General features: G+C 43.5%; 1 long non-coding RNA gene across 1 annotated transcript; it reads right to left on the reverse strand.

Moving 5' to 3' along the window:
- Positions 1 to 22,381: 22,381 nt before the first annotated feature.
- Positions 22,382 to 40,682, reverse strand: LOC116665093. The gene is made up of 3 exons (XR_004321833.1): positions 40,605 to 40,682; positions 26,580 to 26,585; positions 22,382 to 22,392 (listed from the first exon to the last, which is right to left on the reverse strand). It is a non-coding gene; the product is annotated as an uncharacterized LOC116665093 (long non-coding RNA).
- Positions 40,683 to 72,089: the final 31,407 nt, after the last annotated feature.

Consider the following 72,089-nt stretch of genomic DNA (forward strand, 5'->3'; position numbering starts at 1 on the left):
TCCCTTGTTTTCTTGCCTAAAATGACTTTGGGTGGAGGGGGTGGCTTGTTTCTAGTTCTTCCCTCCGTGCGGGTTCTCCTGTCTGTACTGGTGACCTTGCAGTTTGCGCTCTGGGCCGAGACAGCCCTCTGGGACACACCTACTCTCTCCCCCTTGTTAGTTTTTGCTGCCTGGACACCCCGAGCCCGAGTCCCTAACTGGTCCCCGGCTGGCAATCCATGTGGCCCGAGACGGATGATCTTCAAGGTGTCCTTCGAAATGACCATGCTTTTTGTGCTGCCAAATTGTGTAGGATGTGTCTGGGTGCTGGATTGGAATATGGGGCAGCCTGTAAGGCGGCTTCTCTGTAGCCAGACACACGTGGTAAGGCCAGAACTCTCTGCCCCAGACAGCCCCACTTGAGGAACAGTACAGCTGCTGGCTGGTAGGTCTGCACTGCATGTTTGTGCGCCCCTCCAAATTCATATGTTGAAACCTTACCCTACCCCAGGGTGATGGTTTGGGGCCTTTTGAGAAGTGGTTAGGTTTAGCCGAGGTCCTGAGAGTGGAGCCCCCATAATGGGATCGGTGTCCTTGTCAGAAGAGGAAGAGACCAGAGCTCCCTCTCTCCCTCCACTGCTGGAGGACGTGTGCCAGCCAGGAGGGGCACCCTTACCGGAAACTGACTGTGCTGGGGCCCTGGCCTCAGACTCCCCAGCCTCTAGAACCATGAGAAGTAAGTGTTGTCTAAGCCACACAGTGCATGGTGTTTTTGTTATAGCAGCCAGAATGGACGGAGGCACTTGTTTTGACCTCCCCTGGGTCCCTTCTCCTCACACTTCACCCAGGGCCAGAGGGGCAAGTCCTGTCTAGGCCTCCCACATGAACACTCTGTGGTTTAGTCCTCCAGGCCTGGCTCTTGATACACTAATGGGGAGATAGGGAAAGCTGGGCGTCCTTTTTCTGGTCAGCAGCCCAGCCGGAAAGGCTACCTCTTACTGCAGAGATCATCATTTTTAATGCATGAAGGTGAATATTAACCTTGGTCCATCTCTTTGCTTTCCTTATATAATCCTCATTTCTCCCCTAGGCAGAGAGAGGTCTCCAAGGATCAGGAAAAAAAGAGAAAAGCAAAAGAAAAAAGCACATGAATGCTTTCCAAACTGCTCCCCTTGTAACACTGATGCCGCACTGACATTTCCTGCAGGCTGGGATTGTGTCTGCATGCTTCCCAGGGCATCCCCGGGACTGGGCACAGTTTCTGGTCAAACCCGAACAAGTATTTGTTGAATAGATGATGATGATGATGGTGAGTATCAGTGGAGGTCCCTGTAAACTAGTGTACATGGACTTCTTTAACAGCCTGCCAGCAACTCACAAAAGGCGTCTTACAGACATTTTACTCTGAAGAAATTATGGATCTTTTGTTAGTTGTGAAATAAGAAAGCTCTTTGAAGCTGAAAGAAAAGGAGCTCTTACCTTTTTTCCATGAAGATCAGAGTCATAGAAATGATAAACCCTTGCCAAAGCAAAAATTGCAGTGGACAAAGTTAAGCAGGCAGCGGGGACTTTATTCAAGGCTATTGCAACAGGGGAGAGAGACCAGAACTAAGTCTGAACTCAACTCTACTGCAGCAAAGAGCAGGAAGGTTTTCAAGGGCTGGGAAGAGCTGGTAGAACAATACTGAAGGGTGTTAGTGGGGAGGTTGATCAGTGGGATATGTCCAGCACACTGAATTATTTCCTGAGTTTGCAGATGTTTTTCTCTGTGATTAAGGCTATCGAATTAGGCACCCCCCCCCTAATTCCCCCAGAGACTAGGAGATAGGGGCACTGTTTTCCTTGGGGTGGCTCCCAGGTCCTTGAGAAAGATATCCCCGTGTTGTAAAACTGGCAAGAGGCTTTAAAAAAGGTTATGTATCTCTTAAAGTGGCAGAGAAAGAATTTATGATGGTAAGTTTTCTAGAAAAAAATGTTCCAAGTAATGGGAAGTCAGGACCTGGAGTGTGGAATAAGGTTGTCCAAACTTTAGTCAAGCTGAGGGAACCATTAGGCTGTCTTCACCCTAAACCAAGTAAGCAGATGGTTTCTTCTTGGGAATTCAATGTAATATCATGGTTTAATACTGCTCACCCTAAATATTCCTTACTGAAGTAAACTACAGTTTACTGTTTTATAGCAATAGGAGAATGTAGCTACTGACCTATATTATGCTTTTTGGGTTAATAATTTGGGAACAGCCATCAGGAAAGAAACTGGTCAGAGTAGGTCCTATCTGGGGACGGTCCTAAGAGCTTGGGTGTCACTGACAGGAAGAAGGTGGCTATGGTTCCTCCAAGTCTAGAGTAAGTGTTAAAAAGTGAGGATTTTCCCAATTTGGATGCCATTTTCAGCCACATTTGTGTTGAATCAGATACCGCATGGTAAAAATACGTCACAGTCTACCAGTAAGCTTTACTACAAAGACACCTGTGCCGTGGGCTGTCCTTTCCGGTGTTTCCCTCACAGCTGTGCCTTCCCGCTCTGCCAGCCCATTTTGCTCGGGGTTATTAGCAGGTCTTCATCACCATAACTCTCTGGCATCAGAGAAGTTGAAAGAAAACTTCCATGGAAGTTTGGACACATTGCATGGAGATTTAGTTACACAAAGTAGCATGGATTTGGGACTTAAAAGCAAGTAACCCAGTGCTATAAACAGAAAGAAAATGATGAAGAATGAAAAGATACATGGGAAATTTAAGCTCACAGTACTGGTTAGGTTAAGAAGGCACTGGCCTGTTTTTACTTTGACGATGTCAGGTGTGAGGCAGCTGGTAGAAACGCCATGAGCTGAGAAGAGGTTTGGGTGCTCTGAGGTTCAGAAAAATCTCTCTGTAGGTCTTGGGTAAGTGTGTGTTAGGATGCTGTTCAGTACAGCCTGAGGCTGTTTCTGGGACCTTACCCCACCTTTAAGTGATGCCGTGTTATGAACTGCCCCTCGGCTGTGTTACCTCTTTGGCAGAACAGCTGTCTGTCAGCCTTCAGAGAGTTGTAGGATCATGCATCTTTATGAAGAAAAACACTAAGTGCCATGGGCCAATAGTGACTCAGTGCTGGGAGCTGTAAGTCACCAGCTGGTCACATTCGATGCTTTGCATAGACTTTATACATCTTGGATTAAGTGCCTTCTGGACTGTGTCTCATTGCTTACGGAAATTAAAATGGCTATTAAGTTTAACAACAGCAGTTTTTCAAATCATGAGGACACTGAATGAAAAGCCTTTGTCTCTTGTTTATTTAATGCTGTCTCCACGTTTTTTTTTCCCCATCAGAAGCTAAACATAATGGTTTCTAAGGTATGTATCTTGACATACTTTTATCATTTGGATCTGAAATGAATGTCTGAGGTTTCTGGTTGAGGGGAAGCCCCTTTTAATTATATTAAAAGATGGAGGTTAAAAATAGGACCAATCCCTTCCCATGAATACAGCGCTTTTAGTCTGTATATGGTTGATTCACAGGTATTACCCAGGGTATTTGTACACTGATGGTGTTATGCAAGGTAAAAGAGAGTAATACCTTAATCTTCTCCACTGTTCTGTAGAGTTCTCATCATTGGTTCTGTTAGTGTTTCTGATACATCCTCTGCTGTAGCCTGTACTGTGTTCCCACGAATGCCTCTGACCCTCCGTGTGATTGTATTGGAGGTAGGATCTTTAAGGAGATAATTGGGGTTACATGGGTGTGATGGTCAGTTTCATATGTTAGCTTGACTGGGTGAAGGGATGCCCTGAGAGTTGGTAAAACATTATTTCTGGATGTGTCTGGGAGTGTTCTAGAAGAGACTAGCATTTGACTTGGTGAACTCTGTAAAGCAGGTGGCCCTCCCTCCCAGTGTGGGTGGGCACCCTCCAATCTGTTGGGGGCCTAAATAGAATTAAAAGGCAGAGGAAGGGTGAATTCACCTCTGCTTGAGCTGAGACATTCTTCTTCTCTGACCTCAGACATTAGCACCCCTGGTTCTCTGGCTTTGGACTCTGATTGGGACTTACTCACCAGGACTTTGAGCTCAACTGAATTACACCGCTGGCTTTCCTGGTTCTCCAACTTGCTCTGTCTAGCGGGTTCTGGGACTTCCTGGCCTCCATTACCGCATGAACCAGTTCCTGCAGTAAGTCTCTTCTCTCCTGTTGGTTCTGTTTCTCTGGAAAACACCACTGGTACAATGAAGTCATGAGGGTGGATCCTAATTCAGTAGGGCTGGTTTCCTTATAAAAAGAGGTAAAGATGCCGGGGATGTGTGCACAGGAATGACCATGTAGGGACACAGAGAAGATGGACATCTGCCGGCCAAAGAGAGGCCTCAGGAAAAAGCAGATGTACCCACACTGTGATCTCGGTCTTCCAGCTTCCAGAACTGGCGGAAGACAAATGCCTCCGCGTTAAGCTGTGGGATTTTGTCACAGCAGCCCCAGCGGACTAGGAGGGCCTCTTTGAAGGGAGTAGGTGTTGGGCCAGGACTCGGGAAATGCTCCCAGCAGATCAAGGCTACAGTGCAAGTACTCGACCCCCTAGACCATTGAAAACATCTTTTCCTTTCAGTAATTGGCATCTGAAGAATCAGAAAAGGCTGGAAAATGGAATTACCGAAGTGACTTGTCTGCAAAAGCTGGAAAGTATAAGGAAGCTTTTTTTCCCCTTAGGTAGGGGAATGAACTCTGGTTCTGTCTGCTGTGTGGGCTCTCCTGGGGCACCTTCAGTTAATAATGAGTTTTGTTGATTTGGGAGAGCAAGTGTTAGGTAAATGAGCAATTGAGAGACTGCTAACGTGTAAAGAAAACAAACGAAAAAGTAAGAGATCCTTCTTTTTAAGAAAAAGAAACACAAATGGTAAATTATTATGGAAAAATCTTATTAAGTAAATAAAGGGTCTTACTGAGTATAGAAAGAGGTGAGCACATCTGGGGCTGTGGGGGTAGGAGCACTCAGGGTGCCCTTTTCCATGGGGCTCGAGCACGTCTTACAGGCACCTGAAGTAGCATCCACGAGCCATCTTCAGGAGCCAGTGCTCCCAGAGTGCTCACTAATTAGCCTCTCAGCACTCCTGTGAGGTAAACAAGCATCTGCCCTCCTGTTTCCAACTCTTGCACTTCTGTTTGATGAGCAAATTGTCCCATGTTGGATTCCCATTATGACTACTCCTCGACTGCAGCATCCAGCTAGAATTCCCCCCCACAGTGTCTACTGGATTCTGCAGATCCCACCGTTGGCCTGTTTACCTGTCGCTCGGTGCAAATCTGGCCCTATTCCCCAAACCACGTCACTTGATATTTAAGAAGCGACCGGAATTCTTAGTTATTTTTACTTGCAATTTCAAGGCTTTTTCCTTTCCCCAGATCTCCTTGGGGCTATAAATTAATCTTAGTCAAAACATGCTTTTAAGAGAAGGGGACTCAAAGTAGGACAACGACTTGTTCTTTTTGAAATTGCATATAATTTAACGGGGTAGAACCTTTGAAGGGGGAAATGTGAGCTGCTCAGAGCATCGCAGCGGTATTTAAGGAGGCTCTATGTCTGAAAGCCCCATCTCAAAGAAGGCAGGTATTTGGTTTCAAATGATCAAAACAGCCTTGTACTCTTCTCGGAGCTATTTTGACATCTAAATAATAGTTCTGGCATTTCTTTCAGAGTGTAAATCAATAACGTTGACTTAGTGCATTCTTTCCTCTTATTTTCTTTCCTTACTCTTTTATAACCTGAGATCAAGTATTAATAATTATTTTAAGCCTTAGCTTAGGTTTGGTCCTTTGCCACTTAGTGATGCAGGAGGCACCTTCCCCCCGTCCTTTTACCAGTTGTCTGGCTCTTCCAGAATATTCTTTCGGGCGCAAAGATTACATCCCTCTTCAAATGCAGAAAAGTGGGTTTAGGGGTGGCCTTTGACAGCTTTCTTTTTTCCCTCTTTTTCAATTCTCACAGTGTGAGACCACGTACATCTTTCTGCCTCTTGTATCACACTCTGCTCTCCTTAGTTCTCCCTGGTTTCTCACCAGTGTTTCTTTTTCTTTTCTTTTTTTTTTTTTTTTAAATTGACTATAGTCGGTTACAGTGTATCAGTTTCTGGTATATAGCATAATGTCCCAGTCATGCATATATATATACATATATTAATTTTCATATTCTTTTTCATTAAAGGTTATTACAAGATATTGAATATAGTTCCCTGTACTACACAGAAGAAATTTGGTTTTTGTCTGTTTTTATATATAGTAGTTAATATTTGCAAATCTCGAACTCCTAAATTTATCCTTTCCCACCTTCTTTCCTCCCAGTAACCGTAAGATTGTTTACTATGTCTGTCAGTCTATTCCTGTTTTGTAGATGAGTTCATTAGTGTCTTCTTTTTTCTTTTTTAAGATTCCACACATGAGTGATATCATATGGTATTTTTCTTCCTCTTTCTGGCTGACTTCACTTAGAATGACGATCTCCAGTTCCATCTATGTTGCTGCAAATGGCATTATCTTATTCTTTTTTATGGCTGAGTAGTATTCATTGTATAAATATACCACATCTTCTTTATCCAGTCATCTGCCAATAGACATTTAGGTTGCTTCCATGTTTTGGCTATTGTATATAGTGCTGCTGTGAACATTGGGGTGCATATATCTTTTCAAATTAGAGTTCTCTCTGGATATATGCACAGGAGTGGGATTGCGGGATCATAGGGTAAGTCTATTTTTAGTTTTTTGAGGAATCTCCATACTGTTTTCCATAATGGTTGCACCAAACTACATTCCCACCAACAGTGTAGGAGGGTTCCCTTTTCTCCACACCCTCTCCAGCATTTATCATTTGTGGACTTTTTAATGATGGCCATTCTCGCCAGTGTTTCTGAACACTCTTCTGCTAACTGCCTCTGAATCCCTGGTGCTGTTGAATCTTTGGGGCTTCACTGAAGACCCTAAGAATCTGCATCTCTGGATGAGGACCCAGAAGGCTCAGTGTATCAGGCGCCCAGAGGTGTTTTCAGCATTAACATCTGAGGTGCACGACCTCACACCTTCCTGGTCTCCCAACTCTCTTGTCTCCTGGTTACACTCTAAGTAGTTATTGAATTCTTGCTCACTAACCTCTAAGATGGCCATTATTGTATTTTCAAAAACGTTTGCACCAGTTCCAAAATTCCTCATAATTCGGCTTGGAAACTCTACAGAAGTATTTTGTTTTTGACCTTCATGCCTCCATTTAATGGCCTAGTCATCACTGCCCAGATGATGTCCATGTCCCAGCAGGGAAGTCCTCCCTCCTGCCTGGTGTCCCCTGAAGAGCCCACCCAGGCTCTACAGGGAGGTGGTGTGGTGTAGTAGGGCACTGAGAGTGTGCAGGCTGGGGCATGAGGGACCAGAGAGATATGAAAGTTGATAGGAGAGGTTTTGCATCCCCAGACCTAGGTCTCATTTCCAATTCTGCCACAAAACTAGCTGAATGACCTCGGTTTATCTGACCTTGTGAAACCCAGATTTCTCAGGTCTCACAGGGCAGGGGTGATGCTGTGTAGCGCAGGGCTGTTAGGAGGATGAAGTGAAGCAACGTGTGTGGCGCCAGGGGGTGAGTCCACGCGGCAGCTTTGACTGCTGGTCGGTTTTTTCCCTTTGTCTTCATTCCCGCCCTCCTGTCCTTGGTGGTCTCAGCTCCTTATCATGTCCCTTTTCATCCCCTTGGATGTGACGGTTACCCTCTTGAATTCTTACCTTTCATCTTCTTTTCCAGCTTCTCCTCTAAAGTGATTTCAGCTTATTTACACCTTTTATTCTTGGTCTTTTGGGGGGTAACAGCCCAGAAACTTCTTGAGCTAAAAGTCTGTAACAGACACCTGCTGCGTGGTCTGTGTAGTGCCCCTCCCCACAACGCCGGCGCTGCTTTTCCCGTTTGAGGTCCTGCCATTCCTCCCCCATCACGTGTGGTCGCGGGGGGCTGTCTGGCCTGATGGGCATCTGATTCAGGTGGGTGCCACTCATGGTACCTCATCCTTCCCACCATGGTGATTCATCCCAGGCACTGTCGTGGGGCACAGCAGGGCCATTAGTGTCGTTTTCTGTAGTTTTGTACATTGATGTACATTGTTGGACTTGTGGAGGGCGCTTGTTTTTGGAACTCCAAGTCTCCTGGAACTGTAAGCTTCCTTCAGGCTGCTGATACTTGCTTGAGGATGGAGGGTGGAGAGGGAGTCAGGGAAGAAGACAGTGTCTGTTGCCTCCCGGTCTTGTCATATCCTGAGGCTCACTCCCCTCTTGCTGATCAGGAGCACTTTTCCAATCTATCTTCTGGAGGGGGTCCTTCTGTGGAGATCTTGGGTGCTGGCCCTTCTAGGACTTACAGCTTCCTTAAGTGTTTGTACTCCATGCCCCTTTTCCTTTCCCAAGTTATGTATGTAGTGTCAACATGGTTGAGTTTGGGGCAGCATCTAGGCAGAGGCATTTGTCGTACCTGGAATCACCATTCCCCTCTACCCTTAGGTCCTGTTGGTGAAACTGGCCCATGAGATCCAACCCTTTATCCATCATGGTTGCTCTTTCCCAGGGAACCCCACAATCTCCCCTCTTTCTGCCTTCTGTTGATTCTCCTTACTTGCCCCTGATTCTCCTTACTTGCCCCTGAAACTTGCCCATAGTTTCAACAAATATTAAAGGAATTTCTGGGACGCTTCCAGCCCCTGTGACACTTAGCAGATGACATGTGTGGGTGGGCCAGCCACCTCCACAAGCTTTATCCACAGCCTCTTCCAGACTTCTGCTCCACACATCCTTAGAACCATGCCAAAGTGTGTACACACATCATTCAAGTATGGGAATAATTAATAATACAGGAATCATTAGTGGATACAAGCTCAATAATTTCACTTCTGTTTAATTGCTTCAATGCGTGTGGTAGACATAGGAGGAGGGAGGAGTCACGGTGCATATGTAACTTGTCTGCCTCTGCCATTGGTCAGCTGTGAACGTCACACAAGTCAGGAAGATCCTTCTTGCCACTGTTTTCTTGTCGGTAAAATGAAGGATTTGGTTTTTACATAAACCTCTTGACTAAATTGTGCATGACTCGATGTTGAAGGTTTTAAGTGGAATTTAAGGCTCATGGCAGTGGATTTTGGGCCATATGCCCAGGGCCCATAGTGCTGAGGGCTGGGGTCTAGGGTCTGGAGGGGCTGACGCAGAGGATAAGAGAAGGTCAAGTGGACAAATTTCTAATTCTCCATCCTCCTACCACAAGACGACCAGCTCTGAATTGATCGGTTTTATACATTGAAGACCTACATAAAATTTCATTTGTCAAAATTGTACTGTTGCTAAAAAAAAATGCTGCAAACTTCCAGCATTTGAAACTTAGTCAAACCAGTAAAACCACCCTCATCTTGGTCTAGCTTGGTATAGCCAAAGTTACCTTTCAGTGCTCCCCAAATGAACGCTCCAGATCCATCAACCTGATAATCTCACAGCCCCTTGGTTACCTTCTGCCCATCATGGCTTACATAGTTCTGCCTGCAATGATCTAGCCTTGGAAAATGGGACATTGCTGACTGCAAGAAAACGGCAGTTCCTGAAGTTACTAAAATTGGCCTCACCTAGCAAGACAGTGTAGAGTTGGGCTAATGATATGAATGAGGTCACACTGCCAGTAGGAGGGGCCTGGGAGTGAAGTAGCTCATAGCTCAAGCCTCTGATGTTTCTGATGGAACACATTTGGGGAGCGGAGCAGTGAGGAGTGGGCTTCACTTCTGATGAGAGGGGTTGGGGAAAGGCATCATTCTGTCCTGAGCTGTGTCCTTGGGGCTGCCGTGGGGTATATCTGGCTGATTCATAAGATTTGTCTGGATCAAATCATTTCTTTGCATAGTCACCTGGAGATGGGGGCTGAGCAGCGGCAAAGCCATTAGGGATCACCTACATCCTCACCACTCACTCTGCATATGATTTCCACCTGGAACACGTGGGCTGGAGCCCCGTCTTGTGCTCTCTGGGTGTCTGGGAGCCAGGGCAGTGGGTGCAGAACAGGCCTTATTCCACATGTCCAGCCACACCACCACCCTGCAAGTGTATGGATTTATCAGGTGTTAATGGGAGGACTGGAGTTTAGTTAAGATAAATCACAGTGTAAAAGGAGAAGGATGATAAAGCGTTTAATGTAAAATATGGCTTTCTTTTAGTTAAAGGGCAAGGTTACCATGGAGTTCAACATCTGTGTGGACACACCCCAGTTCCCAGAGTAGCTCCTCTGACCTAAAATTTCCTTTCTCATCTCATCCTTGTCTGCTTTTGGCATCGAGGTTATATTAGCATAAGAAATGAGTTGTGCCGTTTCCTCTTTTCCTAGTATCTGAAAAATTTTATGAGAGATTAGGATTCCCCTTCCTTAAATATTTGATGGAACTTACCTGCAAAACCATTACTATGTAGGAAATGATTATCATTGTTAATTTTACTTTTGCGTATACTTGAAACTTTCCATCATAAGTGGGGAGAAGAGTATCATAAACCCCATGTACGGATCATCCAGCTGAGGAAGGAATTTAAATTGGTGATTAAATTTTGTAACTGTTTGTAGGACCATTCAGGTTTTCTGTTTCTTCTATACTTGCTTTTGACAATTATTATTTTTCTAGATATTTATCTATTTCAATTAAATTCTCAAACTGTTGGCCAAATTGTTCATAATTCTCTATCTTTTTAATTGGTACATTTATATTTCTGTTTTTCATTCCTAATCCTTTTTATTTATGCCTTCTCTCTTTTCTTCAAGCAGACTTCCAGCGGTTTATCAGCATTTACTAGCTAGTTACTAGCTATGTCTTGCTATTCCTTTGTTTCAGTGTATGGGCTGCACCCGAGAGCTGGAACTGATTTTGGGAGGGACCTTGGACCATGTGCCCATCTAAGATGTTCACTGGGCAAACCACAGGAGGGGTTTTTAAGACTAAGCTAAAGAAGGTCATTTTCAGGAATTACAGTACATATTAACAGCCATGCCATTGAAAGAAAGGCAACAGTAATAATAATGCTAATGCTAATACAGATATAATTATTGTGTGAGGACTGGGTTAGGTGCTTTGCAAACATTGACTCATTTAATGTTTACAATAAGCCTGTGAGATTTCCATTATTAACCTCATTTTCAGATGAGGAAACAGGCTCTGTGTGATTAATTTGCTCAAAATCATAGAGCTTACTGATGATATTTGATTTCTAAGCCTACGTTTTCCCGGTTACCCCAGTGACTGCGAACAGAGGGAAAATTGGGTGGATTGCTGGAAATCTTGAAAGCTCGGGCCATGAGACATGAAAAGTCAACAGGGTAAAGCAAAAGTTCAGCTTGTTCCTCACTTCCTTGGCCACTCTGGGCCAGATGAGTAAAGTGGACCCAGTTCTGTTTTAAATGACTTGATCTTTATTTTATTCTGGGAAATCCAAGGAGAGAAAACTTACCTGATAAAAGAATCCAAATGGAAACAAATTCTTTTTTTCAATACAAGGGAAAATAGCCCTTTAGAAACGAATTTTCAGGATGAAAAATTTGGGCAAATGGTATTAAAAAATTAACTTTCATTGTTTTAGTTATTCACAGCCAAAGTATAAAGATGATAATATGGCTTTATTATTATTTTGATTCACTTCCTTTCAGAGAGTATCAGTATTTAGCATTCTTGAGAAAATAGGTAGGGAAATAATTGGTAACAGAATCAGTTTAACAGAATGTCTCTAAAATAAAGACTATTATTAATAAAATAAACACTAACTTAGACTGTAAAAAATGACTCTACTTCCTCCAATGTAGCTTATTTTTATGGTAAAGAAAGCATACGTATTCAGGAATTTAAGCATAAAAATTATCTTAGATTTTTAAGAATATTGGAAAAAATATATCTGCTAAAACTTTAATCTCTATAAAATATTTACTCTCTCTGAACAAGTCTAGTAATGGACGTCAGTCAGATTCTGAAGATGCATGTCTGTTTCATCTGGAAACAGCTGAATGAATATCCTTCTTATCAAGGACGTATTTAGTTTGTTAAAAAGTAAAATAATATTAGCTGTATTCCAAAATTTTATGGACACCCTGTATTATAATATTTGGGAGTATTGGAATATATCTATTAGATGGTCTTTTAGTTTCTTAAATTTATGTTTTCTTTCCTTGATATCACTGCCCAGAGAGTGATGACTTCCTCTGAGAGCTGTCTGCTTCCTTCTCTCTGGTACCTCTGTAACTGCTGCTGAAATATGTGTATTTTTAAATTGAAGTATATTTGATTTACAGTGTTGTGTTAGTTTCTGGTGTACAGCATAGTGATTCAGTTAGACATATACTTTTTAATATTCTTTTTCATATAGATTATTACAAGTTATTGAATATAGTTCCCTGTGCTATACAGTAGGTCCTTGTTGTTTATCTATTTTATATACAGTAGTTTGTATCTGTTAATCCTAAACTCTTAATTTATCTCTCCCCCTCTTTCCCTTTTGGTAACCATAAGTTTGTTTTCCATGTCTGTGAGTCTGTTTCTGTTCTGTCATTAAGTTCATTTGTATCATTTTTTTAGATTCCACATATAAGTAATATCATATGATATTTGTCTTTCTGTGAATTACTTCACTTAGTATTCAATATCTTGTAATAATCTATAATGAAAAAGAATATGAAAAAGAATATATATGTATAACTGAATCACTGTGCTGTACACCAGAAATTAACACAATATTATAAATCGACTACATTTCAGTGAAAAAAGCTATGACAATTACAAAAGCAATTACCCATGGCAGCTGTACTGTTACTGCCTTTTTGTGAAACAGCATTGGTTTGTGTAGTCCTAGAGTCTCATGTCAAGTCATCTGTGTGTTCATTGTGTTTGAGGACACATCTAGGAGGCTCTAAGATAGGTACACAGTAGATAGTTAAATTTCTGATTAAAAAATAAAACAGACCCTTTTATTTCTTTTTTAAACTCCCTTTCCTTCTCCCTTTCTTAATATTTAGTCCTGTGCTGTCCAATAGAACCTCCTGGGAAGGTGGAAATATTTCATGTCTTGCTGCTCAGTATGGCAGCCACTGACTACCTATGGCCATTGAGCACCTGCAGTGTGCGGTTAGGGTGACTGAGGAGCTGGATTTTAAATTTTATTCCACTTTAACTAAAAAAATGAAATCAAATAGCCACATGTGGCTAGCGATACTCAATTGGCCAGCACACACTTAGTCTGTTGCTCTATTACAGAGCGTTTGTTTCTGATGGTAAGACAGCGTTTGTGAGGTCTGGCTGTGTTTTATAGTGGTTTGAATTACCTATCTGATTTTCATTAATTCTCACATTTCCCACATCAAAAAGATCAGTGGCTGAAAGAGGCTGGCTGTATCACCTTTTAATCAGATTTGATTTTGTCGTTTGGAGGGGCTCCTCAACCCTGGTTCTGGCTTATTCTAGCGGAGGGTTCTGTGGTTGAGTGTGGGTGCACTGTGGCTTTCCACTATACTGCTGGCGTTCACAAAACACGCTGGGTTGCTGAGAGCAGTCAAATGTGACTTGGGAGGAAGGGTATTTGCTTATCTTTCAACTTGTTTGAAGAGCAAGCCACAGCCATGTTGGGATAAAGCAGACAGATGAGACAGAATCAGCAAACTCTGGGGAGACTTCATCTCAGCTCACCACAAAGCCTCGGGGTTGATACGCCTGCTTTTCTTTGTGGACCTTAATGACAGGCTATCCTGGGTCTCAGTTGCCTTGAAGGGGTCGCTTGAAGTGGGGAGTAGTATTTTTACTGCATGTAATTATTTCTGCAGTTGCTCCAGCGTTTTAAATAAACTAAGCACCACCCTTTCCACAAGAGATGAGTTGACAGCTCTGTATTTCTTGTGGGTTACCCGTCCTCCTGGTTCCTGGTAGGATGGTTTCCAGTCTTCCTGTCTCAAGTTCAAGCCCGCTGATCCAGGGCTGGGAGTCTTTTGAGGTACAATTGAATGCACTGGTTCAAATGACAAAAACTGCAGGCCTGTCATAGAAAAAGGCCCATGTAATGCTGATGGCCCAGAACATGGCTTTTCTGTTGTTTCTGATCAGATTTCTTCACGAAAACTTGATCAGTCTCTTGATCTCCTTCCTTAGTACCTTACTGAGAAGCAGACCTGGTTTCTGATGTCTAGGTCTTTTTTGTCTTGTGCATCTTGACCAAGTCTGTGGCCGTCCCTGTCCACAGGCTTGGCAAAGCCAGCTAATGCACAGGTGTTGTTGGCAGAAAGACTTTTCTCCCCGGATCTTCCTGAAAAGGGTGGGGAAGCATCCTTCTCCCCATGCTGACTGACGTTCACCTGCCCGGGGTTGTCCATTGTGCAGTGAGTGGTGAGCCCGCCTCCCTAGGGGGCTGGATGAAGTCCAGGTGGGAGTCTGCGGCCCCTTCCACGATTGTATCCATCCCATTGTCAAAGGGATCCAGGAGGACCGACTGCCCTTCCTGAGAATCAGCATCTGTGTGATCCTCATTGCACTCGTCCTCGCACCTCCCACTGCCGCTGCTTAGGGGAGTGCCGGGTAGGATCCGTGAGCTGGGCAGGTGCGCACCGAGTCCTCTGCCTGTGAGTTTCACCATGGTTCATGCCTTTATGGGGAGTTGGGGGCAGAGAACCAGCAGGATGACTTCCAGTTTCCCCTGAGGCTCCCTGTCCTGAGCAGCACTCGGCCCTAGCTGATTCAAGGTGAAGGCAGGTGCTCACGGGGCACCCAGTGTCTCCCTTCATCCGTCCATTGACTTCCAGCATTGCCCCACTGACTCGTCCAACAGTCACCGACTGAGCAGAGCGGCACACCCGCAGTGTTCGCCGGGGAACACAGCCTGTTCCTTCCAACCCAGAGGAGCTTCTAGACACATTTTCTTCCTTAGCAGTTCCCTCCATATTCTGTCTGTATCATCTGTGCCTCAAGGGCAGCTAAAAATATTATGAGGACATTTAAAATATGTTTTTCTCTATCGATTCCGCCGTTTAGATGCAAAGTGAATATCATATAATAAAAATAGAACCACAGAGGCCAGAGAGAGAGAGTACCCGATGACCTCAATGGTGCAGGATCACTTTCTGGGTTACATTTTCTCTACTTCCGATGTCCAAGGGGAGGGCAGGGCTTTGTGTCCAGGAGACCTGGAGCTGACTGTCCACCTGACAGAGGCAGGAGGCATTTTTTCCCCCTAAAAGTATTTGGTTTAGAGACGACTGACAACAGGGATGGAAATGCTGGGGCCCCGTGAGTGATGCCCTGAGACTGGGGAGGGCTGCAGCTCTTGTGGGTGTGTGGGAGGCCACGCCACTGAGTCCCCAGAGATAGGGGGCCCCTGGTGGATCTGGGGGTGTGTGTGTTGGGTTATGTGATAGGGTTGGGTTGTGTGTGAGAGTTGAAGTATGAGAGCGTTGGGTTGTGTGACAGGATTAAGGTGTGTGAGGGTGGGTTGTGTATGACTGTTGGGGTGTGTTTGAGAGGTGGGCTGTGTGTGAGAGGTGGGCTGTGTGTGAGAGGTGGGCTGGGAGATGGGGCACCATCGTTGAGTGGGAACAGAGCTTCCGGCTGAGATGATGACAGGGCTCAGGAGAGGGTTGGCGAGGGTGGCTGTACAACCAGCTGAATGGACTGGATCCACTGAGCTGTACACTGAAACGTGGCAGAAATGGTAAATTTTACGTTATGTGTGTGTTACCACAATTAAAAAAATAAATGAAAGGACAACAAAATGGGCCTAATTCGTTAAGGCTTCTAGAGTGAAAGGAGAAACTGGGAGTAAAACTTGAGAAGAGCGCACTGGGGAAGTGGAGGAAGGCGAAGCTATTCCCCAGGCATAAAGTGAGAGCAGAATCTGGTGAATTAAAATGTAAGAAATCGAATCCAAAGTCTCATCAGAGGGAAGTTCCATCCTGGGCTGCCGCATCCCTGCGTCCTGTTTGTGTGTGTGTTTTGAGTGCCTGGAATGAGACAGACTTGTTTCTGCCCCAGAGCAGTGGGGGGCCGGTCGGTGGTCGCTGCCCCCAGGGGTCTCCCGGGACCAGGCAGGTGGGGGCCGGGCCTTCTTCAGGGTCCCACCCGGTCCCTCTCCCAGCCTCCAGGTTCAGTTGGGTGCTTATACTTGGGGAGTCCACACTTTGCTCTCCTTAGCGTCTGCCCAGGGCGGTGTGCCTCCAGTTTCTCCACCAGAGTGGGGAACGCAGTCCCAGGGGGCCTAGCACTGGGGGCAGGTTCACTTGAAATGAACAGGTGCCCACCTCCTCAGTGGCCTGTGGGGAAACCAGTGCGACTGCAGGTGGCACAGCCAGCCGAGGAAGGGGAACCCTCGTCAGAGGCTCCCTGGATGTGCCTGTAGATTGAGCCGGACCACAGACTCATGTCCTCAAGTTCACGGAACCCAGCTTTACTTTTATACATTCAAGGGGCGCCGGCCAAAATAGGCTTTGCATCCCAGCTCTGTCAGGTGGTGGGGCTGAGCGCTTTGGTTCCCGAGGGTGGGATGTTAGGACCGGACTCTGAGGGGCAGAGCGCGGGGTCAGCGCCCAGGACCCAGTTCCTCCCGCTCCCCTCCCTACATCTTCATACCCCAAGACCACACAGTTTGCACGTGGGATTCAGATGCACTTGTCTCTGTGTTTAGGAAGTGGGTGCTCAGTGAAGCCCCGGGGGAGCCCTTGGAGGCCGTGGCCCACCTGCCTCTCATTGTCTGAGGTCCGAGGGTCTCGGGGTGTGAGTCCTGGGCTTGACCTCCAGTGGCCCCTGTGGTCTTGCCTCTGAGAGTCTGCGCCTCCATCCACCAGCAGGCTGCCGGCCAGTCACTTCAAGGTGATCTGCTCTCCTTTAAAGTCCTTTGATATTTTGGCTAAAGCTGCTGTTCCATTAGAGACACCGACAGATTCAAGTAACAGCTGGGGGCCTTTGTTTACAACGCTCTCATCTCACATTTCTGGTTGGATTTCTTCTTGGAGACAATGTTCTATGAATCACCTTTGAAATGAGAATTTACCCGTTTAAGGACTATTCTCTTTGAATTGTCAGACTAAGAATAAACCTATCTCTCTGAAGTCCCAGTTCCACAGTCCTAGGCCCCCCACAGAGGTGGGGGTGCACCCCCCACACTCTGCTCTGGGGGCCGTGTTTTATTCTGTTTTTCCCCAAAGAATTGCAAGGAAGTTCTCACGTGCTTCTTTCCTCTGCCTCTGACTGCTGACCATCCCACGGTTACTTTGGTTCCCCACTTACAGCCAGCGCTGTGTCCCTGTGAGCCTCGGTTTCCTCATCTGTGAAGTGGGGGTAACAGCTCAGGGCTGCTGAGAGTTGAAGTGAGTTTCTGTATGTGAAAGTACTTTATTGAATTTAAAATGCTATCCAAATGGATATTACTTTTCTACTAAAAGAAATCTGTGAGAGGATGGGCCATTTGCTGTGTGGATTCCCTGCCGGGCAGGGAGAATTTAAGTCTTGATCACGCTACCTTATTCAGACGTTTTAATAACGACGATCATTTCTCTCTCCTCCTCCGGGCCCTCTTTTCCTCTCTCCCACTTCGGTCCAGGAGGCAACGAAAATTGGTTTTCACTTCTTTTTCTCTTTCCTGGTAGCTGGGACTCCCAGTTGGGGCAGTTTTTCCAAAGCTGTTTCCCCTTGAATTTTGGCCATTGCTATCTGCTTTTACAACAAGAGACAACAGAAAATGATGCTTTGAGCCGGTGAAGGTGTTGGAAAGCCAGACAACCGTTGTCTTCTGACCTCCAAGACTGATGTGAATGTTAAGGCAGGATTTTTTTTCTCCCTCCTGGAGAAGGTCATCAACTTAGAGGACAAAGAACTGGAGAGTGGGCTCAGCTCGGGGCTGGTGTGGGCTGCTGGCAAACTCATTTTGTGAGAGCGCTTTGTAATCCTGACTCAGCTCTGCCCCGAGATACAGGATTTCTCCTTGTGTCCGGCAGGACCAGATTGTGTTCCCAGGCCCGCAGGGAAGTTCATATCTGTTCAGTAGTTTGTTTAAAAGTTTGAATCTGATTGTTCAGTTCAAGCCACTGTGTCAGACTTCAGCTGGTGGCTTTTGGGGTAGCTTGGAGAGGTGAGAAGTTATCCAAACACTGTGACATGGGAAGACTTTCTGTTGATTTGAACGTACTTTGTACAGTTTTCCAAGGCTCTTGGCAGCTTGGCGGTGGCCTGACTCTTTGTGAAATGTGAATGTCACGGCTGTGGCTCAGTACTAGTTAGGAGTGTGTGGTTCATCTACTTGGAATGTGGACACATGTTCTGGGTTTTATTGTCAACCAATGGTCTTGAGGGCAAGTTTGGCTCAGCCATATACCATCTCTCCTGACCCTTGGTATTCCAGCTGGTTCTTCTTGAAAATTACTGCCATGTGATAACATTTTGGTGGTCTCTGTGGGATCAATTATATAAAAATTGCCCTCACACTTGGCACTTTGGCTGGCTGTCTCAGAAGGGGAGCTGTTTGTACAGAGGGATGTGCTCTGTCAAGTTGGAGGGAAAAAAAAAAGATGAGTTTCTTGCTATTACTAGGTTGTCCAGTTGGTCCGATTATTAGAAGCAAAGGTGGTGAAACCCAGAAAGTTCTGGTGAAATCTAGGAAGCCAAGAGCATTGCAACATCATGGGTGTGAGAGATGGAAATAGAAATCCCACTGTTGAGGTGACATGCAAGACTTTAAATAATCATAGATTTGCAGGAAGTTACAAAAAATACAGGGAGGTACCGTGTACCCTTCACCCCTGTAACATCTTGCCTAACTATAGCATAATGACAAAACTAGGAAATGAAGCAGAGTGCTTTTGAAACAGCTTGATGACACACTGAGAGGGTGAAATCACAGTACTATTGCAAAGAGAGCAACAGTATTTTTTTTAAGCCCCCATGAATGCAAACCAGTCAGTCTTTGGTCCTCCACTGAGGGGGAGTTACAGAAAAAGCAGAGAGATTGACAGCGAATAAAAAATTGTGCACGTGGTTCGTTAATGACAGTAGTGATAAGTGCTATGAAATGAAAATAGAACTAAAAGAAAAAAGATGTTGATTACATGGAAAGATACCTTAAAGCATTTCCATGATGGTTAGTAATCTGATTTTAAGGTTGCTAACGACTCTGCAGTGGCTGCAACTTTGAAGTTGACTCCTAGTATTACACGTATTACAATCGTGTCCTTTCCTGGGCTTATTTTTCCCAATTTCTTTTTTTTTTTTCTTCCAGTCTGGGGAAGCCAAGTATGTCTTGGAATGGGTGCTGATGAGGGTGCCCACAAATGGTAGTTGATAAGGGTGTTTTAAACATACGTTAGCTATTTGGATGCAGAAAAGGGAATCAGACCTGAGAGGTCTGCTTGTCAATATCACCAGCAATTAGGGGCTCTCATCCCCAGACCAACGCCTGCCAAGGGGAGGGGTCCTTGAACGCTGGCTTGTTTGGCAAGACCCTGAAACATCTTGATTGCAAAGCTTGCAGCCTCCAGTTTCAGAGGGCAGCTCTGGCCAGCCTCACCGAGTTCAGAGGAACAAGGTTCCTTCATGTGGTTCGCGATATGACCTCATTTGGAATCCTCATGGTTTAAGTGAAGAGAGGAACAATTAAATTTATGTTCCCTGTTAGACACAACAAACGGTCTCCAGGCAACTCAAGTGGAACGCGCTGGAGAGAGCAGCCCTCCCCACCTGCTTGGTAAACTCGGCACAGGTGGCGGAAATAATACCTGGGTAAATACCACCGATCACTCAGGACATTTTCTTTAGATCAACATTTGCCCTAGGAGGTTCTCACGTCTGCAGGCTTTTGCCAAGCAAACAGTGTGTTTCAGACAAGAAGTGGGAACAAAGGTTTGCCAGAAACGGCCGGGAAGAACGGGCTGTGATGGCGGTGTCTGGGGAGGGGCTCCTCCTCCGAGGTCAGCTCGGGTTTCTGTGAGATGCAGTCTTGACTTAGGACACCTGCCCAGGAGGCGCGTGGGATACAGAAGTGCTGACTGACGTCTGTTCAAGGGGCGTGTCTTTTGTGACTTTTCATTCCTCATCCTACGGTCTGCCTCACTGAGCCTTTCAAAACGTGCTCTTGGTACAGAAGCAAGATCTTCACTTCAGCGGCTGTATTTGGCCAGTTCCAGTAATTGGCCTCCATCATTACTCTAAATTCACAGGGGATGGGAAAGGCCCACCAACTCTGTTGCCCCAAACCGGACTTTTCTTCCCTCTGAGGGGAAATTGCAGGATCTGTTGATCGTCCCCTTGATGTTCATCTTTTTGTTGAATTTCACTTTGATTATAATTTTTTGATTGTGATTTTTAAGAATGACTTTGCTCCTCCAGAGTGTTGGAGCAGACTTTGGGATCATTCGCTATTTTTAACAAATGCTGGTGAGCGGATGGGTGGGCTCCTGGGCCTGGAAGCCTCGTGTGCTGATCTTTGCAGTCACCTCCGCTGTACCGTGCAGGGTCCGCATGGTGCCCCACACACAGCAGCTCTCCGCTCCCACCGCATGCTTTGCTGTTGAAAACTTGTAGCTGGGCGGTGCAGGTGTTCAGAGCTGGGCTTTGGAGAAGATATATCGGATTTAGAATCCTGCTTCTGCCACTTCCTCTTCTGAGTTCTTGGATGAATGACTTAACCTCTCTGAGCCTCAGTTTCTTTGCATGTAAAATGGGGTAATAAGACCCACCACCTTTCAGAGTTGTGAAAGTTAAATGCGGTGATGCTTATTTAACACGTTACCTAAAACCTGCGGGTAGCCAGTCTCCCTGTTAGAGTGCGAGCCCCATGGGGTAAGGATATGTCTCATTCACTGCTGTAGCCCAGTGCCTGGCACGTAGTAGGTGCTCAAGAAAACATTTGTCAAATTAATCAAAATGTGTTAATAGACTTCCCTGTAGTATTATTGTGCAGAAGAAGAGTACAGTTTAAAGATGTGAGGAATGAGGACATGGGACAATTATATTTGAAACAGATAAAATAATTTGAGGAAGATATTTTGATGTATTTGTGGGAGAGGGTAAGCTCCATGTCCTTCTAGTCTGCTATCTTGAGGCCCCTCCTGGAAGAAGGTTTTTAAAAAATTACTTATTTATTTAATGGAGGTACTGGGGATTGAACCCAGGACCCTGTGCATGCTCAGCGTGTGCTCTGCCACTGAGCTATACACCACCCACCCCGGAAAGTATTTTTATCAACATGAGTTATGTTGATATTTCTTAGTATTAGGCATTAATTCCACATTTAAACTTGTTATTTTTAACTAAGAAGTCATTAATTTTTCTAGATGATGTTTTTCAGGATTCTCAAGAAAAACTTACACATCTTTGACTAATAGACATAACTGTTTTTAACAGAATTATGGTTTTGGGCACTGAAAATGGCAGCGACGTCCCCTCTCTCCCATTTCTTCTCTTTCCCCCTCCTTTCTTGCTGTCCTTCTCTGCCTCTGAAGCAAAACACTATAGTGCACTGAAAATATTTCTGAGAATTAAGGATGAGGGGAGTGTTAGCTTCTCAGGTTTTAAATAAAGTCAAAATAGTGTTTTTCCTTAGGAATTACTCAAGCTTTGTAATTCCACAGGGAATCAGTAATTTTTCCACTCTCCAAATTACTGAAATCTAGTATCAACCAGTAGTCAGTCTGGAGCATCAATACGTGTGTGACTTGGTTCAGAATGAGGTGGGCAGTCACTCATACACACGTTGTAAAGTACCGAGTGGCTCTGTGTTTTAAGGACAATTCTTCAACTCGCCACCAGATGGCAGAGGTGCTCCACTGAAGTTCACCATGGCGTTTGGTTAAAACAGGTTTTGGCACTTTTCTCCTTTCTGGACTGGATGGTAAGCATTTTTCTGGATGCAGAAAAGAGAGCACCTCATGAGGGCTTCTATGTAAACATTTTATGTAGGAATTAAAGTACATGTTAACACAGATTCTGGCACTTGTCCACTTAAAGTATCTAAAATATATGTTTTTAACCTTTAAGAGACTGGTATTGATGTGTAATTCTTTTTTACTTAAGGTAAACTTTGATTTCCTATTTTATTGTTTCTAACCCCCAGTCTGTCTCCCCCTTTCTTTGTGGGATTATAACATGAGGCTAATAATTAAGAACAAATGTAGAGACCCACAGCTCTGAGTTCAAGACCAAACTATTCCACTTGGGTGGAATCCCTCAGGTTCCTACAAAGTAAAATGCTGGGGGGTATGAATATAGCGATATAGCTGATGCCCTCCTGCCCCCCACCCCATGGCACCCAGGGTGCTCATACTGCTGTGTTTACTGTTAGCTGTGAAAAGGCAGGTGAATGCAATGTTTTGTATCTCTTTCCAGTGCATGAAAATCTTAGACCATGCAAAATTATAATTTAGTTATGGCCCCTTTGCTTGCTCTTCCCACTCTCACTCCCACCCTTTGGATAGGTGATCCCAGTGGTTCTCAGTCGTGGGGGTAAGGGGGGTGATTGTGCCTCCCCAGGGGACAGTTGGCAGTGTCTGGAGACAGTTTTGGTTGCCACAGTCGGGGAGTGGGCATTATGGGCATTTACTGGGTAGACACCGGGGAAGCTGCTAAACATCCTACAAGGCACAGAACAAACCCCTGCCGCCCCCCCCCCAAAGTAAAGAAAGATCCAGCCCCAAATGTCAGCAGTGCCAGGGCTGAGAGACACTGAGCTAAATGGTACTCAGTAGAAGAAAAGTTTCCTGTCTTAGGTCTGGTCAGTTCAACCTGATGCATTCCAAACGTATACTACTCAGGGCCTGTATGAGACTCCGGAGCCCCAGGGATGCTAAGACGCAGACTTGGTTCAGCATCTGGAAGGGTCTGGGATTTTACTCCGCTCACAAGCTAATGAGTTAGCCTGTTACTGTTTCACTGGATGCTGGGAGAAGACAGAATCCTGGACCAGAGACAAAGAAAGGACTTTGTTATTCATGGCACAGCGGCTGAATGAGTATCATGATGGCGTGGGTTCCCCTTGACCTCCAAGTCCACGGGCGTGCTATGGAGGGGTCCAGGTGGATGTTAAGCATGCAGTGGGTTTGTACCACAGCCAAGGGACACTGAGCTTTGCGAATCCATTGTTCTTATAGTAAGTAGTAAGCAAGCCTGTTTTTTGTCTGAGGGAAGACATTATCTCATCCCTCAAGGGTGTAAAGAATAATCTACAAGCTGCAGAGGACGTAGAGCAGGGTACTTCTGACTGGTAGTGTTTAAGAAGGCTTCATGGAAGAGGAGATACTGTACTGGGTTTTGAAGGGTGAAGAGGGCTTCAATCTATAGGCAAGGGGAGAAAATGTTTCTCTCTTCTCCCCAGAGATAAATTCACTTCTCTTCTGAGCATCTCAGCACAAGTGTGGGGGCCGGGAGGACACTGGAAAAGTCCTGGCTGAGTTTGACTAACTAGTGAGCATGTGTGGACTGTTGCCAATTATGCCATGCTATTGTCCACTGATATTTAAAGATAATTTATTGTGAGCAGATGAGCTACATTTTTATTATATGTTTTTTTTTCCCCCATGCTGCAGCTGTGAGCCTGTACTGACCCACAGGAACCAGGCTTCTTTGTCACCAGTGGACCCTCCTTCAATACATGATAGCATGTTGGGCAAGGTTGATGAACTCGAACACAGAATCCACTGGGTCACCTGCAGAAGGAGATGGAGAAGGAGGTAAGGCAGAAATGATGAGTCTGAGTCGGCATGAGGACCAGGTAGATACACACCAGCGCATGGACTCTTGCTGCCCGTGGTAGTATAATCTGGGTGCACTGGCTGTATTAAAAGCATCGAAGGCTGGCCAGGCAGGATGTAAAAAGGAGCCCAGTCTTGGAGAATCCTGTGTGACACCATCACAGCACGGACTGTCACACCAAAGTGAAGATGATGAGGTTAGGTTACATGCATCAATGTAGGTGAATCCTAGTCTCTTAATCCAAACCCCAGAAACCATTCTAGATTATTTCTAGCAGGAAGCCTTTAGTACAGGAAATCAGGTTCTACAGGATTGGTGGAAGGGATGGGAGGGGGCAGAATCCAAGGGTAGGGGTGCTCCTTGGAAATCAGGATGTTGCAGGAAGCCACCATTGCTACTGCAGGAGCCTTTGCTCTGCCACCATCGTGATCTGAGGTAGAGTGAAATCCGCCTTTGTCCCACAGTCCACCTTGTATTGATCATAGAACAGAAACCCTGTTGGCAAGGGATTCTGGGAGTTGTAGTTCTCAAGGTTCCACCTCCCATGACAGAGCTGAGAGCAAAGAAGGGGACGGATGGTGCTGAGTGTCCCCAGACAAGAGTAACATGATGGTGAGAGACAAAGCAACTCACAGATAACCTACAGCACGGTACCATTTTTATAAAGTACAAAAACGAAAGAGCGCATTTTGTTTGGGCATTCACGCGAGGTGTACCAGAGCCAGCTTGAACTGGCTTCCAAGATCCAATAGTCAAATTTTCAGGAATGTAGCAAGCCAGTTGTTAAACACAGCCATTATTAAAAATGAAATTATATAAATTTACAATAAAATAAATTATACTCAAGACAACGGTAATGAATACTCTGACTCATCACTGCCTAGTTATCTTTCTCCGTTTTGCTTTTGAGGTTACTGTGTCTTTTGTGTCTCTGTGGTGAACATCCTGTAACCAGTGTGCGACTATGGCCTCTTCTCAGTTCAGTGTTCAGTGATACCACCTTGGTGGCTTGAAATGGACCACAATGGGTGTCTTTATATGAAAGAAATTGGCAAATGCTACAAATCAGGGCTTGATTGTTTAGACATAATAAAATGATGGACAAAATGGTAATAATGATTAACAGGTTAAACTGACAAGCTTGTCACATCTGTGGCTGTTACACTGTGAATAACACAGAGATTGAGGAAATAGCCTTCCAGAATTTGAAAACTATTACCTGATTCAACAAAGAAGTTGCTCACATGACTGATGAAAAAGTGATTTTCTATTGTATGTCTTTGTCATTTTGCTTTCTTCTTACTTGTTAATGTAAACCAAAATATCAACCAACATTTATACTGAAACGACATTTGTTCATCGTTGCAACCATAGGTTGGCTGCAGTTATCAAGGTTTGGCGAAAGTAAACAGAAATATTCTTTGAGAATCAATTGACTGTACAGATTTACAGTAAAGGATACTGTGTATTTTATTATTACTTGTAAATCATGTGCTATAACATCCTCTGTATCAAAAAAATTTATAACAAACTTATTAGGGATATGTGCACACAAATGTTTAATTTTTGAAAGCTGACTGTTAAGCATTTACCGTCACACCACTGCTTATATGATGAAGCAAAGGGATGATTAACAATATTTCAGGCAGCTCTTATCTTTGGGGGGAGACCCCTCATGCACACCCACCCATACATGCCTCTGTTTTGTCTTTCTCCCCTTGTTTGCCATCTTCCTGGTCACCCAAGTTCAAAGTTCGGGGGTCATTGAAGAACCCCCTCTCCCCCTTCACATCTCATTGCCAGCTATGATTGATTTTTCCTTCCCGTCGTGTCATAATATTTATGGTTCCACATGAAGGGAACTGTGTCGTGCTTGGAACCCAGTTGAGAGATGCCTCTTCCCAGCGGTCCCTCTCCTGGAACACGCAGGCACCGACTGCGGTGGAGGATACAGTTGCCAGACAGAGCATGGAGGATGGAGAGTGAGCCAGAGCTCTGGTTTTACTCAGGTTTTCAGCAAAGTGGCTGTGGGCGTGGATCCATCTGGGGGAAGCCAATCTCTGCAAAAACAATTGCTGAAGATCGATAATTGATACAGAAAGGAGACGTGGGGCTGCTCCTTAGGAGAGATTAAGTGTTAAGTCCCTGCCCAAAACAAGAAAGTGACAGACCAGGGTAAGTCCTGAAGAAACCGGAGCAGGGCAGGCAGAAAAGGATGTGCAGGGACCCTGAGGACAGATCCAGACCCGAGGGCGGGGGTAGCTCTCCGGACAGGGCAAGAGGAGACTGCCACGGGGTGGGGCTGAACCAGTGCGGCCGGGGCTGCCCTGACCCCAGGGAGTGAGAGCGCCCCTACCCCACCGCTGTGTCCAGAGACAGGAGCCAGGCACCAGGAGCTTCAGCACCTCCCCGCGATGCAGCTGCTTCCCAGTGAAGCTCTGGGAGGAGGGAGGAAAGAGGGCAGAAAGCTGGGAGTGGTCTGTGAGAGCAGGTGGCTGGCTTCTGCATGGCCGCCTCCATCTGGTCCGTAGGGCGTTCATCACCCGTGCTCGGGCAGACGCCCTCTCTGCTCGGGTGTGCTTTCCGAGGACGAAGCCCCCATCTGCCTCCCGCTCTTCCTCCCCACGTGTCTCCGGATTTTACCCTTGTTTAGACTCCTCTCCGCTCTTCAACGGAGCGAGGAAGGGAGGTCCCCGTGGCCGCAGCAGTGCTCTGGGCCTCAGCCCTTGTTGATGTCAGTATCTTGCTGAATGTGAGCCTCAGATGTGGAAATCACCGAGGCCCGTCACCTCCTAAGGAACCAATATGCATATAGTTCAGCTTTCAGTTTACAGGGAGGGCTTAATAGTTCTGCTGCTTTCACCAAGTCCTGTATTTAAAAGCGTTCAACACTGACCTGGCCGGAGTAGACCCAGCTTTACTAATGCGGTCGGGGTTCCGTAGCCTGAGCTTGGCACAACCCGGAGAGCAGTGCGCCCGGTACGGCGCGAGGCGAGGCTCCCGTTGAGTGTGCTCCAGGTTGTATAAAGAGCTGCAAATAAATAAGAGTGTGCTGGTAGCTGGTAACTTGGAATTCAGAATGTAAAGACACTATCCAGTCAAGGCGACCACAGTATCCGTGGATACTAAAGGGCTTGACTCCACTTAATGAAAAAATGCAAATTAAAGACCTGGCTTCGTTCTTCCTCCCACAGAGCTAGAAGCCAGGCAGTCGCGCCCCCAGGGAGCCGGGCTCCAGGTTCACTGCGGCCTACCCTGGGAGGCTGACCGTGCCCAGGGTCAGACCTCAGGTGGCCTTGGCACTGAGGACCCTGTTCCCTTCCGTCCCTTCCGTCGGCTGCAGCGCCCCCTGGTGCTGTGCGCTGGAAATGCTCCTCCCAGCTCCAGTTGCCCCAAGGAGCCTCTCTGCTTAGCAAGAGCCGCTGGGCAGCCCTCTTCCCCTAGAACAGGCGGAGGCAGCATCGCTCCTCAAACCTGCGTCTCCTGACACTAGAACATTCCTTAATGGGAGAATGCCAACTGGTTACTCCACAGTCCGCAGTCCCACAGGAGTCGTTCGTTCGTTCCTTTTTTTTTTTTCTCACCCTATCTCACCCTGCCTCAACACGTGGATAATGTGGGTGGGCACACACCCGCTTCAGCAGCGGCCGGGGTTCTCTTTAGGAGCGCCAGGCAGTGTGAGCTCTCTTGGATGCTGAATTCGGTGTTTCCCGGGCTTAAGATCGCAGAGTGCTGGAGGCCTGATCGCTGTGCAGGGACGGGCCCAGCGGGGAAGCATTCCCTTCCGGCCCCTCGCCAGGCTGCCAGCTGTATTGCTGTTTCCCGTTGCAGCGTTGCTGCTCCGGAATGCGTCTGGTCCCAGCCCTGGGAGGGAAACACTGCCTGAATCTACAGTCCGTTTATCATCTTCAGGCTGTGTGACTCACCACGAAGCTGGATGAAACAGCTTCTCAACAAATGGAAGCTTCCACTGTTAGATCAAAAGGATCGCTCCATGCCGGCTTGTAATTTGGCGTTTGCGCGGAGGGCTGCGTGGCCTTGGCGGAGGGCGTGGTGGCGCTCATCACAGGCACCGAAATTCTCTGCGCTGTTTGCCCAGCTGGTGTCTGGTGTTTAGAGAGCTATTTAGATTCTCCCATAGAAAGGACAACTTTCCATTCTTGGAGAAACCACAGTGATTAAGTACATATAAGAGAAAAGCATTATGATGACTAATCAGAACAAAATCAATGATTCCTTTTTTGTACTATAAATGATGTGATTTATTGTCCACAGCTTTTAGCAAGAGTGCGGGTGTGACTTTGGGGTGGGAGAGGAGGGGGCAGAGCTACACAAACGACGCTGAGTCCAGGACCTGGCAGCTGGGAAAAGGACAGGGAACACTGATGATACGATTAGGTGCCCCTTTAAAACATGACGTGGGAAATTCTCAACCTTTGTAACAGGGGAAATATTATCTGAGGAAGCCATAATTTTTGATTAGCTTATATGCAGTCATTTGAGGTCACCCAACCTATCTTCTCTGTCTTAAGGGATGCTTTCTACAGAACCCAGCTTGAAGCTTGAAGAATCTCACGTTCCTCTAAATTTCCATGCAGCCAAAAAAGTGGAAAGGCACCTTTGTAGGAAAGCTTCAGTGCCAGAATGCCCACCACCTCATGAGACTGTTCCAGGTTTTGAGCGGCCTTCACTGTTGGAAAGATTTCCCTCACATTTGGCTGAAAATTGTTTCCCTTTCAGTTTTGTCTTTTTGTCTCAGGGTTGCCCTTTGGAACTATATGAAGAAAACCCATCTCTCTTCATACTGTGGTTCTTGCAACTTCTAAAGATGGCACTGGTGTTTGTTTTGTTTTATTTCCTGTCTGAATGTCCTCATTGCTTTCTGGTGAGAAGGAGGAACACTGTCACCTCCTGCAGGAGTTTCCCAGTTGCAATATGGACCCCTCATGTTGGTCATGTTCGGAGATCTGTAACCTCCTTTGTTTATGACACTATACATCTATTAATTTATCCATCCTGAGATTGCATTTGTTTTTTTGGCAGCTGTGTCACACTGTTGGCTTGTGTTTCTCTTAAAGTCTGCAGAGCAATCAACCTGCTATTCCCTTACATTTCCATGTACCCAGAGGGTTTGGAAAGAAGCAGAAATGAGAATTTTGACCTAATTACTATTGACTTATTTTGGTTTTATCTTGACCTTTGAATGTGCCATTTGATATCAGCATGCCAGTGGATATATTATGATATGCAACTTTGCATATTTTCACATACTTAATATGATAGGATCACAGTAAAATACATGTTCTCCTTTGGGAATGGTGCCTGGAGCTTTGTTAGATTCCCCGCCCCCAGTTTTATTGAGAAATGGTTGGCACACATCACTGTGTAAATTTAAGGCAACAGCATGATGGTTTGCTTTACATATATTGTGAGATGATTACCACAGTAGGCTTAGTTAACGTCTTCCACCTTATATAGGTACAAGTAAAAGAAAAGAAAAAAGCTATTTTTATTTTCATTTATATTTATTCATTTATTTTTTTTTGACATAGAGTTGATTTACAATGATGACTTGGTTTCAGGTATACAGCAAAGCAATTCAGTTATACACATACACACACACCTGTCTGTTTATGTTTATTCTTTTTCAGATTATTTTCCATTATAGGTTATTATATGATACGGGGTATAGTTCCCTGTGCTACAAAGTAGATCTTTGTTGGTTATCTGTTTTATATATAGTAATGTGTGTCTGTTAATCCCAAACTCCTAATTTATCCCACCCCACCAAAGACTTTTAAATTTATGAATAAGAGATGAAGACTTCCTCCGTCTCTCCTGCCTCATTCTCTCCCCTAAATTTTATCATGCTTTTAATTAGGTCAATAATGAGTGTCTGCAACACTATAATAATGTAAATATTGCTCACTGCAAGCAGAACCTACTGGAATACTGTGATGACATGTCCTTTATTTTCTTTCTCTCTTTTTAAAAAATGAAGTATAGTTGACCACAACACTTTGTTAGTCTCAGGTGCACACCTGAGTGATTTGATATTTCCAAACATTACTAAATGGTCATCACCCGTGTGAGATTCTGAAAGGAGCCGTATGTCTAGGTCACAGCGCATACACAGCTGAGTGAGCTGATGGTGGTGTTCCCAGGACGGAGCTGACCTTGCCCATGTAGAAGTTTGAGGGCATTTGTAGGCAGTGTTTGCAGAGCCCTGGGAACCTATTCCAACAGTTTGCCTGGTGCTGGTGTTCGGCTCTGGCTTAGCAAAGGTACCCAGCACAGCCCCAGCCTTCAGTGCCAGGTACAGCCCCATAGTAACCACCCTTGCACCTTACACAGAGTGGATCCTCCAGAATCGTTTGTAGGGTGGGCATATTCATTCAAAAATTTGTTATACTTCCATGAATCAATACATAGTATCTGCCTTGAGCAGACAGAGACTGTCCGAAAATCTGTCCCAACTCTGTCATCACTGGGACAACTGTCAATCTGAAGACCATCCCAGACTAGCGAGACGGCTGGCTCAGTGCTGGGAGACCTGGCCTTTGGGAAAGCAGAGCTGCCTCCGCCCTCCCACTGCCCTGTGCTGAATCCTTAGCCTCAATCCCCGGAGCCTAAGCATGTTTTTCTCCTTTTTGGATTTCTTTAGCACTTGTGGCTTCTATTAGCCACTTAGGCATTTACACATTTAATTAATATGACTGTTAACTTTTCCTCAAGAGTTTGTCTTGCCTCCCCAGCTAGACTATCCAATCATTTGTATCCTCCACAGACTTCAGTATGTGGTTCTGCCCATCAAAAGGCCCACATAAACAGATGTGGGATTAAACCGTGGAGATCTGAGGAGATTCAGTTTCTCCCTCATAAGAAAGTGCAAAGGAAGAAGGGAAACAGACTCCTAGGGAATTCACCTTCTGCGCCAGGCCCTGTGCTGAGAACTTCACATTTGTTACTTGCTATGATCCCGGTAAGACTCTTGAGTAAGTATCACCGTCCTCATTTTGCATAATAGGAAATCAAACCTCAGAGAAGTAAATGAACTCTCAAAATTCATACAAAGACGAGACCAGGCTGGATTTGTACTCAGGTCACCCTGCCTGCAGGAGCAGCAGGGCTAAGGAGTCTGTCCTCTCTCCATGGAGGTGCAGCGGGGCTGGAAGTAAAGACGTTGCTTCTGGCTGTGGCTGCCACGTGGCCACCTTCGAGTTATCAGCCAGGACCGTCTCACTGCCGAAGAGAGATTGGAAGAAGGCCAGGGCTAAAAGAACAAAGGGACGTAAGAAAGGAAGATGGATAATTACAGACTGCTTAGAGCTCCCTGCGCAGGAAGAACCTCACGCCTGTTCAATAGAGCGAACCGTTCATAATGAAGTCATTTGTAAGCTGCCGAGAAGGCATAGGAACGACATTGTCTACGTTAGTCCCTTTCTCCCCAGAAGAGGAAGGAGTGTCCTCAGCTTCTGAAGACAAGGATTTTCGATGATGTTGCGGGGCATTGAAAAGCCAGATCCCCGGTCATCGATCGTGTTTGGAAACTTTTTTCAGTCAGGTTAGCACTAGGCTGTGCTGTAGCAGTATGTAAACCTTGAGAAGTCAGTGGCTCCCACCATGAAGATTTCTTTCTTGCTTGTGAAAATTCCAGTGTGGATTGGGAGAGCTTCAGGCCAGCTGCCCTCTGTGCTGGGACTTGGCGATCCAGGCTGCTTCCGTCTTGGGAAGCCAGCATCTCTGTATATGGCTTGCAGGTTGCTGTGGCGACCATGGGGGGAGGGTCAGTTTTTAAGTGCTTCAGCGTGGAAATGGCACAGATCACTTCCACTCACAGCCCACTGACCAGAACCGGTCAGTGACATTGCCTCGTGTGACAGTGCGACACTTCCCTGGGAAGAGTGGGTGTGCTTGGGCAATCAGTGACTACTCAGTATCTCTGACACATTTCCTTCACTCTCTTCTGCTCAAAACCCCTTTAAAGGCAGCTCGTTGGTCTTGGGAAAGAACTCAAACTCCTTCATATGGCTCCTGGCCTTGGCCAGCATGTTCCAGTCAAATCGGACATTTCAAGTCTTTTCAGCCTCAGCATGTCTTCTCTTCCCTACTGCCCTGCTCTTCTGCCTCCCCGAAGTACTCCTCTCCTTCAGTCTTCTGTGGCTAAGTCTCTGGTTATTTGTGTCAAGGTTGAGGTATCACCTCCTATGGAAACCTTTCGTGCAGCTCTGAATCTGGGTTAGGCGACCCCTCTTTGAACATCCAGGCCATCCTCTGTTTTCCCCACCACTGCGGAAATGTTCTGTTTGTTAGTCTACAACGTATTGGATTGTGGGCTCTCTGCTGCTTGGAGCCATTGCAAGAACAGTCCCTGGATACGAGGGCCAGCACACAGAAGAGGCCCAATTGGCATACTTTGGATGGAGGAAGAGAGGGAATCTTCTAAGGCAGACTATATATGATTGCGCTGTGGTGGATTGGATTCTGAAGTTAATCTGGAAAAGCAAGTGCTCTAGAAGAGCCAAGAAACGTTTGAGAAAGAAGAATGAAGGAGATTCTTACTTTCCTGGATGTGAAAATGGACTATAAAGTTACAGTACTTCAAAGAGTGAGATTCTGGCCTGGGATGAGACCAGGGGGTGAACAGGATGCTGAGGGCTGATGTTGCTGTCCTGGTCCAGGTTCCGCAGGGCAGGCCCGGCAGGCTGGAGACAGACTCAACCAGCGTGTCTGCGTTGCTGTGCTGGGCAGAATTGCTGCTTCTTCTGAAAGACCTCAGTCTTCGCTCATAAAACCTTCAACTGTATGTGGAGAATTGGTATGTGACCAAAAAAAAGCATTTTAAACCAGCGAAGAAAGGATAAATTATTGAACAAATTATGTTTATACATCTGGCTGTAATTTGGTAAAATTACAAAATAATAAATCTAGGACTTAAGAAGTTAAAACATTTAAAGTGTAAGTTGTATCTCTAACTTGTACCACATACAGAAGTAAATTTGAAATGATTATAGCTTTAAACATAAATTATTAAAATACTAGTAAACACATAGGAAATATTTTCATTATGTTGGACTGGGCAAAAAATATTTAAAAAAATGACATATGGCCCAGAAGTCAAATGGTTGAGAATGTTGTATTTGATAGCATTCAAACAGAGCTCTTCTATGTAACTAAAATCCATAAAACTCCAATTTAAAAAAAGCAGATCAAGCTGGGGAAAATACTCGCCATATGTAATTTAAAAAGATTGATGTAAGTGCCTTAGTGCCTACAAATCAGAGTTAACAATCCAGTTTAAAATGGGCAAAGGATATGAAGAAGCAGTTCATAGAAGAAAACCTATAAAGAGCTTATAAGCAGAAGAGATGCTCGCTCTCACTGATGATCAAATAAATGCAAATTAGAACAATGGAATAGCATGTCCTCCAAGAGATCACGTGTAGTAAGAATGGCACTTAGTGTTGATGACGGTGATATAATATTTTAGGGACAATCTGACAATACCTGATTAAAAACGAGTGCCTATATTTTTGACCTGACAATCATACTGCTTTATCTCTAGGGGGTCCGTTAAGTGACTTACGGAATATTATTCAGTGTTTAAAGAAGTGAGGTATGGTTACTATACATTCTGACATGAAAATGTCATAGAGACTTAGATTTAAAAAGTGACTTACAGAATAGTATGCAATTTATGACCCCATTTGTTAAAAATATGTGCATATATTTTATTTATTTATTTATATTTATTTTTTATTGAGGTACAGTCGGTTTACAATTTTGTGTCAATTTCTGGTGTACAGCATAATGTTTTAGTCATACATAGACATACACATACTCATTTTCATATTATTTTTCATGGTAGGTTACTACAAGATATTGTGTTCATATATTTTATATACACATGGGGAAAAAGTCCTGGAAGAATAGGCAGCAAATTGTTAACAAAGGTAACATCTCAGGAATAGGACTTTGGGAACTTTCATTTCTTATTTTCCACATTTTAGTAGTATTATTTTAAAAATAAGTGTGATCATTGTTTATATGATTCAAAAAAAAGACAAAAAAGACACTGTTCAGTTTATCTATTTATTTAGTTTTTAAATTGAAGTACAATCTGTTACAATGGGTCAATTTCTGGTGTACAGTATAATGTCCCAGTCATGCCTATACAAACATATATTCATTTTCATATTCTTTTTCATTAAAAGTTTGCTTCGTTTATATTACCGAAGCTTTAACTGGTTGCATAGGAGCTTACGTACAGAAGAATCCTTGTGCCATGTCACACTCAGATATGTTCATTCACTCCTTCCTTCCTTCCTTGCTTCCTTCTTTCTGCAAGCATTTTGTGGATGCCTTTGTTGTGGAAAGTCTTTTTTCCTGTGTGGCTCTCAATTATGTAATTTTATTCCTCATTTTACTCCAGAAAATGAATAAATTGAAAAGTAAAGAACCTAAAGCAAAGTCTGCTTGCGGAGGCACCCTCTTGGATACCTGGCAGTGGGCGCTATGGCCGGGAACCAAGTGGAACCTTTATTTGCCTGGATGTCTGAGAGAGTCCCTTTTTGATCCCGTCTGAAAGATTGGTGTCGACAGAGGATATTTTTGTTGAAAAAACCCCAGTCCCCTCCATATTCAAATGCGGGTTGATGTTGTGCAGGCTGTCTCTACTTCAGAGCTATCTGTCGTGTTCCTCTGTGAGTGGGTGGCGGTGCACGGAGGGGATGGACACAGTGGACGTTCGGAAGTTGTGCCATCCAAAGATAGCTGCGTACGTGTCACACCTCATGATGTTGGAAGATTAAAAGGAAACAATACTCTCTAAACTTTGCCCTGTCTTGGTATCCGCATGTCATGTGAATGGTGGTTTACTGAATGAAAACCCAGAATAACGTGGTGACAGCACGTTGTCCTGGGTGTGCTGTAACAGGAGTTTTTGTAGGCACAGCAAGTCTGCCCTCTTGATATCAAATGCATTTTTGTTTTTGCTCCTGGTTTCTATCTGCATGGAGTTGTATTGCCTTGTATTATTCATTTAATACAAACATGAAGCTTGTTTTGGATACTAAGCCCTAAATACAACTATGTGAAATACAGGGATATTCTCCCGAAAGATTTTTGGATAGATTTGAACATGCAAAACAGATAAAATTAGTTGCGATTATTCATATCACAAAGTGACACTTAGTAATAAAAACTTTCACTGCAGTATCTTTTTTTTTAAATTGAAGTATAGTTGATTTACAATATTGTGTTAGTTTCAGGTATACAGCATAGTGATTCTTTTTTTTTTGCAGATTATATTCCATTGTGGGTTATTACAAGGTATTGGGTATAATTCCCTGGGCTATATAGTAAATCCTCGTTGCTTATCTATTTTATGTGTAGTGATGTGTATCTGTTAATCCTTTTCTCCTCATCAGTGCAGTATCTTTTTTAAAACAAGTTTAGTCAGTTTACAATGTGTGTCAATTTCTGGTGTACAGCATAATGTTTCTGTCATACATGTCCACACATATATTCCTTTTCATATTCTTGTTCATTATAGGTTACTACCAGATATTGAATATAGTTCCCTGTGCTGTACAGTAGAAACTTGTCTTTTTTCTGGTTTTGTGAGGACTTTCCTTGTAGTGCCAATTGTCAGCGATATTCTGCCGAAGCTCAGTAGGTGTTCTGTGAGAACTGTTCCACATGTAGACGTATTTTTCATGTATTCGTGGAGGACGGTGAGCACTGCGTCTTAATACTCTGCCGTTGTGAAGTCCCACCCTCACTGGAGTATTTTTAAAAGAACAATTTTCTCTATTCCGATAAAATATGATGTGATCGATTTTGATGCCGCTTTAAGAGCAGAATCGTGATGATGTCAGATATGGTACATTTTACCATCAAAATGCACAAGGCCCTCAGTTTCAGTTTGGCTCGTGGTAAGTGCAAATGGGAGACCTTCTTATCCTTTCCTTTCCCTCCATCCCTTTGTCTTGTATTTTACCAAATTGTAGTTTCAGACAGCTCAGCTCCTCCCGCCAGCACACAGGTAGAGTTGCCCTGCAGTCAGAGACATCCTTTAGCTGGAGAGTGGGTGAGGCTATAAGAAGGAACTTAGGCTACAAAGTAGAAATGAAAGTGGAGAATTTGTGAAATTTGACTAATTAAAGCAAAAATCTGCAGGACAGAATAACAGTAGTAAGCCAATGGCATAGAATTTATCATTTAAAACATCTCTGGTTTTCTACATTAACTTTATTGGTTAAACAGATAGAATTCCTGGAAAATCTGTGGTTACTTTTGCAAGTTCAATGAATGTATTAAGGAAATATCAACCTCTTAGCGATAAGAAATGTTTCTTTAAAAAAAAAAATCTAAGGACCCGAGTTTGGAAAGGATAAGAAAAGATTTTGCGTGATTTTCTAAGTCCTTGTGTCTGTGCTGAAATGACCTTCTTTATATCCATCTCGTTGATCTTATTTATATCCAAATGCAAGGCTAGTGTCCCGGGCTTCTGCCAGACTCAGCAGATGTACCCGCCCGGATCTGCACACCCCTCTTGCCTCCTGGCTGGAGCTCCTGCAGCAATGACTTGCTCAGTTCCTGCAATCACGCCTCAGGCTAAGCGGGTCCCCATGCAGCCTGACCAGCAAGAGGGGACCAGCGCCCCAGAGGAGCCTGGGAAACATCTTGGGAGTGTGGAGAGGTTAAAACCCCATGGGGGCAATTTTGTCCAATGGGAGGTGACGGATGGGAAGGGGCTGGTCAGTGAATTCCTTTACCTTTCTCCTCCACCCCCAGAAATTGTTCTGAGATGCAGCCGTCCCTGCAGCCTTCCTGAAGACATCACGTGAGGCCATACACTCAGCCAGGCTGTGTCACAAAGCTTTGGCCAGCTCATCACCCTGCACCCACACGTTTGGGCGCCTCTCCGCTGCCTTGCTGGCCTTTCCCTCCCACCCGTGCTCCTCTAGGATCCTACTCTTCAAGGAAGTGTTAGCGCGTAAACATGCCCCACAGTCTGTTGTAGAGAACCTGGGCCAGGATGGTTGGAACCTAGGTTGGCTCTGGAAAGTAGACCCTCTGGTGGCTTTGGCAGTGGTGGGTACGTGGTGGCAACTCCCGGCATATGATAGATCACAGTGACTGAATCTTTTTGGCTTTTATCTGAAGTTAGTGAGGACAAGGAGGAGCTAGAGGTCACATGTTGAGATATCAGCTCGCTGTGTCACCGGATCTGTTTTGGGATAATGATAACTATAATAATCCTGGTGTGGGGTAATCACCTGTGAAGGCTTTGGAAACCCTGCAAAAAGAAAATGAGAGGTGCTCTCTTGAGGCTCCCTTTGAAAGCCGGGGTATTCCTGTGGTTGCTTTAAAGGGGGTTTTCACCTCCCAACACTGCAGGGCAGAGGTTTTAAAATTAGGATCTGATTATAAGGTGGCAGTGACGCAAAGGCTAAATATACAGACTTAATGGCTCCTCAGTGTCAAAGAAAAGTCTCTGATGGGGAAAAAGCGGGACACTGCGACCTTGGGTGGTGACCTTCACCTGGCAGAGACTGAGACCGTTGGAGCCTAAGTGGCCTGAAGCTTCTCGGCTGGGAGAAGCTGTCCCGACAACTTGGAGAGATGAGCCTCCCATCCCCATTTGATCACACCATGACCTCACAGACCAGATGCTTCACGGCTGACCGTTGTTTTTCTCAAGATCGGTCCCCATCATCCCTCGTTGTCTCCTGGGTAATAGCCAGAGTCAGGTCTGAGCACGGCTTCGGTGGGGAAGTAAATGCTCCAAGGACAACAATCTGTGTGTCAGAGGACGTGCAGGAACTGGCAGACGTGTACCAGCGAAGACCTGTAGGAGTGGATCTGGAGGGTGTTACATCGTCATGGTCCCCTGGAGCTGGTCTTTTAGTCTGTTGTGGTGACAGCTTGGCATTTAGGATGATGGCCTACAATTGATAAGGCGGAGGTGACAGTATGAAGGAAGCGTAAGGCTCCGAGAGTTGGGAATATTAGGATGTCTTTATTAAGTAAAACCTCAGAACCCTCCACATAGCTGTGTTTCTTGAAGGAGACTGGAGGACGCTTCCTTCTGAAGGCAATATGAGTGCACAAGTTAAGAGCTCACTGACATCTTTGAGAGGTTGGTGTCTGTCTTCTGTAGGCTGGGCTTAATGCTGAGAAACACTGCCCCAGGCTCCTTGGTGTCAATGGAGATAATGAGATTCCAGAATTAAAAGACTAGGTGGTAGCTGTTGACCACCCGAGGCAGAGGTGGCCGCACTTACCATCACCAGAAGCACGGCAGAGTAGCAGATAGCATCCCTTTGCCTTCAGGGATGTGTAGCTCCTGGATCATGGTGTTCCCAGCCAGGAGGCAGATGGACAGCTGACCAGGGTGTTGTTCAAATTGTATAATAATAACAAAACAGAAAGCTGGAGAGCAGAATGTTAACATCAGTCACTACAATGGAAAATTCTGGCCTCTCAGTTTTCAAATGTAAGTCAGCTTACGCATCTAGAACCCTTAGATTCTAGAGGAGGCTGAGGTCCCCTTGAAGAAGGACACTCCTGTTTCCCACAAGTATACATGAAAGTTTATTTTTATAATCCCCTCCTTCAAGGGATCTGTAGATATTCCCCCAAAAAACTAGTGCTGGAGAATGGGGCCTAGCCAGACTTTTTGGGTTCTGCTGTATACAAGGTCGGAGCTGACACCAGTGCCAGGGGGTCTGAAATGCCACGTACTGGTCCAACAGTTAGATCAGCAGCTATAGGAGACCAGGTGACAAATTAGGTTTTATCCAAAGTCCATTTTATAATGGGTCCGTTAGGTCCACAAGACTACCCCGTGGCTACTTCTCAGATTCCCAAAGGGGATAGGTGTGTTTAATGGTTGGCAGAACTCTCAGTAGGTTTCCTGATTTGTGAAGTGTAGGACATTATGGTTGGAAGAGCTAAGTAAAACGACCTGAAACTGTTCTTTCCTCTTATTCAGGGTGGGAAATTGGAAATAATTCTGTGTCTGAGGGGAAGATGGTAGATATTTGAAGACATAAAGGATGCAAGGTGGTGGTTCCCATAATATCTCCATTCAGTTTACCCACCGTGTCCCTGTAGTGACCAGATGAATTATGGCGGGTGTTATCAGGCCACCTTAAACTTACTCAGGTGGTAATCCCTTTTGAAGCTGCTGTACTGGGTGTGTTACATTGACTGGTGAAGACCAGCACACAAGCTCACAGTTGCTGTGGGACCACTCATCTGGCAAATGCTTTCTTCTCAATCCCCATCGATGAGGAGAATCTGTAGTCATTGGCCATCACACGGCAAGGGCAGCAGTGTATTCACTGTCTACGTGTCTGCAGGGACCCTGCTCATCTTGACGTTTACAGGACATCACTCTGCCCACCTATTAATGACATCATGCTATTGGGCATACTGATCAGGAAGCAGCAAGTACCATCGATGTCCTAATACAGGGGTTCTCGATCAGGGGATTTTTAACTCCCAGGGGACATCTGAGAATGTCTGGAGACATAATTGATTGTTAAAAAAAAATGGAGTATCCTGAGTAACTGGTATTTAGTGGGTAGAGTCCAGGGATGCTGCTGTATGTTCTACAATTCTTGGGACACACCCCCCCTCCAATAAAGAATTGTTTGTCCCCAAATTGTAACAGTGCCAATGTTGAGAAATACTGCCTTAGGAAGGCACCCATGTGCGAGAGGTGGGAGATTAACCCTATGAAAATTGAGGGATCATCGCATCAATGTAGCTTCTAGGAGTTCAGAAGTCTGCGGCATGCCAGTCATCATTTTTTTTTTAATTAAAGGATGATTGTCACATCTTAGCCCCTCAAAAATATCTGCTGAGTGAATAAGTGGATGAAAACCATACAAGAAGAGTTCCCTGTGCAAAAAGAAGTCTGCTTGGGAGAGTGAGTTTCCCAGAGGAAGGCGGAAGTTTGCTGTAGCCAGGGGCCAGGAGAGGGCTGGAGGTGCAGCAGAGAGGAGGCTGTGGTTTATATGGTTTACATGCTATTTATTTAGACACTGGTCCAGAGAACGTGGAGAACAAACAAGTGGCTTTCAACAGTGGGGAAACAAGGCCTGGTTTGTGTTCTAGAATGATCACTGTGTGGCTGGTTAGACAGATTCTCCTGAGAGGCCATGAGGCCAGAGTCAGGTTAACTAGCCTGGTCCCTCCTGTAATAGTCCAGTTGGGAAGCTGTGAACACCTGAACTGGGACGGGATGGAAACAGAATAAAGGAAGAGGTAGATTTCAGAAAGATTTAATGGAGATCGTCATTATAAGTGAAGTCAGCCAGAAAGAAAAAAAAAAAAAAAGAAAAGATATGATATCACTTATATCTGGAATCTAAAGAAAGACACAGATGAACTTATTTACAAAACAGAAACAGATTCACAGACATAGAAAACAAACTTATGGTTACCAAAGGGGAAAGGAGGTGGAGGAGGGATAAACTAGGAATGCGGAATTCACACACACACACTATTATATATAAAGTAGATAAACAACAAGGACCTACTGTATAGCACAGGGAACTACATTCAATAGCTTGTAATAACTTGTAATGAAAAGGAATATGAGAAAGAATATATATGTATAATTGAATCACTATGGTGTACACCTGAAACTAATACAACACTGTAAATCAACTATACCGCAATGAAAAAGTGACCTTTGTGTAGACCAGGGTGGAAATTAGGGTTAGGAGAAGCAGGTGGATCCAAGTGAAAGTGAAACCAGGAGGGCTCGTTGATGGGTTATATCAGGATGAAGGAGAGACGGTTTCCAACATGGGTGGGTTTCCATGGAGCACAACTGGACAGACAGGGCAGACATGTTCTGAAAGAAAACATTAGGGCAGGGCGTTTGTTGGGGGACATGTTGGATTTGAGGACTCTTGGATGTCCTGGTAGGTGACTAATTTCCTGAGAATGGCAACACACAGATTATTTCATGATTCCAATTTTAAGACTACATAGTGCAACCACACACTTGGTTAAAAATATCAGTAGACTATTGCTCACTCCTGTCTCACATTTTTTATCCTTCCATATCTCACATTAGTTCTTGACAAAGTACTTCTCCACGCATCTCTTTCCAAAAACACATGCCATGTATTTTAGGGACATCGGCTCCTTTCTTTGTCTCCTCTTGAAGAGGAAGGCCGTCGTTTCCCCCAGGGAGCCCCTTGCAGTCAGCTTCCTCAGGTGGCATTTTGGACGTGTCAACAACAAAGTTGGCCTCTTACTTCTGGTTGCCCCTGTGAAGGCTTAGCTATTAATCTGCCTTCATGTTTCATATTTCACTTGTGTTTTTAAAGGGATGTTCCTTTATTATTCTCCTCCCTGGTTCCGTATTTACAGGGAGCTTGCTGCTTTATTTTCTTCCAGCCTCCAGCGGAATGATTCCGGTAACTTGAGGCCACCTCGGGGAGCAGAGCCATTAGACTCTCGGTCCTGTCGTGTGGCAACGCTACTGCTAACATGTTCACAGGCGCTGGGCATGGTGGTGCTGACGGCTTTGTCTTCCCAGCCTTTAAATTATAACATGGACGCTATTTCTGTATCCGTGGAAGGGGCTATGGGAGCATTGGAAGTTTCCCAAGGGGAGCACTTTTCAGTTTAAAAAGGAGAGGATGAGAGATTCCTTTATGTTTCAAAAACTGGTATAAAGTTAATTAGTTAAAAAATGCTGTCTGTTCCTGCATAACTCATCTGGCTGTGGAATCACATTCAGCAAAGTCACCGTGACCTCCTTGGGGAAATGCCAACAGCCTGACACCTGATCCAAGTTTTCTGGCCTGACGATAATGCCAGTGACTGACTTCTCACAGATCTGCAAGGACAGCTGGTTTGGAAAATGTGTTTTCTCCTAAAAGTGCAAGGCCTGTTTTTCAACTGATGAATCCTTTCGAAGTCTCTGGACTGGGCAGTGGATGACTAAATTCTCCTTGTGTCTGAAGAGATGTACCCACCGAAGATAACAGTGGTTCATCGAGGGGGAGATGGCGAGAGAATGAAGGAGGCAACTTTAACCTGGTCCCAGGCAGGGTCTCAAACTGCTGGTCTTCAGGTGTCTTTTGTGGGCACCAAGGGGGCCATGAGAAGGACCTCAGACCTCCAGTGGTGGCAGCCAGGCTTAACCCACAGCCCCAGCTTCTGAGCTCTGAAGTCCATCACTGGTTGGTGCTGAGGCCACGCCTCCCATGACTGAGCGAGGCAGGGACCTGGGGCAGGCCTGTTTCTGGGAGATGTGGGGCACCTCTGACTGTGGCTTGAGGCCTACCCCAGTGGCCTTGCAGACCTTTCTGTAGAACTGTATTGCAGTCCAGGAGGCATCCACTCAAACTCCCTCCTTCCCTCTCTCCTTCCCTTGGGTCAGACCTGCATCGTGGTCCAACACCTCCTCTGGCTCCCTCCACATTCTTTTGTAGGCATTTCTCCTAATAAATTTCATGTACATTTAATCCTCTCTTGGTTTTTGCTTTTTCAGAAAACTTAGACTGACACAGGCCCTCTTAAAAACAAAATAAAACAAAACAAAAACAAAACACTTCTTCATCAGGGACACATGCATTGCCTACTGTCCCATCTCTTCTATTATCTTGTATCCAACATGACTCACACATTTGTATTATGTGTCTGGTTCCTACAGGTATTTGATTTTACTTCCCAAGTCTTGCATCCTCTTTTACAGAATAGTGGAAATAGAGACATAGGGAAGGATTGGCCAGTTAGGAAAATAATACTCAGTTGGGAATATGAGGTTAAATTATTTGATTTCTTAAAAGTTACCAAATGTAGGTGTCATCATAATTTAATTTACGAATGACCCATCTAACTTTTATCCCAAGTTCATAGTATTTTCTCAAATTTAGAAACTTGTGGAAATAAAGATGCACTTTGTCTTTCATTAATTTGCATAATTAAAAAATTGAAGTATAGTCAGTTTACAATGTGTCAATTTCTGATGTACAGCATAATAGTTCAGTCATACATGTACATACATATATTCATTTTCATATTCTTTTTCATTACAGGTTACTACAAGATATTGAATATAGTTCCCCGTGCTATACAGTGTACACTTGTTGTTTATCTATTTTATACATAGTAAGAATCTGCAAATCTCAAACTCCCAATTTGCATAATTGTTGAATGGCCAAATTCTCTCCAGTATTTGAAAAGCTTTGGGTTGTGTCCACTAATCTCTATTCTTCCCTGGGGAAGAGGTGGATTAAACGATTCTCTTTTAGTACATGGTGCACTTGGAGTATATTGTCATATGACTTCAGTAAATAACTTTTTGAAAAGTTCTCAAACAACAAAAAGTTTCCACGCTACTATTATTAACATTTTCAGTCATTATTTTATAAAAGAATTTTCTCCATTTTTTTCTTTGCTTCCAGATCAATTCATTGCCTCAGTTGCTCTCCTTAATTTCTGGTTTAATTGAATCTAAGCTTGGTAGTGGTTGTTAGCCCAAAAAGATGACCACATTTCTTTCAAGGTGGGAGAAGAGACCATATAAGAAAGGATGGATTCCTCCACTTTAGAAAGTTTTTTTGACTCTCCAGAAATAACATGGATACAACCAGGACCAACCCCGTAATTTTGGGGGTCTAGCGCAAAGTGAAAATGGGGCGGCTTGTTGAAAACATAGAGAAAGTGCTGTTAAAGGTATGAAAATATGAAGACTTTTTCCTTCAGTTCATGTGTCTCCTCTGCTTGTATGCACCCTCCACTGTCCCACTGAACTTCACTTATAAAAAACAAATTCATAGGTAAATTATCAAGAATTTCAAGATATCAACAGAGCATTAAACCAAACGTGGGAGCCCTTCTGAGCGCGGGGCCTTGTGGGAATATGCCGGCTGCACTCACATGAAGTCGCCAGAGTCGATCAGCAAGCTGGAAACCAGAGGGAACATTTCCCCTCCTCCCACTAGAGTCTCTCAGGTGGAGTGGTGTACAGGGAGCACGGCTGCTGTTGGAGTCAGGGCTCAGGGTGACATGGAAGGCACGGGGCTTTGTGTCCGATGGGCATGAGCCATATTTCTCCTATTTTGACCTTGGCTCACTTGGACAGTGGCTTCACCACGTTGTCCACCTGAGTGGAGAGCAGGTGGTTACTTGTTCATGGTGAGCGATTTTATTTTGACTTTCCATTTTAACCATTTTATGTTGCTATATTTACTGAGTGTCTGTTCTAGGATAATTTATGTTTAGCTGTTGTTATCTCCCGGTCCTCATGCAGTTTCCCTTCTCGTGAGGGGAGACACGCAATAAGCAGAATAAAGGAATAGACAAAATGTACAGAATATCAAATATAGAAATGCTATAAAGGAACACTGAATAGAGAAAGCAGGTGGGCATGGTGGGGCAAGGGCTTCACAAGTGTCAACAGGTGGTTAGGGAAGACCTTACCCCCAAGATAGAATTTGAATGAAGACCTGGAGAAGAGAAAGAGGGCAGTGGGTTGACCTCTGGGGAAGATCATCTGGGAAGGTCACATCAGGGCAAGGAATCTGCAGTGGGAGTGGAAAACTTTGTTATTCATTGACCTTGCATGAGCTTTTGGTGTAAGTTTCGTTTTTGTAGATCTACATGAAAGCATTCTCTCCTTCCTTTTTAGGTAGAAGAATAGTACTTGTCTGTCAATTCAGTTAAAAATGAATAAGAGTTTCTCTGCTTTGATTGGACGTGGCCACATCTCCTCCGGAGGTAGCACGGCTGGGTTCTGATGGGGAGTCACTTCTACAGACAGACTTTTCTTCCTAAAGGACATCTCTTATTAATGGCTGAGTTCAAAGCAAACTTTAGAAATCCAATCGATTTCTCATTTATTACATTTAGTTTTGTAAAAGATTTTATGTCAGTGATTGCAGAATGAAGGTGCCGATAGCAAAAGAATTGGTTTATAAATGGAAAGTTAATCATGCATTCCCCTTTACATCGTCCTCTCCAAGGTCAGGGCATGACTGAAATGCTAAGAAAAAGCACTCGTGCTGCAGGTGGATGATAGGCTTAGGTGGAGAGTCATTAACCTCGAGACTCCCTCCCAGAGGGCAGTGTGGAAGCAAATGGCTTTGTGAGCTTCAGAGGAACGTGACATGATTGTACTTGGGCACAGAAGAATGGTGTCTGCAGTTCCATTAATTGGGGTAACAATTATGAAAGCTTGGAAGGCCTCAAGTTTCAGAGCTCACACTAATCCCCAGGAAGACTTTTCCCCTGGTGGATATAATATTGCTGTTTTTCAGGTGCATTCCTAAGATGTATTACATTTCTCAGACTCACTTTGTATAGGCTGCTGTCAGGCGTAGGATTTGGGGGTTGCCAGAAGATTCTTTGGTTTCATCCAGGCAACTCTGCTCTCCTGGAATGTCAGTGAATTTGGTGGAAACAAGGGTCAAAGCGGAGTTGACTTCTGTCTGGAAGCGTGAGCTCCATGTGCTGGTTTCGATGAAACACAAGGCAGGAATGCAAAGACCTTCTCCTGAAACTGCTTGTGTTCACATACTGATAATGTATTTCTTCATGCTGACCCAGACGTAGCCACATCTCACCTGGGGACAGGCTACGGGTCCCTTGATTGGCTGCTTTGGAATTTAATGAGCTTCTGTTGAACATGGACTATGTTTTCCTAGGAAATGGAATATGAAAACAGTTGACAGTTCTTCTGTAAGCTGAGCTGAATTCCAAAAATGACACATAGGTAATCCTCCCTGATCTACCTTCAGAGCTCTGCTCTGAATTTCTGTTGGTGGTGACAAAGTCATCATAAAGAACAGCATACTTCACCTTCAAAAAAGAAGAAAACTTCTATTAAAAAAAGGCAGACAATTAAAAAAAAGATGTCATTTTAGCTCTTGTCTGATCCTTACCTGAAGATGAAAAACTCTTCAAAGTAGGAAAAATATCTACTATAAAGTCGCCATTGGTTTACATGACATATTCCAAAATCCTTGTGGGAAACTCAGCATTTGGAGAGTCAATGTGATAGAATATTACATAAAATGAATATATGCACAGTCCTCTTAACTAGGGATGTTTCTGTATTTACCCTGGGGTTGACTTTTGAAGCCTTTAGATAAGTAAGACTTGGAATGCGTTAGACACTGCAGTTTTTGCAAGCTGGATATATCATTTCCCCCTTTTACTCAGCTCCTTTACAGGAAATGCTAAGTTATGGAGATCACTAATATTTCCTGAAATGAGATTGCTACTTCCTGTCTGAAGAGACATGAGGGTGGGTTTCTAGTACCCTATTTCTGAGTGTTCACTTAAGGATTCCACTACTTATGTTTTCCAGAATATTTCACTCTTTCGTTTCTATTAGGCAGAGACCAGGGGAAGGTTAGGTCTGAAATGAAATTCAAAGCATGCATAGCCCTCTCGCTGGACCCTTCCTACTAGCAAGCTGTTTTCTTCCCTCTAGAAACCATTGCCACTTTTGACAATCTACCATCAATGTTTGGTGTCACAAGGGACTGTGAGGAGACTGGTTAGGAATGTGCTGGAACTTCTCGTCTCTGCATTTCTGCTTGGTTGGCCAAAACTGATGAGGGACTGGGCAGACGCAGCATTTAGGCTAATTTTCTTGGTTTGTTTTATGTGTATATATTTTATTGAGGTGTAATCAGTTTACAATGTGTCAATTTCTGGTGTACAGCATAATGCTTCAGTCATACATGAACATACAGATATTCATTTTCATATTCATTTTCACCATGTTACTATAAGATATTGAATATAGTTCCCTGTCCTATACAGTGTGAACTTGTTTATCTATTTTATATGTATCATTTTGTATCTGCAAATCTCAAGCTCCCGATTTATCCCTTCCCACCCACTTCCTTCCTAGTAGCCCTAAGTTTGTTTTCTATGTCTGTGAGTCTGTTTCTGTTTTGTAAATAAGTTCGTTTGTCTTGTTTTTAGATTCCACATATAAGTGGTATCATATGATATTTTTCTTTCTCTTTCTGGTTTACTTCACTTAGAATGACAATCTCCAGGCCCACGCATGTTGCTGCAAATGGCGTTGTTTTGTTATTTTTTATGGCTGAGTGGTATTCCATTGTGTAAATATACCACAGCTTCTTTAGCTAGTCATCTGTCGATGGACATTTAGGTTGTTTCCATGTCTTGGCTTAGGCTGATTTTTGGTACAGAAAATGAAGGGAAGCCAGGCAGGACATTCAGTTTACACCCAGGTACTTCATATATAAAGAAAAATGTCTTTTTTTTTAACTCAAATTTATTTACTTATTTATTTATATTGAAGTGTAATTAATTTACAATCTTGTGTTAATTTTTAGTGCACAGCATAGTAATTCATTTACATATATATTTCTTTTTATATTGTTTCTCATTATAGGCCATTACAAGGTATTGCATATAGTTCCCTATGCTATACAGTAGGACCTTGTTGTTTAATTTTTTTATACATAGTAGTTAGTATCTGCAAATTCCGAACTCCCAACTTATCTTTTCCCACCCCCTTTCCTTCCTGGTAACCATAAGTTTGTCCTCTCTGTCTGTGAGTCTGTCTCTGTCTCTGTTTTGGAAATAAGTTCGTCTCCCTTTTTTTTTTTTTTTTTTTTTTTTACAGTCCACATATAAGTGATACCATATGATATTTTTCTTTCTCCTTCTGGCTTACTTCACTTAGTAAGACCATCTCCAGGTCCATCCATGTTGCTGCAAAAGGTATTATTTCATTCTTTTTTATGGCTGAGTGGTATTCTATTGTGCATACATATATATACCACCTCTTCTTTATCCATTCATCTGTTGGTGGACATTTAGGTTGCTCCCCTGTCTTGGCTATTGTAAATAGTGTTGCTATGAACATTGGGGTGCATGTATCTTTTCAAATTAGAGTTTCCTCCAGATATATACCAAGAAATGGGATTGCTGGATCATAGGGTAAGTCTATTTTCAGTGAAAAACATATTTTTAAGTTAAATTAACTTCAGGAGCATAACCAAGGATGACTTCAGTTAGAGCACTAAGTTCCCATTTGCTAGCTCTGGTTCCCCAAACCTGTCTTTCCCTCTATCCTTTCCCATCAGGTCCTTCTTCCCTGTTTCAGTGTCTTTGGTCAGGTAATGAGCACCTGCCCAATCAGAGAATTTCTATAGTTTCCAGAAGTTCAGAGATAAAAGCATGTAGAAGCTTTTTCTCTCTCAGCAGTAATGTCTTTCTGAGGACACACACACACAGTGTCCTTGTGACACTTAAGATCTTAGTTTAACATCCTTTTCCTATCACAAAGAATAGTTCTAATCACTGGAAAGCTACAAGCTTCTCCAAGAAGCTAGATCCTGTGGAAATCACGCAAGACCACCAAAAGCAATAACAAGATAGCAACACAAAATAGGTTAAAAAGTCTCTGTGTAGATCTATTTCTACTGGCTTTTTAGATAGTAGCCAGGAGAGAGAGTTTTGAAAGTATAGTGTCTGTTGGCATAAAGCGTGACCTGTTAAAGGAGGCCAGGTTGCATGTCAAATTCCAGTGCAGGAGGCCCGTGCTTCTCAGACAGTGGCTTCCTGGCCACGAGTCACACTTGTATTTGGACAGGGGGCATTGCTCAGTAAGATGGTTCATTAGGGCTCAGGATGGTCTTCAAAGTTCTTCTCTACCTTTTCTGCCATCTTGACTGGCTCCACTCCTTATCTTCCACAAAATGGACTCAAAGGGCCAAACCACTGGTCAGCACAAAATAGGGTGGAATGATCTAGATGGCGTATGGGCTCCCCGAGGAGCTCTGGTCCTTACTTAGCCAGGTATGGGGAGGGTCATCTGTGGAACGGCCAGTAGGCAAATCTCTCCAGGAGCCTCCTGGATGGATCACCTTAGGAAAATTGCCTTAATTTCCCAGGATTGGATTTGGCTCCAGGTCTGCAGACTTAGAAAGAATGTTGGGCCACCCCAGTAAGAGATGGACCCTCTCTCTCTCTAGCACAGATACACAATCATTTCACTCATGAGACTCAAGCGTACAGCCAGAATTCCAATCCATTGATTTTCCACAAGAAATATAATTGCAGAGAGGCTGAAGTCTCAAGAACTCCAAAGAGGTCATGCTACCTGGGAATGAAATCACAATGGGAAGAAAGTGTGTTCAGGGGATTCAGAACTGGGGGTGTTAGTGATAAGGTTTCAATCAGAGTGATACTTGCTCTCTAGTGGGTTGAATGGTGGTCCCCCCAAAGATACATTCCTCTGGAGCCTGTGAATGTGACCTTATTTGGAAAAAGATGGTCTTTGTAGATATGACTAAATTGAGGATCTCAAGGTGAAATCATCTTGGATTAGGTTGGATCCTAAATCCAGTCATCTTATTCCCCATAAGTTCTTGGGTTCAGTGATAAAAGTGAAAGATATACTTCTGTGGAAAGGGTATTCTGCAAGGGTAGAAAATATCAAAGTGTATTTTTTGTCTCTATGCATATTTTCCTGTGTGATGTTGTCAGTTCTGACTGATTCCTTGACTTGCCTAGTTTCCTGGGGCTTTGGCAGTAAAATCAATGATTCTCATCCTGGTGTACTGAGTCTACTTCATTATTAATTATGGGTCCTGGATGAAAGAAAAAGCAGAGATGCAAATTATTTAAGGTTGAGTGTAACTTTCTCTCTGGGGTCAAATCCACCCTGCCTGTCTCCTCCAAAGAAGGTATTGACACAAATGTACTTCCTTATTAAAAGCTGAGTGTTTCTAAGAAGTTTGTTTCATGGAAGATGGGATGCTTGTGCTGACTTCTGGAGGATGAGTAGGAGTTAGTCTTCTGAGAATGAGGGTGGTACAGGTAGGGGGGACTACACGTGCAATGGCTTTGATGGGGCTGAAACACTGGCCCCAGCAGGAGAGAAGCAGTCAGAAGTGGTGATCAGAAGACCCAGCAGACACACTGAGTAGTCCCACTTGTTTTTGGTTGGTGACATGGAGCCACTGGGCAGGATTATGTGGGGGAAATACTATGTTCAGATTTGAATTTTTGAAAAATCCCTTTGGTGCCATAAAGGGGACTGGGTAGGAGTGGGCTGAGGGTGGAGGAAGCCAGGAAGACAGCTAGCAGACTATGGAACTAAGCAGTAAGTATCAAAGTGGAAACTGGTCTTGAGTTGCAAGGTTTTAGAACATTGTACATCTCACCTTACATCCCATTTCTTTATCTATCTTTCAAAGATGTTGTGAAGCACAAATGAGATAAATGTAGTAAGGAGTGTGTGAAAGCAATACACATTGTTAGGAGCAGCTCACTAGGAGTGATACTCTGGTATCCTGAGTAGACCAGAGCAACTGGCAGCGCGGGCTAGGAGCAAGAGAGCTGGGTAACGATGGGAAAGGCAGCGCCCCCTGGGCTGTGTCATGCAGGACATGACTTTTCAATCTGCCGAAATCCATGATCCAGAAGCCTTTCTGTTGAAGCCAAAATAAGCATTATACACAGTTAAACCAGTGTTAGTTACCAGGTATTTCTGGAAGGGGGTTATGTCTCCATAATGTATTAAAATCCAAAACAGTCAAAGAGTGTGGCCAACAAATGAAAAAGAAGTGGCCAGACTTTCCTCGGGTTTATGGCCACAGCTACTTGTCATGGCATCTGTGTTCCCAGCACTGTGCCAAGCACAAAATAGGTGCTCATTAAATTAAAAAAATATATAGGGATCCTATAAAGCACATCATGAGCTGCTTCGTCATCTGCCAGTGTAAACTTTCTTTTCTCTGTAATATCAAGCAACTGAAATTATTCAAGCTGAGTCAAACCAATCAAATATTTGCCTTTACAAAGGCAAGGAACTTCTAACTCTGGTTGGGCCTGCTTACATCTTTCTTTTTCTTTATCATTTGCAAACACAGGCTCAACTCTGAGCTTGAGAACTTTTCTCCCTTTTCTTCTTCTTTATTGTTAGCTGAGTTTGGGAGGTAGATTGCTGAATAAATAGAAATTCATTCTGGGCCTCAGGGCTCTTTAAAAAGGTAATTCTGACCTCCAGCTACACACAGGATATTGGTAATTTGACCTTAGTTTTGTTTCCACATAAGCTGTCATTTTATACACCTAGAGAAAGCAAGGGAGGACGTATATGAAGAGGATATATTTCTCGTGGCAAACAGAAACAGAGCCAGCTACCAAAAACGATTCTTGCTCAAGTGATAATAGCCTTTACATTTTCTTTAATGGTTATTTACAGGTGCGTAGAATGTGATTCTATGGGTTCCAGGACACAACTGATAATGGCTTTTGTGTTTGGCTATAAAACTTTACTTAATAGACTAACATTTCTTATATGCAAAAAGTCATCATTGCACTAACATGGATGGACCTTAAGTGAAGTAAGCCAGAGAAAGGCAAGTATCATATAATCACTTACATGTGGAATCTAAAAAATTGATACAAATGAACTTATTTACAGTAGAGAAACAGACTTACAGACATAGAAAACAAACTTAGGGTTACCAAGGGAAAGGCAGGGAGAGATAAATTAGGAATTTGGGATTAAGAGATACACACTACTGTATATGAAACAGATAAGCATCAAGGACCTACTAGTAGGTTAGCACAGGGAACTATAGTCAATATCTTGTGTCACAAACTTGTATTCTGAATCCTGCTTTTTTTCCTTTAACATTGATGTACAAACAATTCCCCCATGTTATTGAATATTCTTTGACTACACGAAGAATGGTTAAGGCTTTAATTGGTTAATTTTAGGTTATCTGATCCTTGGCATGACTAGATAGTTGGTGTTTCCAAGACAACATTGCATAGAGGATTCTTTCCCCCTTTGTTTATTAAAAATAAAGACATTTATATTTTGTCTACAGGGCAAGAGATATTTGAAGGGAATTAGGATCTATATGTTTTATATTAGGAAAAAGATAGTCAGATATCTGGCCCTGCCTATTCTGTTTCTTGTTCATCTTCTGTACATTCATTTTAACATGATTACCTCTGTAAAACCCTGTCTCCAAGTCAAGTCACACTTTGAGGTACCGAGGGTTAGGACGCCACCGTATCTTTTTTGGGGGACGTAATTCAACCATCGCAGGTCCTGCCTCTCACCTGAGCTCAGGAGGGCCTGCCAGCCCTCAGTCAGTTCTGGTTTTGACTGAGCATAGCTCTGACATAAAGTTTGAGTTATGTATCTTTTCTAAAAATGAGATCAGTAGGACCCTTCTGAACACCTCCATTTGAAGGAATAATTTGTAGTTGGTTCTTTACCTGGAGAACCCATGCTGTTGGGTGTTGATTCCATGTGTTGATTTAGATCAAATCAGGGAGGAAACAAAGAGAAGTCTTTTTTTTTTTTTTTTTTTTTTTTTTTTTTTTTTTTTTTAAATGTAACAGAAGTTGATGCGGGACCATCTGGGTTTAAGCTTGAATTATCTGGCTACTTGTGATCTCAGTGGGTCACCATCCTGGTGTGTCCTGGTGACAGTAACGGTCCTTGTGTCCAAGTCTCTGTGCCAGATGCCAAGTGGAGCTCCTTCCTCAGCTACACGGAGCGGCTGGCCTCACCAGGCCCTAATCATTCCATTTGTGGCCTCCACCAATATGGAAAATAGAGGAGTTCCTGACCTGCTGGTGAAAAGAGTAGCGTCTGGAGGCAGACCGACTGGGTGGGAACCAACTGTGAGACCCTGGGTAGGGGGCCTGAACTTTCTGTCTCAGTTTTTATCTGACCAATATCTATTCTCTATATCATAGGGTTGTTATGAGGATTAAGTTAAATATTTGTAAAGTGTTTAGAAGAGAGTGTGACGCTTAACAAAAGCATTTGTTAGATGAAAATAATGATTGAAAGCTTATTAGATACCAGGCAGTGTAAGCACATTAAGTGCAGTATTTTTTTTAATTAAAATTTTTAAAAATATGATTTTAAAGGTTACTTTCCATGTACCATGATTACAAAACATTGGCTCTATTCCCTGTGTTGTACAATGCATCCTTGTGCCTTCTTACACCCAATGGTTTGTACCCACTCCCCCCCGACCCAGTGATAATCACTCTTGTTCTCTATATCTGAGTCTACTTTTTTTGTCGTATTCACTACTTCGTTGTATTTTTTATTTTTAAATTTTATTTATCTATTATTTTATTATACATTTTTACTGAAGTACAGTCAGTTTACAATGTTGTGTCATTTTCTGGTGTGCAGCACAATACTTCAGTCATATAGGAACATACATATATTCATTTTCATACTCTTTTTCACCATAGATTACTACAAGATATTGAATATAGTTCCCTGTGCTATACAGTATAAACTTGTTTATCTGTTTTAGGCATATTAGTTAGTATCTGCAAATCTCGAACTCCCAGTTTATCCCTTCCCACCCTCTTCCCCTCTGGTAACATAAGTTTGTTTTCTATGTCTGTGAGTCTGTTTCTGTTTTGTAAATAAGTTTGTTTGCCTTTTTATTTTTTTTTTTAAGATTCCACATATAAGTGATATCATACGGTATTTTTCTTTCTCTTTCTGGCTTCACTTAGAATGACATTCTCCAGGCCCATCCATGTTGCTGCAAATGGCATTATTTTATTATTTTTTATGGCTGAGTCGGTTGTATTTTTTAGATTCCACAAAAAAGTGATATCATACAGTATTTGTCTTCCTTTGTCTGATTGACTTCAGTTAGCATAATGTCCTCCAAGTCCATCCGTGTTGCTCTGAATGGCAAAATTTCATCCTTTTTTATAGCCGAGTAGTATTCCATTGTGTATGTGTGTATATACCGCATCTTCTTTATCCAGTCATCTGTTGTTAAGTGCAGTATTATAACAATGCTAAGGAGTTAGTGACTATCATCCCTGCTTGACAGAGTAGGAAACAAACTCAGAGAAGTTAAGCGACTATTCCAAGTGGAAGAGATTTGAGAGGGTAGAGCCAGGTTGCAGAGAGAGGTGTGTCTGACCGTCTGCCCCAGCTCTCCACCCCTGTGACGCTGCCTGCAAACATGGCCTCAGAAATGGTCCCCCTTCTGTCAATAAATGAACCAACAAATACTTGTTGAGTATCTACCATGTGGTGGTAGGTACGGGTCCACCGTTGGACAGAATAATGATGACACATAAATTATAAACACTCAAATGTCAGTTCTAATAATTCATTGGAACTATGCTCTGCTGCCTTCTTTAGAGTCACCAGTGATTATGAACAAGTTATGATGTTTATGAATTTCATCCTATCTACATTTTCAACGACTCCTCTGTAAAAGGTTTCACAGGTGATTACTTACAAGTGAGTATCTTCCCTAACTTACAGATAACTATTTTCTACTACAGAGCAATTGACAGGATCCAATACATTAGCATTTGTCCCTGCTGTTGAATGTACATGCACAGTTACAGCTGATTTGATTGGAGTTCAACCAAAAGAGGAAAGAGGAAGGTCAGGAGCAGAAGGCACGTGTGATCCATCTACCTTGGACCAACAGATGGTCTAGTAGGAGCCCACGTCAGCCTTGGGGAACCATGGATGGGGCCAGGGCATAACCACAAGAATATACAAATGCAAATGTCCCATGTTTCAGCCCACTCTGCAGCTGAACAGATAGGAAAGGTGTGTCCCCAAGAGGTGAGTGGCCATGTGATTTATTATCCAAACCAGAGCTCTTTTCAGAATGAAAGAGGGTGCTAATAATAATTATGTCAGGTTAACTGGTGTAAACTGAGGCTGTCTTAGGCTACAGGGGTGACAGCCAGCCTGCAAGAGTCTGCAGGGCTGAGAGAGACCTGGGTATGGACTGGGAGTGGGGAACATGACCATCCTTAGTGGGAGCTGTGACAACAGCACAGGCTGGGACTGCCTGATGCAGATGTCACTGGGCCACTGGTCTGTCCTGATACAGACATGCATGTGCTGTCATGAATGGAGGCTCGAGAGAAAGCCTGTTTGAAGGTAAATTCTAAATCTTCCAAGGTGATTCATTAATAAAACTCCCTTGGTAATTTCTCTGGGTATTTTTCATTTGGAAGCACACAGTCCTTTCTCCTGGCATAGCAGTGTTGACCTGGCCCCCTCTCTGGCCAGCCAAAGCTTTTGAAATCAGGGGCGAGCGAGCTCGGCTTTATAATGGTGGGGGCTAGTTACTCATTTATCTCATAAAATTATCGTGATCAAAGGTTCTGTGTGTGTGTGTAACCGTGTATATGCAGCACTCACGGGGCTGAACAGGTCTGACCCAGGCGCTATCTCAGTTCATCCCTGTGCATGTCAGCCTGGCGTGCTGCTGGAATTCAAAGGCGTGTGGAAGATACTTGTTGAGACGATGGTGGCAGGTGAGCTTTTCAGAGTCCTGACTGTGTAGATAGCTGAGAAGAAAGGGGTTCAGCTGTGACAGGCAGGACATTGAGTGAGCTCCCCGCCCTGGCTTTTCTGCAGTGGGCACGGGGCTGATGCGGGCCTGGAAAGAAGTGACCCAGGCTGCTGTGGGAGAGAGCAGGGCTGTGGAACAGGTCACAGAGGCTCAGCCGGCTCCGTGGACGTGGTGCGGGCTGGAGGGCTTTGGGAGGGGGCTGCAGGGAGCGGGACCTGGATGACTTGGGAAGGAAGTGAGGGAGTACAAGAAGGTATCAATGGCTACATTACACGTATTTTTTATGTAAAAAATTTTGGCAAGATATACTCATTCTTTTACTCTAAAGGGTTGAGGTTTTCCCACAGAAAGCCATCCTGCCTTCAGGGCATGTGGCGAATGGTAAGACCCACGCTGGGCTCATAATCTGTCTTCTTTCCAGACTCTCCCACTCCTGTCACTGCTGCTTTCCCTGAAATGTACATAACGTGGAACTGAAACTTATCTTCACTTATTGCATTTACAGAATAATTTAATGTTTCTTAGTCTTTGCTTTTAAACTAAATGGCATGTCCTATATTTCTTATTTAGATAAACTCTAAGTTGAGTTGCTTTTACTTGTGTGGGTCTTACGAGATCTGGTGATTTGGATTGTCACCGGCCCTGCCCGGAGGGAAGGTACCAACCTTTCTTCCTTACAATTGCTCACAAACCTCTCTAGCACTCCGTGGACAGAGTATTGTTTTCCTTCTCTTATAAGGAAAAGAAACTGATGTTGGTGTGGTCTGCAATGTGCCTTTTTATATATGCAATACGTTACGACTTAATCAAAGATAAAATACAGCCTAGAATTTCCACATATTGCTATTTCTTAGTGGAAGGAGGTAGTCAAAGATTAAACACACACACACACGGCTCCTTTTCCATTCTTAAACATAGAGAAGTTCCTCTATACAAATTATTGATAGTATTACAGAGACCTGAATTCAGAATTTGGCTGTTTTATATTAACTCTTGGTTAGTTTGTGAGCCTAAAGTTTGAACTGATTAATGCAAAGGATGTTATGAAACTAATTTCTAAAATTATCAGAAAAAATTCATATAAACTCACTTTAAAGGCACTATTTTTATACTGCTCAGTCCTCTGGTTTGGGAGAAGGAATATGGGGAAATTATAAAAATCAGAAAGAAAACAGCCTGTTGCAAGTATTGAAATTGCAAATTTGGAATTACTGACCTAGCTAGCATATACTTTTATTTCTAGAGCTTTTGGAAAAGCATTGTCTTACCATAGGAAAGCAAATAATTTTATTTCCTTCAAGAGATGTTCTGAGTGTGAGATTTTGTTCTGTCTTTCATAAATAGAAACAGCAAAAGAAAGACATTTTCTGATGAGATATATTTACAAATTATGGGAAATTCTCTCTCTCCTTTTTTGGTCTTGTCCCTTGTATTCCCCCAAGGTTGGCTTTGTGCCTAGACACATTAGATGTTTAATAATTATTTACCAAATAAAGTGCGATCGTAGGGGGAAGACACATCGCTTCCTCCATGTGGTCTGTATGTTGCCCTGTTTTCCCCCCAACTGGCCGCTAGATGTCTCTCGGTATCCGTACTAGATCTGTATTAATATGCAGACACATTAATTCATGCAGATAATGCCCGGAGCTCAGGCGAGGAAATCCTGTTGAAAGAAGCGCTCAGTTCTCCCTTTTCGCTGGGCACCAGTTTCAAGTGCTCTAGACGACTGTGTACACAGACGCATAAGACCAAGCTGGTGATGTTCATGTTGTGTTGTTGGAAGACGAAACAGAGGGGCTATTCTCCTGTGGTCGGGATTAGGGATGTGTTCTTCTCAATCCTGGAAATGCTAGGAAAATTTGAGAGTCAGCGAATTTTAAAATTAGCCAGGCACAGACTTGAGTCATTTGTGTGAACACTCTCCCTTTCTTCCTCCCCTCCTCTCCTTGCTTCCCCTCCCGGCCCCCCCCCCCTCCTGTTTCTCTCTCTCTCCTTCTATCTTGCCCACAGGCTGCACACACACACTCTGACGCCACCCTCTGTGTCTAGGACCCTGTAAACAGCGTCATTTAGGCGGACAGTGCATTTGTTGAACTGCTGATCTCTGATGACTGGGGGCAGGATCGTCTGTTGTTGAATGGACAGGACCCACCTGAAAAGTTATAGTTTGGCTGGTTCCCTGGAGTGTCTGTAGTGTTTCCTATGGGGACACAGACACAGTCTTAACCAGGGGGATACCTTGCTGGGGTCTGGGGAGAAACAGCTCAGAGGGTTGTGGTCACTGCGGCTTCTTCTCACACCCACGTGCTGGGCTATTGTAAAAATAGTAGCACTGGAAGGGGAGAGTCTTCTGGGATAAATCCATTTCTTTGAATAATATATCTTCCCTCCTCTGATTATGGAACTGACACATTTCCAGCATAGAAAATTTGGGAAAAACAGGAAAGTGTCATGAAAATAATAGTTCTTACCATTTTAGAGACAAAATTGAAATCAGATTGTATTTATAATTTTATAACCTCCTTTTCCTATTACATTATATCATGAACATATCCCCATGTTACTAAATACTCTCCAGTTTTGAATGGCAACATATTATCTCATCTTTGGCCTGTGCTTCACTTTGTTTAATATTTTCCTATTGGTGGACACTTAGGTTTCTCCAAATTTAATTTGGAAATGATGCTGAAATAAATATTGTTATATATGCATTTTTTTCACATATCTGATTAATTCCTTAGAATAAATATCTATAATTGAAATTAAAGGGAAGACAAATGTATTCTTGATATGGAAGCAAAATGCAAACTTTCTCAGGAAGAATTCTCCATCCTTTTAAAATACATTTTTTTTTTTGTTATATGTTTGCAAATGATACTCCTTTTTGTTATAAACTCAGGGCCACACCAGGGGATTCTGAAACTAGGATTGTATCTGCGTTTTGGGAAGTATTTCTCATGTAGCGTCTCTTCACATAAGACACATTAGGGGTAGGAAAGCTGGATGGTTCTGTTTTGAAAATAAGCTATTTTCTCCTTGCCTGACACCTGTATTATGTATTTCCTGAAAGCTTAACTCTGAAGGTTTCTGTGAGAAAAGGTTGCTTTTCATCACCCTGCTGTATGGATTCGATTACCCAGCTCCACAGGGTTCAGGGGATCTTCTTCTGTCACTTGGAGAGGCCAGTGAGTGGTCACCACGCATTATTAAGGACGCTCATCTCTCAAGGAAGCACTTATCCCAGTCCCTGTGATGGGCGTAATGTAGCCAACACACGTGGGCTCATCCTGGTCTAGAATTTGGAATCTAAAGGGCAGTGTTTTTGGCATGGCCCTTAAAACTCTCCATGTTCTTTCGCCAGATAGTATGTATTTTATTCCCATTTTCAAAAAAGATCCAAAAAGTAGGGGTTTGAAATGCGGCAATTACTACTGAGAAAAGCTCTTTTTGTAGTTTTAAAAGATTGACATTGAATTAAAAGGTTATTAACATTTTAAAGCCTTTTTGAAGTAAAAATAAATTCATTTCTAAAAGTCAGCTTTTGGTATACAGGAGCAGTTCAGTGTTTTTCCAATGGTGTTCCTTTTAAAAAAATTAAATGTGTATTTCTTTCCTGAAATCTGAAATACTTCTGTTTTTGGTATTTTGGGAAAAGGGCAGAAAGAGTTTTAAACTTACGTATGCATGAGTCTTTTAACATTCTTTTTCTGCTGTGAATTTCACAAATTATGAAAGTCATGGGTCAGAAACAACACAAAAGAGGAAACAGGAGTTCTGTTTGCTGTTCCTTTCCTGGCCCTCCTGTTCATGTCTCGACTGTCAGATTACCCACACTTCCACGTTCTAACTGCCTCCAAGCATGTTGACACAATGCCCTGGAATGTGGCCTGGCATGAGCCTCGGGCACCGCCAGGCAGGGCTGGTCTAGGGGAAGTTGGCCGGCTGGGTTCTTCTCCTCCATGGCGGATGCTCTGTTGCCCCCAGTCCTCTGATGCTGAGGCCTTCATGGGATCCTGGGCTGCTCACTGTTGGATTCCACTCATCTCCACCCTCTCTGAGCCCAAGCCCCACATGTCCTCCTCCATCAAGTTTCACCGTGTTCTGTTGGCTCAGAAATCTGCTTCTGTATGAAAGCTGATGGCATGTGGAAAATGACCTAGATGGAGTAACAGCCTCTCATATCCCACCAGGCAGGCTGTCCCAGCTGTCATGGAACAGAAAGGCTCACAGACCAAATAAGATGCTCAAATCACATCTTATGCAATCAATTCAAAACGTACCATGAAAAGCAGTGAGAAATTGATGGGGTGATGAACGCCTGAGGGGTGGAAGGACCATACTTCCAGGATTCTAGAACCCTGGGCTGTCTTCTGACTCTATATCTGCTGCATCAGCCTTTCCTGTCCATGGTGCATTTACAAGGACTAGAGTTGAGGTTAAGCAAAGGGTAGTTGGAAGATGCCTGTAACCAGCACACCCTTGCTCTGTTGGAAAGATGTCTAGCCAACAGCTGTTAGTCACCAGTTAACCTGCTGACTGGTTGTATCAGGCAGGATAACGGCCCCCAAAGAGGCCCACGTGTTAGCCCGAGAACTATGAGTGTGTAACTTTACATGGCAGAAGGGACTTCGCAGATGTGATGAAGGATCCTGAGAGGGAGAGGTTCTCCTGGATTATCTGGTGGGACCAATGTAATCGCAAGGGTCCTTTTAGGAAAGTGGGAGGCTGGGGAGTCAGAGAAGATGTGATGACGGAAGCAGAGGTCAGAGAGATCAATGTCTATTTGAAGATGCTGTACTGCTGGCTTTGAAGACAGACAAAGCGACCATGAGCCACGAAATGCAGGTGGCATCAGAAGGTGGAAAAGCTAAGTGTTATGACTAAACTGTGTCCCCTATCCCAGCTGAATTTATACGTTTAAGTCCTAACCATCAGAAGCTCACAGTGTGACCATGTTTAGCGATAGGATCTTTGCAGAGGTAATTAAATTACAATGAGGTCACTAGGGTGGGCCCTAATCCAGTATGATTTATATGCCTATAAGAAGAGGACTATTTGCGTACATTCTATATGGCTATACTATTTTGAGATACACATATCTTCTGGATTACGCTATCTGCTTATGTACTATCTGTGGTTAACTTATTTGTTACTTAACATGTCAGTGAATTTCACCTGCATTACACAAGCCACTAGCTTACTTACTTTCTAAGTAATATATTCTTTGAGTTTCATCCACTCCATTAATTTTTCTGGTCTTCTCTAGTTGTACTGAATATTTAAAAATAACAGCACACATGTTACAGCTTCTGTATTCCTGGGTTGCTAATACATGAACAAGATTTATGTTTGGAAATGAAGGGCGCTGTCCTCTGTGCGACTCCTGCCATTATCCTGGCAGTGGAATGGGGGCCGTTCTGTGGCATATGGAAGTTGTCAATCTCCTCCTCTTTTTCTTCTTTTTCCCCAGCTAGTGTCTTCTTTGAGATCCTGGCCACACTTCATGTGCTGTCCGTGGCTGCTTTTAAGCTATACTGGCAGAGTTGAGTAGCTGGGACAGAGACCATCTGACCCAGAAAACCTGAAATATTTCTCATCCTAGGAAGAAAGTTCAGTGATCCCTACGCTAGTGTCCTCGAAGAGTGATACCAAGATTTCAGCTTCACGTTGAAGAAGACACGACTCTGGAAGGTTATTTACTTTCCTTAGGTCCCCAACCAACTGGAGATGGACCGTGTTAGGGTTCAACTTCAGAATCTCGGCTGCTGCTGCTTTAGGAGACCTTGTCTTTCGTTTGTCTGGCCCACTTTTTCTGCCTTTGAAAGGTGATTTTGACCTGTCTTACTGGCCTAATCTTGTTTCTGATCTCTTTCCCAACTTTGCGAACTCACATCCAATACATAATATCTGTTTCTGGGTGTTAGGTGTCCTCTAGTCTCTCATGAAGCCAACAGATGGCTCTTCTGTTCTGTCGTTTAAGGCTGTTGATGAAAGAGCTCAGGTTGTGCTGGGTAGATCTGCGCTCCTGTGCGAAAGGACGCTAGTTACGTGTGTACCCAGAGTGAATCACTTAAAGGGAAAAAAAAAACCTTTCTATGTTGAAATGACTGCATTTACAGAGGAGTCGGCAAGTTAGTACAGGGAGTTCCTGATGCTCTTCACCCGGGCTCCCTCGGTGTCAGCATCTTATCAACATGGCATCTTATCAAAACTCAGACATCAACACTGGTGCAGTACTATGCCTTAGACGACAGACTTTACTGATTCCACTACCTGGTCTACTAATGTCCTTCTTGTATAGACAATCTAATCCAGGATATCTGTGGCATTTCCTCAGTATTTCCTTGTCTTTCAAGACCTTGACATTTCTGAAGAGTCTTGGTCAAGTATTTCGTGGAATGTCCCTCAGCTTGAGTTTGTTTGCTGTTTTCTCATGATGAGACTGGGGTTATGGACTTTTAAAAGGGCAGAAGATGAAGACCACAGAGATGATGTGTCTTTCCTACCATGTCATTTCAGGAAGACATGATATCAATATGACTTATTCTTGATGATGTCAGCCCTGATCACTTGGTTGGGTAAACAATTTTAAATGATTAACCAACAATGTTATGTCACACCCATGTTGTGTTCAGCATAATGCTAGGCACTTATCAGGTAAGATAATTGAGAAATAGCATAGGAAATAATTCAAAAAAGGGGTAAGAAAGTATTTTTTTATAAAGTATATAAGATTATTAAGACCTCAAATAGGTGAGTAGGGGAAAAAAAGATAATTCACAAGAGAAAAAAGAAGAGACACAAACTTAAAATATTAATCAGAAAGTTGGTATAACCAATTTTTATGTATAATATGCTGACAATTATTTAAAAATATGTAGAATAAAAAAGATCAGATTGTAGAATCAGTTAATAGTGATTGTCTTTGGACTATGAGTTTGTGCGTGATTGTTTTTCTTCTTTTGGCTTTTCTATATTTTTGGAAAAATTAACAATGAACTATACTAACCCAGAGGCAGTGTGGGATAGTGAAAAGAAACCGAACTTAGAGTAAAACCTGGTTCAAATCCTGATTTTGCTTCTTAAATAAGTCGGCACCTCAGTTCCCTCACACGCCGAATAAGAATAATGAAATAATTTTGTAGATGTTTGGGAGAAAACTAAGTGAAAAAATAAGTTTGGAAGCATCTGGAGCTAGTTGTATTTAATTTTATCTTCCTTAAAGGATGTGGCACCTGCCTTTGGAATTTTTATAATCTCCTTAGGGAGACATGATTAAAATACATTAATGGACCAAAGTGCTGAGAGCTGTGGAACCTCGCTGTGGCCATTGCAGGGCTTCAGAGGACGTGTAAAAAACGGTGGAAGGAAGCCAAAAAAAATTTCTAAGAGGCAGGTGGGACTTCAGCATTTCAACAACTAATATGTTGAATGTGCCAGACGCCATTCTAATCATTTTGGATGCATATTATCAAAATATTTATTAAGTGCCCACCACATACCAGGTGTTAGTCTGGGAATTGGTGGTAGAGGGGAGGACAGAATCGACCAAAATACCTTCTCTCACGGGGCTCATATTCTAATGAAGGGAGACAGATAATAAACAAACAGGCAAAGTATGTGTATTGTTAGTACAGGATGTGTGTATGTTGCAGTTTTAAGTTAAGGTGACTGAGGTGCTTACTGCTCAGTTACGAGGATTAAGAAGACATCTCCGTGCCCCGTAACAGCCTGCTGGGGAAGAGAGCCTGAAAAACAGAATGGTGACCAGTCAGCAGAGTGAGTGCTCTTCTATAAACCCAAGACCGTGAGACAGTGAAAGAGAGACAGACAGACCTCCTGGGGGCTTCGGGAGGGCTTCACAGAAGAGGTGATGCCCCAGGAGAGCCTTGAAGTAGGGTAGCAGCTCCCTAGTCAAAGAAGAGTAGGAGGGCATCCCAAATGCAGGGAGTGTGTCCAAGGGCGCTGGAACGTGACTGGGTGTGGAGTCTTGCAGGACCCTTGGGTGTGCGGGGAACACAGGATAGGGAGGGTTTGAAAGATGGATGAGGGACCTGACGTGGAGGGCTTTTCTCTGCCGAGCTGGAAAGGTTTGGATCTTATCCTATAGATGAGGGAGTTTCCAGAGTTACTTTAAGCAGAGATGTGCCAAAATATTCCTAACATTGGAAATTGTTTGGGTGGGGACTTCACTAACCGAGCTCTAGAAGAGAGCGGGCAGAGCAGGTGGGGAAAGTGGAAGAGGAAGTGGGGTGAGCTCAGTCGGGCTGTGTGGAGGTGGAGCATCTGCGGGAGCTCCTGGTGCAGTGTAGGGCACAGCCGGTTGGGGAGCTGAGCTGAGGCGGATCGGGAGGCGGTGTCCAGATCTGAGTGCACCTCAAGACTGTAACTCTGTCTGCCCTCCTAGTGTAGTTGATCCTACCCCAAATTCCAATATCTTGATTAGATTAAATAAAAATCTTGAAAAAATGAAAGCGAATGACACCCGTTTATTCTGCTGTAAAGGCTGTGGCTTCTCTTACAGCGAAGTAAGATAAAAGTGAGACGATTTGTTCTCTGCCAGCTCACGCTGATCATTTCCCACTAGGGTTTCCACTTAGGGGTTTTAAAAGCATCGTTACACAGAAGCCTTTTTTTTCTAGTTAAGGAAATTAAAAGTAGGAACGTAGACTCATTGAAGCCCCGGTCACTCCTTCCCCCACTCCACAGCCCTCCTTTTTCGATGCTTGTGTTTTCTGTGCATGTTTCTCACTTTCAGAAATAACTGCTGGCCATTTCCTTTGAGTGGCAGATCCCCAGGCCTGCACATTTACGGTGTATCTTCCCCGTGGGCCTCATTCCCTTTCCTTCCACCTTTGCTGCACCTTCCTTACTTGGATTGCCTACTGATGGCATTTGTCTCAGGACCCCTGGATCCAGAGAACTGGTCAGCCGTCTCCCATCAAGGTTTTGGCCTATGTTACCCATGACTATTTTTTATTTTTCTTTTTTTAACTTTAAATTTGAGCAAAATTCTGTTCAAATAGGCAATATCAAACCGGAAGTGCCCAGGACTGCTCTCCATCTCCACCCCTGCCCCATCAGCTTTTTTGCTTGATTCCTTTCCTTCTTGAATGACATCTTTTGGCTGCCCTGGTCCTGATGGGGTGGGTAGAGCCCTCTCTTTCACACTGTCTGGCTGGCTGTTGTCTTGTGTGTGTGTGTGTGTGTGTGTGTATGTGGTTCCGTGACTCTTTCTCCAGAGGCTGCTGGCTGGAGTGAGCTGGTCCAGCCCCCGCTGGGAGGAGGGCAGTTTTCCTCCTGTGGGGACAGGGTGCTCCCCCTCCACGAGGTTAACTGCCTTGTCAGATGCTGATGTTTTTGCTCCTCTTCCTGTTTCAATAAGAATGAATCACATTCGAAAATATTTCCATCCTCTCAGTGACTACATTGAATAACACACATTTTTCATTAATATTTACCGTAATCAATGTCAATCTTGCTCTTTTCCTTTTCTTTTTAAATTTAGTACCATTATTTCTATTATCTAGTTTTCCTCAATCACTAGACTTAATTTCATTAAAACAGATTCCTTCCCAGATAAATTGAGAAATAACCTTTTAAAAAAAAATTCTGGAGACTCAGAGTTCATTAGTGGACATAGGAAACAAATTTGTGGTTACCAAAGTGGAAAGGGGTAAATTAGGGATTAACAGATACCACTATATATAAGATAGATAAACAACAAGGATTTACTGTATTGCACAGGGAACTATAATGACTATAATGGAAAAGAATCTGAAAAAGAATATATATATAACTGAATCACTTTGCTGTACACCTGAAACTAACATAACATTGTAAATCAACTATAGTTCAATTTTTAAAAAAAGAATTTAGAAAAAAGATCTCCTAGTCTGGAAGGTTTCTAGGCTAAATGTAGAAACTTGAGACCAAAAAAAAAAAAAAAAAAGATTTCTTCGGTGGAAAAGAGAAAACTGCAGTGGAAAAGTGTAGATGTTTGGCTCATAGATTGCTGCAAACTATTTTCAACTGACTTCCTCCTCAAGTCTCCCCCCGCTGCTTAGAGTGGGGTCTCCAACACTGAGCTTTAATTAGTACAAGTATTTTATAACATGTCTTCAAAATGGGAGAAATGACCCTGTCTCTCTGTGACATATTGAGTTTTGTAATTATAACAGACTATTATCAACTAAAAATCTACTCTCTCTGCCCTCACTCCCATACCCTTTTAATGGATGAAGGGAGAATCATTTCAAAATAGTGGAATTTCAAGACAGCTATGTTCATGTGCCTGCTTTCTGAGCGGTTGGTGGCCACCTGCTGCTGAGAAGCTGTTTCAAAGGGGAAGTGGACTAACTTCCCTTTTGAGCAAGAGTAGCATCAGTCACAGTTCCTACCCGAGTCGCATCCTCTATATCATAAGCACGCTTCCTTAAAGGCCTTTGGGCATACGCCGTATGGTTAGGCAAAGCCCTTTCAAAATCCAGATGTGTTTTCCAAACAAATGCCAGATTTCCTGGGACTGCTGGGTACAATCCCCTAGTCCTCAAATATAGTGCATCTAAGATTGAATAACCTTCCCTTTTTAGTGTTTACTTAAAGTGGAAGTGATGTTATCCAGACCCTGGGCGCAGATGAGATCATGTCAGGAGGTTTCGTTCTGATGTTGTCTTCTCTCAGTCGTGTAGTGACATCAGGATCTGAGGGCAGATGGATGGCTCCGATGATATTTGGAGGTCCCTGCCATTTCCAGCTGTCCACGATCGTTGGGAAGTCACTGGGGATGTGAGGGTGTCACATAAGGTGGCAGGTCAACCTGTCTAGTTATTCGTAGCCGTGGTAAGACACCATGGAACTGCTGGTAGTGTGCTCTGAAAAGACTTCTCTGTTGTTGCTTTTTTAAGAAATAGATTTTATTTTATAGAGAAGTTTGACTGCACAGCAAAACTGAGTGGAATGTACAGGGATTTCCCACATACCCCCCCCCCAAAAACATGAATGGCCTTCTCCGTAATCAACACCCCCCACCAGAGTGCTACAGCTGTTACAGCTGATGAATCTCCACTGACACATGGTAATCACCCAAAGGTTGTAATTTACCTTCTGGTTCACTCTTGGTGGTGTACATTCTCTGGGTTTGGACAAATGTATAATGACATGTATCCACCATTATAGTGTTACACAGAGTAGTTTTGCCATGTGTTATTGCTTTAAAAAAACATTTTGCCTCTGTGTAGGTGGATTTCTTTAAGGTCGTACCTGAGAAGATGAAGGGTTGAATTCTATTTTTCTTCTAAGATTTTAGGCAGGAGAAAGTTCTTCATGAATGTCTCATGAATTGTCAGTGGATGTTCTTCGATGAAAGTGTTCCATGACTGAATGAGTTTGGGAAATGCTGGGGAAAAGTATGATGGAGTCGTCCATGGGATATTTACATCGCTATTCTGATTCTGCCATAAAAACATATGTTTTCTAAATCAACTTAATTATCTAATTAAACCTAAATTTCATTTCTGAGAAATTGATGAAAAAACGAACCATGAACATCCTAGCAATCGGTCCTCATATCTGTTTAAATTAGCCCTCCCTTAAGGATTTCATCTATTCATTCGTTTGTTTGTTCGTTTTATAATTATGTATTTTATGCCTTCTCTGCCAATACTTAGGGACACACTGCACCTTAACAAGAGGGAGAGTGTGGCTGAGGTGGCCAGTTACTCATCTGCTTCCTTAGTATTGTTGAGCACATGGTAGCCCAGGACAAAGACAGTCCCATCTTCTTTTGTGGCGAGGAATGCCATGAAACTGAGTTCTGGCCAGTGGGATCTGACCTTGAGCGCTGTGGGCAATCACTGTTACTTAGCCTCTTTGCACTGGCCTTAGGTGTACACCTGTCAATAGCTGGCCAAATGGAAACCATTTTGAGTGTCAGAGCAGGAAGATAGAACTGAGACTCTGATGTTGTGGACTGCATGGCAGCCTTTAAATACTTAAGATTAGACTGTCACGTGAAAAAAGTAAACTTCTGTCAGCTAAAGTCAAATGGCAGCCAAATCAGTAAACTATCTGACCTAGAAAGTATCTCCAGGGACCAGGCATTGTCATAAGATCAGGCAGACGAGACATACAGGAGGTAAGTCAGTGGCCAGTGACCATCTCAGTTTATATAAACGGTCTGAATAGTGAAAGGGAACATTTAGTGACTTAAACTTCTCATTCCTGCATGTTGAAGGGAGAAAAGAACCAAGGAACTGAAATTCCTTTAAGTGATAGTGAAGAGAAGGCAGATTCTTTTCACCATTTTGGCTGATAATCTTAGAGAAATAAGGCCAGCTTTCGGCAGGACAGCTGCATTTTCCCAGTTAGCTGAAGTGTGCGGCTACCTGACATGGATTTAAAGGGTTTAAAATAATCAGCATTGATTTCCCTAATTCCTTCTATGTATCTTTGTAAAACAGATCCTAACACCGTAAACTTCTTTCTCCCAGACTGCTGCCTCTATCCACGCAGTGGGCGTAGGCGAGCACACAGGCTTATATGTAGATGTGGGTTAGGCACAAAATAGCTTTTTTTCCTAAACAAGGAAAAAAACTCCTCAGTTCATCACTAAATGCGACATTTTGTTTTGTTTATTTTTAATTCTTATTTTTATTGAAGTGTCATCAGTTTACCATGTTAGTTTCATGTGTACAGCAAAGCGATTCAGTTATATATACATACACATATATATTTTCAGATTCTTTTCCATTACAACTCATTACAAGAAATGAATATCCTTCCCTGTGCTATACAGTAGGTCCTTGTTGTTTATCTATTTTATATATAGTAGTGTGTATCTATTAATCCCAAACTCCTAATCTATCCCTCCCTTCCCCTTTCTCCCCTGGTAACCGCAGTTTGTTTTCAATGTCCGTGAGTCTATTCCTGGTTTGCAAATAAAATGTGTAATTTTTTTTGGAGTCCACATATAAGTGAAATCATACGATATTTGTCTTTCTCTTAAATGTGACATTTTAGATCTGAGTAGACAGAAAGGACCGTGTGAAAATGGGCTGAGCTTCCACGTAGTTAACAAGATGTCACTTTGTGAGAGAATTTTCATAATTAATGAACCAGTTCAATTTGCTCTGCCACTTGACTTTGATTAATATGTCGTGGAGTATTCCCACTGGGACTCTTTCCAGTTGGTTTGGGAAGCTCTTATGTCTATATCCTATGCATGTGCATGGATCAAAGTGCTGGCATCCAATACCCGCCTTGTTAGGTCAGGGAATAGCCGTGCAAACTCAGTGACAATGCCTGAGCCCCTGCAGCAAGTCAGCATTTGACCTGGACGGACAAACCCAGACCCAACAAACAAAAAGCCAAGCCAAAAATATTTGGAGACGGGATCGCACCACTCATTGCCTATTTTATGGAGTCTTGGAAGGAGGATTTGTATAACTAATTTTATTCCTAATTCTGCCATGGATTCAGTAGACTGAATTGGAATGACTTTAGCTTTGTCTTTAAACCACCTGATTAAAACTTCCTTCATTGCAAATGCAGTTAACAGGGGTAAATTGTTTGTAGGATGAATACCGGTTTCCAATCAGTGCAATTTTCTGTTTAGAAAACACTGTATCTCAAAGAAGACATTTGGTACAGGCATACCTTGAAGATGTTGTGGGTTTGGTTCCAGACCACTGCAATAAAATGAATATTGCAATAAATAAAGCAAATCACATGAAGTTTTTGGTTTCCCAGTGCATGTGAAAGTTATGTTTACACTATGTCATAGTTGACTAGGTATGCATTATGTCTAAAAAAATGTACATACCTTAATTAAAAAATACTTCCTTGCTAAAAAATGCTAACTATCGTCTGAGCCTTCAGTGAGTCATAGTAGTAACATCAAAATCACTGATCACAGATCACCATAATAAATATAATAGTAATGATAAAATTAGAAATATTGCAAGAATTGCCGAAATGTGACACAGAGACACAAAATGAGCAAATGCTGTTGGAAAAATGGCGCCGATAGACTTGTTCAACACAAGGTTGCCACAAACCTCCAACTTGTAAAAAATGCAGTGTTTGTAAAGAGCAATACAGTGAGGCACAATAAAAGGTGTGCTTGTACAGAGAATTTGGTACATGATTTGAGAGGGATGAAGGAGAAAAAAATGGGGAGGAGGCAAGTTTACCCAAAGTTTGGTAACTGCAGGAAGCCACCATCCTCCTAGGCTTGAAGATGCCACAGAGAACATGGGGAGACTCTCAGCTTTGGTTTTCTGGGCCACAAAACTGTTGCTGCTATAACTGAGCTGACTGAGCAGAAACCCAGAAGCCACACTGCCAGCCTTTGATGCTGTGGCCACCATTGCCAGAGGCACCTCTAGAAGATGGAAAAATAGCATCTCCCTCACTCCCACCTTCCAATTTGCTGCTGGTGCCTCCTATTGGGAGAAACCAACAGAGGGCTGGTTGGCAAGGGAAACTGGGAAATGTAGTTTTCAGGCTTCCTGCTCCAGGTCAGAGAGGAGGACGTAGAAGAGCGTGGAGCTGGGAACAAGAGACTCCAGTCAGCACCCAAGTGTATCTAAGGACATATTGTCCATAAATTTAAGGTAGATGCACATTACTTAATTAAGTTAATGAATGAGATAAATTTTATTACTAGCCAAGATATCACCTCTTTAAACCTTACATCTCTGTGGAATCATACATAATTATAATCTAGCATACACATACAATTCTGAAGTTGTATAGATGCTCATGGTATTATATTTAAAATGTTCATGTCAATATTTATTGAGACTAGTTATCCAATTATCCAACTGGCTTTATTGGTAAGAAGCAAGGCCAAAACTATCATTTACACACTATGCGACTATGCGTTGGCCATGCCAATCCTGTCTTTCTACAATGACAAAAATAATCCAATTTAAACAGAAAAGGGAGTGAAGAAATGAGGTGAAACTCAGCTTAAACCTAATACAGCTTCCATTTCAGGTAAGAACTCAGGTGGCCCCTTCCCTGGGCAGATTTCCTCCTAAATGCATCTCCAGCCCAATAATACCTTGGGGAGATAGGAAACGCTCAAGGACTTATTGCTTCCCTGTGGGCTTCCGGTGGTCAAAAGAAGTCAAGGACTTGGCCACTTGAGGGAACAGATGAAGGACCTTTGTCCCACCTTTGTGGCCCAGCAGTGTTTAATCCTGTTAATAAAAAGAAAAAAAGCCTGTTGGTCTTAGTGGCATTGTATAAACAGGACCGGATAATTTTCTTTCACTGAATTCATTCCTGTCTCTTCACGTGGGTCTGAGAAGTGTGTCTGGAGGGCATTTTCCTTCTTGGTTGGAGGTGACTTAACAGACTGGCAATTACTGTCATCACGAGCCCAATCGCAGAGCTGCAAGTTCCAGGCGGCTGCTGACTCCCAAGCAGCGTGGGACAAGTGGGAGCAGCTGAGACCACACTGAGCGGCCAGGGAACTGTAGACAAGTAATCTGCAGGGGGAAAAGGCCCCTTTGATCTTTGCACCAGACAGCAATTTCAGCAGAAGCGGAGTCGACATGGTACTTTTTTTATTGCAGTGGAATGGGCATTACCGACTTGGATGTGGAGGGGCTGCCAAGAGGAAGGAAAGACGACCTTTGGCTTACCTGCATCTTAAGCTGTGCAAAGGAAAAAGCTTCATGTTTTTATTAAGTAAAAACGAAATAAATGTTTAATAAAGGCAAATCATTTGTTATTTAATGTTTTTAATCACGTGGCCGGTTTCAGCTGATGTTAAGATCGGATGGGCAATTGGTCTGGTAATGGCAATTTTCTTTTTGATCCTCAGGGTAGACACCAAAATTCAATTATTTTTGTTAAATTCAGTACAGTGCTTGCCCTCAGATTTCCCTGGAAACATCTGCTGTCAGGCTCCAGGGAGAGAACAGATTTGTACGTGTGCCCTTGGAAATACTTCTGTCTTATCGTTAAGCCAGTTTGAAATGTCAGAAAGGCTATTTATATAGAGAGTGGTCCCAGGAAGAAGGTGGATCTGGATGAAGGGCACCTGCTCATGTCCTTGGTGCTGATTGCAAGACAAGCATCTCATCACAAGCCACTCTGACTTGGTCAGGATCTGCTGATGCCTTAGTGCCTTTGGAAAAGAACCTGTCTGTGCATCTTCTTGGTTAAGCAATTAATTCAGCTCATCAGAATGTCCTGGTTTCAGAATCACAGTTTTTTCTTGAACTAAACAAGTTATGGACCCTCTCATTGGATGGGATGTAGGGAATTCATGGTCACTGTTGTAATCTGATTTTTCAGCATATACCAGTAGACTATCAATCATAAATATAGAATGAATGAACAAAATGAATTCTTTGCTTAAGACCAGTGATTTCCCGGTAGAATTCCCCTTTTTCTTGTGTCTACAGGAAATGTCTTCCTTAGTTGTGTGTGTGTCTGCCAGCCTCCCTGGTTCTTAGTCAGCCACAGAGGGGGTTGTGTTCAGAAGCACACACCATGTGACGTGTCAGGCAGATCAAAGCAGGGATTTCAGGGCTGACTGCAAGGGGAAACGGTTAGTAATTAAAAAAAGGATGTGGAATTGGTCATGTTGACTGAGAGGGCCCAGAACCTTGGCGAAAGGCTCCCAGAGGCTGCCAAGATGAAAAGAGTGGCTGGGCTGAGTGATGTTCCGGTGAAGCTGGCAGGTGTGAGTGCTGCTGGATGAGGGGAGCTGAGTAGGAGGGTCACTCTCACCCAGGCCACAGGCTCACCTAGTGTAAGAGCCTCTTCAGCTCCAGCCATAGTTTTGGTTTGTTTTGAAATGGGGCTTTTAGGGGCCATTGGGGACATACAAAAACTTGATAATGATGTTTGTTTCTGAGAGTCAAGCTGCGGTTTCTCATTCGCCACTTCTGGCTTTTCGTTGCTTCATGTCGATCTGTTTTATTTCCAGATTGAAGATCAAAGAAACTGCCCTTGCATTTGCTCATTTCTCTCCCTTGTGTGCAGTCTAGTGCATTGATGAAACCAAACAC

The sequence above is a fragment of the Camelus ferus genome, chromosome 1, assembly GCF_009834535.1.
Source record: "Camelus ferus isolate YT-003-E chromosome 1, BCGSAC_Cfer_1.0, whole genome shotgun sequence".
NCBI lineage: Eukaryota > Metazoa > Chordata > Mammalia > Artiodactyla > Camelidae > Camelus > Camelus ferus.